Source organism: Cibotium barometz, chromosome 6 (genome assembly GCF_041138505.1).
Source record: "Cibotium barometz isolate CiBa-2024 chromosome 6, ASM4113850v1, whole genome shotgun sequence".
Classification (NCBI taxonomy): Eukaryota; Viridiplantae; Streptophyta; class Polypodiopsida; order Cyatheales; family Cibotiaceae; genus Cibotium; species Cibotium barometz.
Genome location: NC_141051.1, coordinates 38,997,475 through 39,069,563, shown reverse-complemented (window position 1 = coordinate 39,069,563; position 72,089 = coordinate 38,997,475).

The window sequence follows — 72,089 nt, the reverse complement described above, 5'->3', positions numbered from 1 at the left end:
GATGTGAAAGGCTATGTGGAAACATGAGATGATACTCAGCATGCCATTACACATGTTGGAAGTGTACCATTGGTTATGCACAATGGTCAAACAAAGTCTATGTCAGATGTATTGTATGTGCCTTCTATCACAAAAAGCTTGGCCTCAGTTGGTCAAATGGTGGAACAGGGATTACAGGTTCGTTTCAACGAGCATGGTTGCTTCGTTGAGGATTTCAAACATGGATGTAGAGTCATTGCTAAAGGCAAGAAAGAAGGCAGGTTGTTTAAGCTGGATGCTGGAATTCCTGAGTTAAAATCAACCATGTTCTCTAAAAGCAGAAATGTGGTACAGGACATTGATATGTGGCATAAGAGGATTGGACATGTCAATATACAAAGGTTAAAGAACATGCAGACAAGAGTTAAAATCAACCATGTTCTCTAAAATCAGAAATGTGGTACAGGACATTGATATGTGGCATAAGAGGATTGGACATGTCAATATACAAAGGTTAAAGAACATGCAGACAAGAGGCATAGTTAGTGGATTGCCTAGATTCAAGTATGATGGGAATATGCATGTTTGTGAAGCCTGTCAATTTGGAAAGCAGGCAAGGTTGAGGTTTCCTAGAGAAGGAAACATGAGTAGCAGGCCACTTGAGATAGTACATAGTGATGTATGGGGTCCTGCACAAAACCCATCTATCAAAGGCAGTTTATACTATGTGACTTTCATTGATGATTTTAGCAGGATGACATGGATATACTTTCTCAGAGAGAAAAGTGAAGTGTTGGAAAAGTTTATGGATTTCAAAGCCTTTGCAGAGAAGCAATATGGTTCATGGATTAAATGTTTGAGGACAGATGGAGGTGGTGAATACACCTCAAAAGCTTTTGAGCATTTCTTGAGGAAGCATGGAATAAGAAGACAATTGACTTGCAGGTATACACCTCAGCAAAATGGTGTGGCTGAGAGAAAGAATAGAGTCATATGTGAAGTGGCTAGAGCGATGCTCAATGAAAAGAGCATGCCAGATTATTATTGGGCAGAAGCATGTGCTACTGCAGTGTATATACTGAACAAAACACCTACAACAGCCATTCATGGAAGCACGCCAGAGATGCGGCTTACAGGTTATAGGCCAGACATTGGACACCTCAAAGTTTTTGGATGCATAGCTTATGTACATGTGCCTGATGAAAGAAGGAGGAAGTTGGATCCTAAGGCAGAAAAATGTGTATTTGTTGGATATGCACAGGATCGTAAGGCATACAAATGCTGTACAATCCACAAACTAGGCAAGTTGTTATCTCACGAGATGTAGTGTTTGATGAGCTTGCTAGTTGGTACAAAGAAAAGGATGAGGGTGTCATTGAGTCACTTGAAGCAGATGTGCCTGTGAACTTGCCACAAGCAAGTTCTACTACTACTTCTATGTCTGAGCCAGCAGCAGCAGAGGCTGAGAGTAGTACTGTAGGACGTTTGAGGCATGAGAGTGTGAGCACTGGGAGTAGAGCTATGGATAAAGGAAAGAAGAAAGTTGAAGGAATTGGAATCACAGGTTATGAGTCATCTAGTTCAGAGAGTTTGGATGAGGAGCTTGGCATACCTGTTTTACACACACCTGGGCAAGGCAAGATAGATATGTGCCACCACATGCTAGAGTGACAGGTGTTCAGAGTGATCCGCAGGCATTGCAGAGATCCCAGAGAGTCAGATATCCCGTTGACAGGTTGACATATCAAGATTTTGCTATGCATTATGCATATATGACATCTATGGTGAAGCATGTTGAGCCTACATGTTATACAGAAGCTATTGGACAACATGTATGGGAGAAAGCAATGGATGTTGAGATGGACGCATTGGTCCATAATGACACATGGGACTTGGTTGCATTACCAAAGGACAAGAATGTTATTGGCTATAAATGGGTTTACAAAGTGAAGTGCAAATCTGATGGTTCTATTGAGAGACATAAAGCAAGATTGGTAGCTAAGGGTTATGCACAAACCCAAGGATTGGACTATGATGAAACGTTCAGTCCAGTGGCAAAGATGGGCACAGTGAGAGCAGTCATTGCTATGGCTGCAGCTAATGGTTGGGAAATGCATCAAATGGATGTCAAAAATGCATTTCTAAATGGTGATTTACAAGAGGAAGTGTATATGGCACAGCCAGAAGGGTATGTACACCCAAGATATCCCACTCATGTATGCAGATTGAAAAGGGCATTATATGGTTTGAAGCAAGCACCTTGTGCTTGGAGTGATAAGATGAGCAGATATCTTATCTCACTTGGACTTCAGATTTCTACAGCAGATTCTTCACTCTATGTGAAGAAGACAGATCATGGAATTGTTTTACTCGTCATCTATGTGGATGACTTGATTATCATAGGTGATCATGGTACAGATGTGATGCATGTCAAGAAAGCATTGAGTGGGCAATTTGACATGAAAGACCTTGGTGAGTTGAGATACTTTCTTGGAATTGAAGTGATCAAGGACCATGCAGGTACATGGTTAGTACAGCGCCAATATGCATTGGATATGTTGGCAAAATATGGCATGACAGGGTGTAAGCCTATGAGTACACCTTTGGAGCAGAATGTGAAGTTAATGCTGATTATGGTGAGGAGTTGGATGATCCATCTATGTACAGAAAGATGGTTGGTAGTCTCATTTACATGACTATCACACGCCCAGATTTGAGTTATGCTGTGGGGTTAGTAAGCCAGTTTATGCAGAGCCCCAAAAAACCTCATTTGGATGCAGTGAGACGCATCATGCGGTATGTAAAGGCCACTGCACATTATGGTCTACTTTATGAGAGTGGTAAAAGCTTGGACATACATGGCTACACAGATGCTGATTGGGCAGGTAGCTCATATGACAGGAGGTCTACTAGTGGATATGCTTTTACACTTGGAAGTGCCGTGGTGAGTTGGAGTAGCAACAAGCAACCTACAGTTGCTTTATCTAGTACAGAGGCTGAATACAGGGGTGCAGCCATTGCTACTTGTGAGGCAGTATGGTTAAAGAATCTCTTGGCAGATTTGAGTGAGCCTATTGATGGCAAAGTTGTCATTCATTGTGACAACATGAGCAGTATACAGTTGGCCAAGAATCCACCAGTGTTTCATGCGAGGACCAAACACATAGAGGTCCATTATCACTTTGTCAGAGAGAAGGTGCTGGATGGTATAGTTGATCTACAGTATGTGAAGACTGAAGAGCAGGTGGCAGACATCTTTACAAAGCCACTTAGCAGGGAGAAGTTTGAGTACTTCCGTACTATGCTGGGAGTACATGGGATGAGCTTGAGGAGGGGGAGTGTTGAGAGCCTTGATATCCCAAGCTCATCTACATCTTCATCTATGGCAATACATCATGAGCTTGAGAGGGACTATTGAGATTCAAGCTCGATGTCAGTGTGAGCCAGCTATGCTATGTGCTGGCATGTTAGGTAGGAACATGTGTGAGACATAAATGACCGCGTCCAGCTAGTCATAGTGTGTGGACATTAGCTAGGGTTAGAGGTGTGTGGACACAACTCATAGTGTGTTGTGTGTATTATGGATTATGGCATTATGCATTGTGTGAGAAGGGAGATGGCTTCCCTCTATGGTTAGGGTTTGCAATATACATTAGGGTTTGCTCTTGTGTGTGTGTCTCCTCTCCTTCTACCGTTCTTTCAACAGGAACCCCCACATGCTTGCAAAAGTTGGTGACAATCGGAGCAAGTTTGGGTTAGTAATTATTACCGAGTGGAGTTTTTTAAAGTCTCTTGGTGCTTAAGAGGCCATGGAAAATCCAGGTCTACCCCATACCATCGTACCCAAACATGCTCTGATATGGACCAAACTTTGCAAGCATGTGGGGAGGACCCACCCTAGTAAGCTTGCAAAGTATTGTCATGATCAGAGCATGTTTGGGTTCGTAATTAGTGCCAAATGCAGATGTTTCAAGTCTCGGTGCTTAAGTTTGGTTCCCATCATCGAAGCATGTTTGGGTTCAATAATATGGAGAAGACCTGGATTTTGGGCGCTAATTACTAACCCAAACATGCTCTGATCATCACCAAACTTTGCAAGCATGTTGAACGTGCCCCCCCCACATGCTTTGCAAAGTTTGGTCATGATCAGAGTATGTTTGGGTTAGTAATTAGCACCCAGTGTGGATTTTTCAAGTCTCTTTGTGCTTAAGAGACCATGGAAAATCCGGGTCTTCCGCATACCATCCTACCCAAACATGCTCCAATGGAGAGACCAAACTTTTCAAGCATATGGGGAGGCCCACCCCCACATGCTTACAAAGTTTAGTGTCATGATCGGAGCATGTTTGGGTTAGTACTTAGCGTCTAGTGCGGATTTTTCAAGTGTTTTGGTGCTTCAGAGGCCATGGAAAATCTAGGTCTTCCCCATACCATCGTACCCAAACTGCTTAGATGGGGACCAAATTTTGCAAGCATTTGGGGGGGGGGCCGACCTGCACATGCTTTTACAAAGTTTGGTCACGAGATCAGAGCATGTTTGGGTTTGTAATTAGTCCCAGTGCAGATTTTTCAAGTCGCTTGGTGCTTAAGCGACCATGGAAAATCTGGGTCTTCCCCATACAATCGTACGCAAACATGTTAGGATGGGGACCCAATTTGCAAACATGTGGGGAGCACCCGATTTGCAAACATGTGGGGAGCACCCACCTCCACATGCTTGCAAAGTATGGTCACCATCGGAGCATGTTTGGGTTAGTAATTAGCGCGTGCGGATTTTTTAAGTCTCTTGGTGCTTAAGAGACCATGGAGAATCCGGGTCTTCCCCATACAATCGTACACAAACATGCTCCGACGGGGATCAAACTTTGCAAGCATGTGGGGGGGGCACAACCACCACATGCGTGCAAAGTTTGGTCATGATCGAAGCATGTTTGGGTAAGTAATTAGAGCTCAGTATGGATTTTTCAAGTCTCTTAGTGCTTAAGAGGCTATGGAGAATCTGGGTCTTCCCCATACCATCGTATCCAAACATGCTCCGATGGGGGGACCAAACTTTGCAAGCATGTGGGGGGCACCCACCCCCACATGCTTGCAAATTTTGGTGATGATGATCGGACCATGTTTGGGTTAGTAATTAGCACCCAGTGCGGATTTTTTAGGTTTTTTGTGCTTAAAAGGCCATGGAAAATCTGGGTCTTCCCCATACCATCGTACCCAAACATGCTCCGACGGGAACCAAACCTTGTAAGCATGTGGGGGCGACCCCACCCCCACATGCTTGCAAAGTTTTGGTCATGATTGGAGCATGTTTGGGTTAGTAATTAGCGCCTAGTGCGGATTTTTCAAGTCTCTTGGTCCTTAAGAGGCCATGGAAAATCCAGGTATTTCCCATACCATCGTACCCAAACATGCTCCGATGGGGACCAAACTTTTCAAGCATGTGGGGGGGGGGACAAACCCACATGCTTGTGCAAAGTTTTGTCATGATCAGAGCATGTTTGGGTTAGTAATTAGTGCCCAGTGCGAATTTCTCAAGTCTCTTGGTGCTTAAGAGGTCATGGAGAATCCGGGTCTTCTCCATACCATCGTACCAAAAGATGCTCCGATATGGACCACACTTTGTAAGCCTGTGGGGGAAGGGGGGGCACCCCCACATGCTTACAAAGGTTGGTGATAATCGGAGAAAGTTTGGGTTAGTAAGTATTACCGAGTGCAGTTTTTTTGGGTCTCTTGGTGCTTAAGAGGCCATGGAAAATCCAGGTCTACCCCATACCATCATACCCAAACATGCTCCGATATGGACCAAACTTTGCAAGCATGTGGGGAGGACCCACCCCCACAAGCTTGCAAAGTATTGTCACAATCGGAGCATCTTTATGTTAGTAATTAGTGTCAAGTGTGAATTTTTCAAGTCTCTTGGTACTTACGTTTGGTTCCCATCGGAGCATGTTTGGGTACAATGGTATGGGGAAGACCTAGATTTTGGGTGCATTACTAACCCAAACATGCTCCGATCATGACCAAACTTTGTAAGCATGTTGGGCATGGGCCCCCCCACATGCTTGCAAAGTTTGGTCATGATCGGAGTATGTTTGGGTTACTAATTAGCACCCACAATGTGGATTTTTTAAGTCTCCTCGTGCTTAAGAGACCATGGAAAATCCGGGTCTTCCGCATAGCATCCTACCCAAACATGCTCCAATGAAAACCAAACTTTTCAAGCATATGGGAGGGCCCACTACCACATGCTTGGAAAGTTTGTTCATGATGATCGGAGCATGTTTGGGTTAGTACTTAGCACCCAGTAGTGCGGATTTTTCAAGTCTTTTGGTGCTTGAGAGGCCATGGAAAATCTGGGTCTTCCCCATACCATCGTACCCAAACTGCTTAGATGGGGACCAAAGTTTGCAAGCATGTGGGGGGGGCGACCTGCACATGCTTACAAAGTTTGGTCACGAGATCAGAGCATGTTTGGGTTTGTAATTAGTGCCTAGTGTAGATTTTTCAAGTCGCTTGGTGCTTAAGCGGCCATGGAAAATCCGGGTCTTCCCCATACCATCGTACCCAAACATGTTAGGATGGGGACCCAATTCGCAAACATGTGGGGGGCACCCACCTCCACATGCTTGCAAACTATGGTCACCACATTGGACCATGTTTGGGTTAGTAATTAGCACGTGTAGATTTTTTAAGTCTCTTGGTGCTTAAGAGGCCATGGAGAATCCGAGTCTTCCCTTTACCATCATACCCAAACATGCTCCGATGGGGGAACCAAACTTTGCAAGCATGTGGGGGGCCCCCTACCCCCACATGCTTTGCAAAGTTTGGTCAAGGCTAGTAATTAACGCCCCATGCAGATTTTGCAAGCCTCTTGGTACTTAAGAGGCCATGGAAAATCCGAGTCTTCCCCATACCATCGTACCCAAACATGCTCCAATGCGGACCAAACTTTGCAAAAAGCATGTGATGGGGGCCCATCCCCACATGCTCGCAAAGTTGGGTCACCATCTGAGCATGTTTGGGTTAGTAATTAGTACCCAATGTGAATTCTTCATGTCTCTTGGTGCTTAAGAAGCCATGGAAAATCCGGGTCTTCCTCCCCATACCATCGTACCCAAACTTGCGCCGATACTCCGGCAAACATGGTCCGCTACTAGGGACCAAACTTTGCAAACATGTGGGGGAGGGGGGTCACCGCTACATGCTTGCAAACTTTGGTCATGATCGGAGCATGTTTGGGTTAGTAATTAGCGCCCAGTGTAGCTTTTTCATGTCTCTTGGTGCTTAAGAGTCCATAGGAAAATCCGAGTGTTCCCCATACCATCGTACCCAAACTTGCTCCGTTTAGTGGGACCAAACTTTGCAAACATGTGTGGAGAGGCCACCCCCACATGCTTGCAAAGTTTTGTCATTATCAGAGCATGTTTGGATTAGTACTTAGTGCCCAGTGCAGATTTTTCAAGTCTCTTGGTGCTTAAGAGGCCATGGAAAATCCGGGTCTTCCCTATACCATCGTACCAAAACATGCTCTGATGGGGACCAAACTTTGCAAGCATGTGCGGGGGCCCACCCCCACATGCTTGCAAACTTTGGTCATGATGGGAGCATGTTTGGGTTAGTACTTAGCGCCCATTGCAGATTTTTCAAGTCTCTTGGTGCTTAAGAGGCCATGGAAAATCCAGGTTTTTCCCATACCATCGTACCCAAACATGGGGACCAAACTTTGCAAGCATGTGGAAGAGGACCCACCCCCTCATGCTTGCAAAGTTTGGTCATAATCAGAGTATGTTTAGGTTAGTAATTAGTTCTCAGTGCGGAGTTTTTAAGTCTCTTGGTCCTTAAGAGTGAAAAGATGTAGGGGGGAAGAGAGCTTGAGCTCTTGCAAGCACACACACACACTCACAAAACCCTAATAGAGAACACACAAGGTGAGAGGCTGAAAATCTTCTTATTCTCTACTCAACACTCAACACACCATATACAAGATAAGAGTACACACGATATGAAAGGTACTCAACCAAATACATACACGGGTTCTCTATAGTGTGAACCCGACTAAATGAGCTGGCGCTATAACTATGCCAGTCTCTAGAGTGGCTGTCACACAGCCTGTCATCCCACTGGCCGCATATCACCCAAGATCTCACCAACCATGCCAGTGGTGTAAGTGCGGGGCCTATCCCCCAGGCGGGTCATCAGTGTCCACCGCCTCACTAGAGCTCGATATCTCAACACTCCCCCTCGAGCTCAACTCCATCTCATGTACACCAAGCGAAGCCCTGAATCTGTGGAGCTTCTCTGTACCCAATGCTTTGGTGAAGATGTCAGCTACCTGATCCTCTGTGCTGACATAAACAAGGTCAAGGTCTCCTGCCAGGACCTTCTCTCTGACGAAGTGGTAGTGGACCTCTATGTGCTTCGTACGAGCATGAAAGACTGGGTTCCTGGCCAACTGTATACTGCTAATGTTGTCACAGAAAATGACAACCTGTCTATCCACTGATAGACCCAAATCTGCAAGTAGCTTTCTCAACCAAACTACCTCACATGCTGCCATAGCAGCTCCTCTGTACTCGGCCTCTGTACTCGATAGAGCAACCGTAGGCTGCTTCTTGCTGCTCCAAGTCACAGCAGCACTCCCCAAAGAAAACATGAATCCACTGGTAGATCTTCTGTCTGAGATACTACCAGCCCAATCAGCATCTGTGTACCCATGTACACATATCTCTGTCCCAGTCTCATAGAATAGTCCACAATGCAAAGTAGACCTCACATACCTCAGTATGCGTCTCACAGCATCCAAATGCGGTTTCCGTGGAACCTGCATAAACTGACTCACCAACCCAACAGCATAGCTCAAATCTGGTCTGGTGATCGTCATGTAGATCAAACTTCCTACTATGCTCCTGTACATAGTAGGATCCTCTAAGATCTCTCCTGAATCTGCACTCAACTTGCCATTCTGATCCAATGGCACAGAAATAGGCTTACAGCCTGTCATACCGTACTTGGACAACATGTCCAAGCCATACTGTCTCTGCAGTAATCCAATACCATGTGGTGACCTAATCACCTCAATGCCCAAGAAATATCTGAGCTCCCCCAGATCCTTCATCTCGAACTTCTGTCTAAGCAAGATCTTTACATCAAAGATCTCTGCATCATGGTCCCCCGTAATGATCAAGTCATCTACATAGATGACAACAAGCACAACTCCTCTATCACCATGTCTCACATACAATGAGAAATCTGCATTGGCTACATGAAAGCCAATAGTGACAAGATATTCAGAAATCTTGTCAGACCATGCTCTTGGTGCTTGCTTTAAGCCATACAAGGCTTTCTTCAACCTGCAAACATGCTCGGGGTGACCCACATCCTCATAACCAGGTGGCTGCAACATATACACCTCTTCTTGCAAATCCCCATGCAAGAATGCATTCTTTACATCCATCTGATGTAAAGACCATTGCTTTGACGCAGCCACTGCTATCACAACTCTCACCGTTGCCATCTTGGCAACTGGGCTGAAAGTTTCCTCATAATCAATCCCATATGTCTGCGCATATCCTTTGGCTACCAATCTAGCCTTGTACCTGTTTATGCTTCCATCACTGTTATGTTTAACTTTGTACACCCACTTGCATCCAATGGCTTTCTTGCCTTCAGGCAATTGCACTAAATCCCAAGTTTCATTTCCATATAGTGCATCCATCTCCTCATCCATAGCTTTCTCCCAACACACATTTCCAACAGCCTCATCAATGCATGTGGGCTCTACAACCTGCACAACTTTTGCCATATATGCATAGTGATGTGCCACATAACCATCATATGTAAATCTCTGCACAGGGTTCTTCACTCTCCCTGATCTTCGCAGCTTTTCATTCATGGCTTCCATAGCCTTCTTTACACCAGGTGTTCTCATAGCTGGGATCCCAAGCTCCTCATCAAGGCTCATATCTGAGCCACTAGACTCTCCATCAACATGAGAATGCCCTGCAGAAATGTCAGGCATACCAAGGGGCTCAACCACTTTCTCTTTTCCTTTACGTGATGTACTAATCACATTTGCAGGGCTGGTATTATGACGCAGCCTGCCACTCCATGGTCTATCAACAGACCCACTAGATGAGGACTCTCCTGGTCCACTCAAAGACTGTGATTGCTGACCTGCATTCTGTGCAACCACACTTCCACTCACATCAGCCCCAACAGCTTCTTTTTCAGCAGCATACCAGCTGCTCATCTCATCAAAGACAACATCCTTGCTTACCCTCAACTCACGTGTAGCAGGGTTATAACACCTGTATCCCTTTTGCTCAAGGGAATATCCAATAAACACACATTTTTCAGCTTTCGGATCCAGCTTAGTTCTCAGCTCATCTGGCACATGCACATATGCAATGCATCCAAAGACTTTCAGATGAGACAAATCTGGTTTTCTGCCAGTAAAGCTCTCCTCTGGAGTTACATCATGTATGGCTGCAGTTGGAGTCCTGTTCATGATGTATACTGCTGTAGAAACAGCCTCAGCCCAATAGCAATGCGGCATATTCTTCTCTTCCATCAATGCTCGCGCAATCTCAGCAATGTGCCTGTTTTTCCGCTCAGCAACTCCATTTTGCTGCGGAGTGTATCTGCATGTAAACTGTCTCCGAATACCATTCTTCTTCAAGAATTCAGAGAACTCATTGGAGAAGTATTCTCCCCCTCCATCTGACCTTAGGCACTTTACATACTTCCCTGTTTGCTTTTCAACCAAAAATCTGAAATTCTGAAAGTGAGTGAACACCTCACTCTTCTCCTTCATGAAATATACCCACACTTTCCTTGTGTGGTCATCAATGAAAGTGACATAGTACCTGCAGCCTCCCATAGAGACGGTCTTCGTAGGACCCCATACATCTGAATGCACAACATCTAGTGCATTTCTGCTCACATATCTGTTACGTGGAAACACATGCTTTGTTTGCTTCCCAAATTGGCATGCTTCACAGATTTTCTGCATACCTTCCACTTTAAATTTTGGCAGCCCTGTCACAATTCCTTTTGTCTGCATAGACTTCAACCTCTGCACATTTACATGTCCAATTCTTTTATGCCATATGTCTGTGTCTGCAACAACTCCTGAACCATTTGCAAACATCGCAGCACTCATTTCAGGCATGTCTACATTCAACGTAAACATTCTGCCCACTCTGTTGCCTTTTGCAACCAACCTGCACTTGTCTTTGAAATCTTCAACATAACACCCATCAGGGTTAAACCGAACCTGCAAACCCTGCTCAATCATCTAGCCAACTGAAACCAGATTCTTTGTTATGTTCGGTACATGAAGTACATCTGCAAGGTACTTCACTTTGCCATCCTGCATAGATAATGGCACATCTCCAACGTGGGCAATTGGATGAGCAGTGTCATCCCCTGTTTCCACAAAACCTGGTCTTTCCGGGTTCTTCATCTCCTTGAACCACTCCCCATGACTCGTCATGTGGTTCGAAGCGCCTGAATCCACATACCATACATTATCTTTTTGTGCTGCATCAACATTTTCAGACATGGCATTTACAACATGCTGCATAACAAACAACCTTTCATTATCCTCATTATTTCTGCTTGAGGATGCATAGTTGTTTTGCTGCACTTTCCCATTTTGCATGTCAGCCTGCTTCTTATAACATTCTGACTGCACATGTCCAGACTTACCACAATAGTAGCATTCACGTGCATCATTATATTGCCTTTGCCAATTTCCACGGCCTCTTTGACTCCCCCTGCCTCTGAATTTGCCTCTTCCACCTGCGTGTTGTTGTTGTTGTTGATTCTGGGACTGTTGTTGTTGCTGCTGCTGCTGGCCATAATTCTGATTACCTGTTCGGCCACCTCCTTGACCGCGTCCACGGCCTCCTCTACCTCGTCCTCTTCCTGAACTCGTGTAGAAGGCCTGTTGCTCTGAACTGTTTTTGCTTTGTGAAGACTGTTGGTCTTCACCCAAGTTCTTCTCTTCGATAATCAGCATAGACACCAAATCTGTAAAGTTGGGAATATTTTCCCGAGTCTGAATAGACGTCTTAAACGCCTTGTATTGTGGCCCGAGACCACGTAGACAGACTTCCACCTTGTCATCATCATCTACTGAAACACCAATAGATGCAAGGGATTCCACAATACCCTTTATCTTCAGCGCATAGTCATTCACAGACATGCTCTTTTTCTCCACAGTATGAAGTTCATTCTTCAACTGTATCTTACGAGCCTTGGTATTTGTTTCATAAAGCTTTACCAAGGTATCCCACGCCTCCTTGGGGGACTTGGCATCCTGAATGTGCCCAATCATGGTGTCCTGTATACTAATGGAAAGCCAATACATTACTTTCCTGGCTCCTTGGTTCCAGTCTTTAAACTCTTTCACATCTGCAGCAGTCGGATTTATATCCGGTATCTCCGGTGCCTCTTCATGCTCACCTTCTATGTAGTCCCAATAACCTTTTCCCATTAGGAAATTCGTCAACCTGAACCTCCAAGCATGGAAGTTATTCTTATCCAGCTTCTCAGCCACAATCTGAGTTATCCCATCATTTGACATCTTGCCAAACACACAACTTTACCAGAAACTGCACTCTGGTTTTTCTGCACAAATGCTGTATTTTCTGCACAGCGGTACTATAGTACTCTCAAATGTCACAACCAGTGACTTCAATGCACATACATACACCCAATGGCAACTGTAGACCTCTTTGCAGCACCCACAGTGTCTGCACAGTCAATCTGTCTTCCTGCAGTACTTGAAACAGAGTTCTGCAGAGAATCGATGACTTACCCGCAGTGCTCGAAATCGCCTGCTTTCTGAAAAACGGAGGTCCAGACGCGCCCGAAACGCGTTTTCGGCCCGAATATTGTAGTCCGAAGGACTGTATAGTTGCCCTAGAGCTTTACTCCCGCGAAGAAAGCTCCTCAATCAGAGATCGTTTGCCGGTGCCTCCCGTAGAGCTCCCGACAAGGGTGTAGTCACCAACACAATAGGGAAGAGTAGTTGAAGCTCTTACCCTCGTACCGCTTCCTGTGGTTCTCTTGCTTGCAGCTCAGCCCTTAGCACGAACCAGGCTCTGATACCATGAAAAGATGCAGGGGGGAAGAGAGCTTGAGCTCTTGCAAGCACACACACACACTCACAAAACCCTAATAGAGAACACACAAGGTGAGAGGCTGAAAATCTTCTTATTCTCTACTCAACACTCAACACACCATATACAAGATAAGAGTACACACGATATGAAAGGTACTCAACCAAATACATACACGGGTTCTCTATAGTGTGAACCCGACTAAATGAGCTGGCGCTATAACTATGCCAGTCTCTAGAGTGGCTGTCACACAGCCTGTCATCCCACTGGCCGCATATCACCCAAGATCTCACCAACCATGCCAGTGGTGTAAGTGCGGGGCCTATCCCCCAGGCGGGTCATCAGTGTCCACCGCCTCACTAGAGCTCGATATCTCAACAAAGAGGCCATGGAAAATCCAAGTCTTCCCAATACCATCGTACCCAAACATGCTAAGATGGGGATCAAACTTTTCAAGCATGTGGGGAGGACCCACCCTCACAGGCTTGCAAAATTTGGTCATCACGATCGGAGCATGTTTGGGTTAGTAATTAGCACCTAGTGCAAATTTTTCAAGTCTCTTGGTGCTTAAGTTTGGTGGCCATCGGAGCATGTTTGGGTACAATTGTATGTGGAAGACCCGGATTTATGGTGCTAATTACTAACCCAAACATGCTCCGATTGACCAAACATGCTCTGATCATGACGACCAAACTTTGCAAGCATAAGGGGGGGCCCATTCTCACATGCTTGCAAAGTTTGGTCATGTGATCGAAGCATGTTTAGGTTAGTAATTAGTCTTAGTGTTGATTTTTCAAGTCTCTTGGTGCATAAGAGGCCATGAAAAATCCGGGTATTCCACATACCATCATACCCAAACAAGCTCTGATGGGGACCAAACTTTGCAAGCATGTGGTGGGACCCACCCTCACATGATTGAAAGTTTGGTCATGATCAGAGCATGTTTGGGTTAGTAATTAGCGCACCGAGTGCGTATTTTTCAAGTCTCTTGGTGCTTAAGAGGCCATGGAAAATCCGGGTCTTCCCCATACCATCGTACCCAAACATGCTTCGATGGACCCCCACATGCTTGCAAAGTTTGGTCACAAAATCAGAGCATGTTTGGGTTAGTATATAGCACCCGGTGTGCAGAGTTTTCAAGTCTCTTGGTGCTTAAGAGGCCATGGAAAATCCGGCTCTTCCCCATTACATCATACCTAAACATGCTCCTATGGGGACCAAACTTTACAAGCATGTGGGAGTGGGGGGGTCCACCCCCACATGCTTGCAAAGTTTGGTCTCATCAGAGCATGTTTGGGTTAGTAATTTACGCCTAGTGTGGATTTTTCAAGTCTCTTGGTGCTTAAGAGGCAATGGAAAATCCGGGTCTTCCCCATACCATTGTAAGGTCCCTCCCAAGCCATGTATGTATGTGTCTCTTTTAATATAGATTTCAATAAGAGAAACATTAGGAAAGTGTTAGAATAAAAATATTAGCTCCAAAAATCCTAAAAGAAATAAGAACATAAGAATAGTTCTACTAAGAGATAAGTATCCCTAAAAATAGAATTTCGAGTTTAGGTGATAAGAGGTCATATTTAGAGTACTTTTACACATTTAGAGTCCATGCATACTAAAAATGTGAAAAAACAACGCGTTTCTAAAGATGGCATGTTTGTGGCTATATACAGACGTTTTTTTACCTATTCTGCCCAAGATGGCTTGTAGACCACATACCTTCCCGTTCTTTTGACTGGTTATATGACCATATTCTAAGTTTCTATCAGAGAGTTATGGCCGAAACAATTTGTTGTTTTTGTCAGGGTCTCTACACAGAGAAAACTGTGAGAAGACAGCAAATAGCCTCAAGGTAATCCTAGAGTTTGATATGTATATATCCCTTCATTCTTATCTAATATCTTAGAAAAGGAGCTTAGATTGCTATGGTCTTTCGGAGGAAGAGACCAAAACTCCATAGCTTTTCTTTTAGAGAAAGAATAGTATACCGTAGTCCAGTAAGAGAAGGCTATTTTGCCATAGACCTTAGAAAGAGAGAAGAGTCACAGTATGAGTAAGAGGAGATAAATCTTGGAGATTATTGGATGATTTCAATCAAAAGACAAGGTGCAAAGGCAACGATAAACGATAAATTTCTATAAGGTATATACATATTTTATTTTTCAATTATATATCATTCTTAGGGGTTGAGGTATGGCCCCGGCTTCTCTATAAATTGTTAATAGTGATATATTTGATTGATTTACTATTTAAAGTTTGTATTCTTTTAAACAATAGCATATGCCTTAAATAAAGAATGTCTTATCCGCAATCTCAAGTTGAAATGCAAAAATCTTTGTGAAAAGGATTGTTTTCTTAACAAGGTAATATGGATTCAAGTCCTATGGTTTAGTTGAGTAAATGGATTGTTATCTTGGTTAAATTACGGTATAGGTACAACTTCTCCCTGCCTTGACGCTGCCCCGTTCTTGTGCTTGTATAGCCGGACGACGGAGACGTTAATAAGGCTCGAAGTTGGCCCACACTATCCCTCATACCATTGGGAGAATGAGGTTTGCCGATTGAGGCGAGTGATTGTGATGCTGCCTAGTTCTGAGGGCCCAAGCTAGTGCGGTGAATTAGCCCACCCTAGTGCGCAGACATCCCTCTAAGGGACAGAAGGATCAAGCGATGGAGCCTGAGAGGGCGACAGGCCGGCTTGAGTCCTCGCCAGCGCCGACGATGAGGTGTATGGTCTCGTGGGGTTTTGCCCACCATGTGGAGGCTGGGGAAGGCCTAATTCTAGATCATCTCGGCAAAATAAAGGAAAAGAATAAGAGAGCCAATTTGGCTTGTATGGAATTGATTCATGTATAAACTTTTTATATATATCTTGATACAAACACCCTCTAAGAAATATTTTTTTGAAAAGTGTGCATGGCCAGTAGTTTCCTAGATGGTAGAGGTCATCTCAAAGCCTATTTTCCATCACTATCAATCATGAGTGTTTTTTCGAGAAATGTTAAAGTGACTCACTTTTTGCATCCCAGTTTCGAATGTGTTACAGACAAAATTTGGAAACAAGTTCTATGAGAGAATTGTATTATTTTTTGAATACTACAACTCTGTCTCTCTTTCACCTCATTTCTCTATATCTCTCCCTCATCTTCACATAACTTTGCATAGCATTGCATGTGAGTTTATTTTCTAAATTTGTATTTTTGGGTTTACATGACATTGCCTGCTCTTTATTATCCTTTTGCATGTCAATGCATGTATGTGCCATTATAATACATTGCATTGCATGGCATGGCATGGCATTACATCTGGATGTTATTGCATGTGCATGTCATTGCATGGTACTTCTTGCCCTTTACATAGTGTTGCCTGTCATTTAGCATGCCTTTGCATGAGACTACACGCCATTTGAAGCCTTTTCATGTGACCTTATATCATTGCATATACGAGGACAATTGACAAGGTGAATAATATACACAATTATACATACAAGATAATTTCATTCTAGGCATGATATCTAGTATGCCTTGCGTGATGTTTCATAAAGAAATAATGAAGAATGTAAATTTATTAAGGTCAATAAATTTTCAATTATGGACTGAGTTTATGGTATAATTATTTGATAGGAAGAGGGAGACAGAGAGTGAGAGGGAGAGAAAGAGAGAAGAACATGACAACATTAAATCCTTAAGATTGAAAATACTGGTTTCAATTACAAATTTGTAAAATGGCTATCTTAACAAACCTTGTGAAAAGGGCTTAATTAAGGAACATGTTTATTTATGTCAAACAGTGTGGTAGGATTAATTAGAAAACAAATTGATGCATGAGTAGGGTGGAAAGTGGGAGGATGGAATGCCCTGATGGCACCATCCTACGGACGGGTGGACCCGATTAGTCGGGTACCTTTCCAACAGATTAAGTGAAAGCCCTACGCTAGATAATTAGGTTCTTGGGTAACTCTATTCTAGAAGACTAGGCTGTGCCTTGCATGGATGAGGAAAAAAGCGTTGCCTCTAGAAATCAAGTCTAGTAGTTGCTCAATTTATGATAAATTACCCTATGGGTGATTTGACTTTTAGGAGACCACGCTTCCCCTGCGAGATAGAACTAGGTCTTACCTATGAATCATACTTTGAATCTCTGCATGGTCAAGGTGTCGATGAGTAGGAAATTTTCTCTAAGATAAGACTTAGTGGACTATCTAAAGTGTTTCCCCTATTTTTGGAAGGGGGGAACCTTACAAATGGTATGAGAGCCGATCTTAGTTCCTAGGATTTGTTTTTCAAAGGTCAACTAGTGAGGGATTAAAACAAGTGATTTAGAGAAATTTTGAGGATATATCTCATTAACTTGCATATTATAAATTATTAAGATTATAACTCCATTAAGATTTGAATAGTTGACGTGTGAATGCCATCCATTGGATGCTTTACACTAGGACGATCATCCAAGATCTTGAACCCATCTCATATAAACATGGGTCTAACTTCAGATGTGTGATTCTCAGAGGACCATGCTATCATCTCACATAAACATGGGTCTAACTTCAGATGTGTGATTCTCAAAAGATGAAGATCTCACATATATTAATCCAAAGTGCCTTTAGATATGGCGCTATGATAAGTATTTGATAGTTTTGAGCTTTTCATGGATACAATGAAAGAAGCAAGTTCACCCTTTCTCGTCTAAAAAATTGTAAGAAATGCAGAATTAGTTGGAAGCACTATTGTCAATCTAACCACCCCCACTGGAGCTAGAATCAGTTATGAGATGCCATGAAATTACACCTTCATGAAAGGTTTTGTCCTCTAGGATTTTGAGAGGATAAAATGAACGAATTTTTGGAGCTAACCCAAGAAGGAAAGACCCTAAAAGAATACCACCAAAATTTTGTTAAACTTCTCCGATTTACTCCAGAGATGGATGAGGTAACTCTTCTCCATCGATTCATTTGGAAGCGTAATCTACCTTTGAATAACCTCATCAAGAATGTGAAACCATCCTCTATTTCAGAAGCCATAATTATAGCCAGAGAGTATGATAAAGTTTTTTTTTATTTTATAGAAAGCGTCGACGAGAAGGACATGAGTCCTTCCATGTTAATCAAGAAGATGTCTCCTAATTCAAGAGGAACGTCAAGCCCACCCTTGGATACAAGGAATCATGAGCTAGAGCAAAAATTAGGTCAAGAAATGGGGATAGTTGGGTTAAAGATAATCGAATTCAACAAGTATTTCTACAAGTAAATAGGGATAGTTGGGATAAAGATAATCGAATTCAACAAGTATTTCTACAAGTAAATAGGGATAGTTGGGTTAAAGATAATCGAATTCAACAAGTATTTCTATAAGTAAATAGAAGATGATTGGTGCAAGATTCATGTGAAGTAATGTGCATGATGAATAGAGGTATTCTACAAGACGATACTAAGATTATGAAATTGCTATCATAGGTTAGATTGCATAAAGCATTGATTCCCTTACGTTTTTCCATGATAGTTTGTTAAGTACCATATTACATGGGGGTATATGTAAGATCCCTGTTCCCACCGAGCAACGGATTCAGGATACTGGCAGCGGAAGTAGCACTTCTCGCGCGGGACAGGGGTCCCACATTCGGGGCCTCACCCACGGATATCCGGATAAGAGACTAATCCGTCGGTTGTTCCAAAGCCGAACCCGGAAAAACTTCCTTTACCGGAAAGCACGGGCGATTCCACCCGGATAACTTTTTACTCTAACGTAGTCAAGAACATTTCTGATCGAGCTGATCCCATTGCATCTATAAGATACATGGTCAGATTAAGGAAGAAACTTGCACTTGGATCATTGGGATCAACGCTTTTTTCCCCATTCAAGAGGCACAGCCGTTGATTCCTATCCATAGAACAGTTACTGTCCGGGATTTATTTTATCTATCGTAAAAACAAAAGTTTGAGTCTCGATTTACGGATCCATCAGTCCAGCCTAACCCCATCCAGTCCCATGGGTTAGCCAACCGCCCAACCACTGTAGTGATGGGATCCAATTAAGAATTTGGTTAGGTTTTGTCCCGGGTACCAAGGAAAAGAGTTCCAAGGCCCCCTAGCCGGATGTTCATGCAAAATAAAACTAGTCACACCACTCACACACCCAATATGAAATTGCCTTTTTCAACCAAATTCAACCAGTTTAAAACAATCCTTTAATAAAACCATAGTATCACTGATCACAATCTTCCAATTTATCCAATTGATTCTTAATTTCCCATCATTCCTTCATCAGAGTATCTATGGCATCATTGGCAACTAGAACGCTCAGGGGCCGTTCCGATAGTTCCTAGCCCTTAATACTCGGCAATATAATCACTTATCAAGATGGACTCTCGTTGAAGATCAGCAAGATCAATCAACAGATCCATATAAAAAGCCATGGACTCATCCATTGAAGACCAACAAGGTCAATCAACCAGATCCATGCCCGGTTTCACAAAACAACTCTTACTCCTTGTTCCAATATCTTCCTCGACGCACGCGTGGGTATCCTGGGCGACCCAGAGCCCGAGCACCGTATGGTCAGCACCCTCTAGGATCCTTCGCAGGTGACCTAGTGCTTCACTCATAGGCCGCTTCCTTGGTCCCTCATCCACCGTACCGGAAGCTCACCATTTAAATCGAACCGAGGCTGGTCAAGACCTCGGTCGACCTTGCTACGCGAGACGTCCTCCATTGACTCTCCGTCAGCAGTTGCAACTTTAACAGTTAGTCTTCATGACCTTAATCCACAAGATGGTCAAAATGCTTCCCCAGCATTCTTGACATAAAACAGTCATTTACAAACAATCACAAAATACAGTTTCTAAATCAAACTCTCGTCTTTCCACATTATCCCTCCTTAGTCCACATTACTTATTCCACATTCCATTCAATGTGTACTCATTCTCATCCATTTCCTCATATCGACGACACATTAATTCACATTCACATTCATACATCCACATTTACATGGATACATCCATTTTCACATCCTCATTTATACATCCACATCCCATATCCACATTCATACATACACATCCATATCCACATCCATACATCCACATTCACATCCACATCCACATTCACATCCTCATTTATACATCCACATCCACATCCATATTCACATCCATACATCCACATCTACATGCATACCTCCATTTTCACATCCTCATTTATACATCCACATCCCTTATCTACATTCATACATACACATCCATATCCACATCCATACATCCACATCCACATCCACATTCATATTCACATCCATATATCCACATCTACATGCATACATCCATTATCACGTCCTCATTCATACATCCACATCCACATACATACATACACCCACATCCACATACATACATACATCCACATCCACATTCCCATTCACATCTATACATCCACATCTACATCCACATACATACATACATCCACATCCACATTTCCATTCACATCTATACATCCACATCTACATCCACATTCATATACATCCACATCCACATTCCCATTCACATCTATACATTCACATCTACATCCACATACATACATACATCCACATCCACATTCCCATTCACATCTATACATCCAGATCTACATCCACATTCACATCTATGCATATACATCTTCATGCATACATCCATTTTCACATTCATACATCCACTTTCACATTCATACATCCATACTCCCATCTCCACATCCACACATCCACATACATACATCCATTTCCACATTCCCATTCATGTAACCCCATATGTCTTCACATCTAATCTTTTACATCACATCCATTCTCGCCCTATCACAACCCATATACATCCTATTCTATCACATACACTTCTTACCTCATCCCATACACATCTTATCACATCCTATCACTTTCCATACGCATCTTATCAATTCTTATCACATCTCATATACCTCTTATCACATCTTATCACATTTCATATCTTTTTTTTAAAAAGAGAATTCTTATATTTGATATAAGATTTCTCTACACATTTATTTATACATAAATTCCATTTAAGGAGACTAACACTTTCGAAATTAAAATCAATCTTTTATGCATCTTCTTATGCATAAATTCAGTTTGGTAAGAAATTACACTTTTAGAATAAAAGAATTTCTCTTATGCATCTAAGTTAAGCATAAAATCCATTTATGAGAAAAATCACATTTTTAGTATAAAAAGAATATCTTTTATGCATACCTATATGCATGAAATCCAATATGATAAAAGTAACACTCTTACAATAAAATAATCAACTTTTATGCATACCTCTATGCATGAAATTCAATTATGATAAAAGTCACACTTTTATAATAAAATAATCAACTCTTATGCATACTTCTATGCATGAAAATTAAAAATGATAAAAGTAACACTTTTGATATATAAAAATTTCTTTTATGCATACTTCTATGCATGAAAATTAAAAATGATAAAAGTAACACTTTTGATATATAAAAAATTTCTTTTATGCATACTTCTATGCATGAAAATTAAAAATGATAAAAATAACACTTTTGATATAAAAAAATTTCTTTTATGCATACTTCTATGCATGCAAATTAAAAATGATAAAAGTAACACTTTTGATATAAAAAAATTTTCTTTTATGCATACTTCTATGCATGAAAATTAAAAATGATAAAAATAACACTTTTGATATAAAAATTTATCCATTATGCATACTTCTATGCATGAAATAAAAATGGTAAAAATAACACTTTTGATATAAAAATTTATCCATTATGCATACTTCTATGCATGAAATAAAAATGGTAAAAATAACACTTTTGATATAAAAATTTATCCATTATGCATACTTCTATGCATGAAATAAAAATGGTAAAAATAACACTTTTGATATAAAAATTTATCCATTATGCATACTTCTATGCATGAAATAAAAATGGTAAAAATAACACTTTTGATATAAAAAAATTTCTTTTATGCATACTTCTATGCATGAAAATTAAAAATGATAAAAGTAACACTTTTGATATAAAAAAAATTTCTTTTATGCATACTTCTATGCATGAAAATTAAAAATGATAAAAATAACACTTTTGATATAAAAAAATTTCTTTTATGCATACTTCTATGCATGCAAATTAAAAATGATAAAAGTAACACTTTTGATATTGAAAAAAATTTCTTTTATGCATACTTCTATGCATGAAAATTAAAAATGAGAAAAATAACACTTTTGATATAAAAATTTATCCATTATGCATACTTCTATGCATGAAATAAAAATGGTAAAAATAACACTTTTGATATAAAAACTTATTCTTTATGCATGATATTAAAATTCAATTTCTCCATGATTGTAATGAAATTCTTTCAATTAATCTAGGATGATAATTCCTAGAATATGGTAGGAAGTCCTCTTTTTATGCTTTGAATGAGATTATTTTATGCATAATTTTTATAAAAATTTTGCCATAGCTCCGCTGCTATGACTGATAAATCTCAATTTTTCTAAGGGATAATGCTTATCATTAAGGAAATAATTAAAATAATCTCTAATTGGATTATTAATCCATAATGGATTGAATCATTAATATGCATAAACTAAAAGCATAGAAAAAAAAGCCATTAATTTGGCCTCAAGCATACCTTAATCTTGGGTTAAGGAAAAGCTTTATGAAAAGCTTGATTTGGATTGAGAATGGGTCATGAGTATGACCATTTCTTGAGTGAGAGAGAGAATTTACATAAAAATCATTAGAATTTAAACATAAATGAAAATTAACTTCAATAGCATTATGTAACTCTTCACTACTATTCAAACTTCAATAGCATTTAAAAAAAACCATACCAATTAAACTTCTCAAGCTTGAGAGGGGTTGAGAAGAGAGAAACATTGAGAAATTATAGAAAGATCAATATTCACTAATTACCTTACAAATTGCTTGATTCTTTGTTCACGGTAGAGGCCCCCAACCAATCAATTGGTTAAGTATGTTGATGGAGCCACTAATGGGGATTGAAGAAAGAGGGAAGCTCCAAAAACTAGTGAATTATTAAATGAATTCACAGTTCTTGGCTTAGGTGGAGTAGAGTAACGATGCATAAACACTATCTATTTTTCAACAAGGGGGAGGCTTCTATTTATAGGAAAAATTGAGCTCCTAACCAAACAAACTGATTCTAGAATTTTCTAAATCAGTTTGGTCAATATTTGACCATTTTTAGGTCAGTTAAGCTAACTTTTTGGAACTAGACTTAAATGAGGAGAGAGGAGAGATGAAATATCTCAATTTTTATGAGTTTAAAACTCATTCAAGCATGTGAAATATGCACCTCCTTTAAAGAACTCTCTTTCCTTACATAAGTGTCATAATGGAATCATTTTAATATTGCTCATAGTTTTTTACTAATAAACCTTGTACATTTTCAACTCTTCATCTTATGTGAAATATGCACATCCTTTAAAGAACTCCCCTTCCTTACATATGTGTCATAATGGAATCATTTTAATATTGCTCATAGTTTTTTACTAATAAACCTTGTACATTTTCAACTCTTCATCTTATGTGAGCATTTAAGGGACTCCCCTTCCTTACATATGTGTCATAATAAAATCATTATTCTCAAAATATCTCATATTTTTAATATTGCTCATAGTTTTTTACTAATAAACCTTGTACATTTTCAACTCTTCACCTTATGTGAGCATTTACTCATTTTTGGGTATCTTCTTTTTTACAAATTGGATTTATCTACTCCCTACACATGGATTGATGCTATTGGCCCATAGGAACCTTAATTGGACCATAGTCTAAAGATTTCTGAAAATCTAGACCCTTAGACTAAGGTTCTTTATACCTATTTCCAATTAATTCCAATTGCACATTGGAAAATTCTTTTTGAATTTCTGTTTCAGGGGAACTCATCTGAATTATAAGAGATATTTTTCTATCCAAAAATATTCAAAATCTGAATATTCTCTCTCTAGAATATTTTCTCTCTCTAAGCTAAAATAGTTAGAAACAAGGTCTTTATATTTCTGAAGAGGGGTTGATTACAGGGGAAGATACTAGACATCAAAAAGGGGTTGGGAGAGGAATCTTACATTCTACCCCACTTAAAAAAACGGGAGATGCCCTCATCTCGCAAACTGGGGGTAATTTCGCAAGATGCACAAGTATGAGACTGAGAGAAAATTTTTTTAATTAAGATTAACCACCAATTAAAAAAAAGTCTCAAGAGAGCAAGATTCAAGATAAGAACAAGATTTAAACTTTATTCATTCTCGGAACTTATACAGTAAAGATAGAAGAACTCTTTACACTTCCATAAGCCCGTCCATCATATGATCACAAAAGCAGCACTCACAAGCTGCACAAGTATAAGGTAACTCATCTATGGGAATAATTCTGTTGGTTATTGCCGCACCTATCTCAGTGGTATGAGGTGTTCTAACAAAAGGACCTCTGAGAGGCAAGCCAAAAACGGGGTAAAGGCATATCTTCTCATGAGGAAGAAAACACGCAGTAAGAAGACCCGCTCAGAAAACCCAGGATGCCTTGATCTCATGACGCAGTAGTATCGGGGACCCAAACCCAAAGCTTCAATAACCATGGCCAAGCGGACATTGTTACGAAAGTGCTGCTGACCCCAGGGTGTTACCCTAGTTATGTCTTGAAAGGTCCGCCATTTTGTCTGCGCTACAGAAGTTCCCAAATGAGGGAAAAGTGAGCGCTCATACTGCTCTATAAAATCTTTCTTCATAGACTCCCTTGCGTCTTGAAGGTGAGAAATCATCATGGATAAAACTAATTCTTGTTGCCAAGCCATGAAGGAGATTAAGAAAGAAAGAAGATCGATGGAAGTAAGATTACTGTGAACGACAAGTAAAAGTTGCGACTTATATAAAGGAAGGAGCTAGCGTAACTTAGAAGCCAACGGTAACTTGCCACTGAAGTTTTACCGTCTTTCCATGATTTGGGTTTGACACATTTTTCTATAGAAGGCATTCAGAACTTTGAGATGAGGAGATAAAAGAAGTTCGTAAGCTAAATCACCTACTTTCTTTGGTCCACAATATCTGGGAGATAACTTCTTATACTTCCCAAGAGATAAAGAACTTCTTTTGGGCCGTACTCGAATGAAGACCAAAACCTTGATATCCAAAACATTGATTCTCACTTCTGAACTCATTGTTCTGAATCTTAAAACAGGTGGGACTCTTGAGAAGTATTCAGGGAAAAGGTCTTTCTTTTTTAAACAGAATCTTTCTTTTATTTTAGAGAGGGAATAATTATAAGATCAAAAAGGGAGATTCTTACTCCTGTATACCTCGAAGGTTGGGGAGGAATCTTACATTCTACCCCACTTAAAAAAGTGCGAGATGTCCTCATCTCGCAAGGTAGAGGATAACTCTTTTTCTTAAGATCCAATTCTATTCTGGGGTTCCTTATATTCTGGTCAACCCAACAGAATACTGGGATAAATATCTCTTAGAACTCATCAACAATTCATTCAGATCATATCATTCCTATCTTTAACACGATAATGGTCCATTAGACTGAAAATTTTCCTTCTGAACATTCCTCCCACAGGAATTTTAGTTAAGCAAGTTCTCAATTTGTCATCCCTTAACTTAATCTACCAAGTCAAGTATTAATAGTAGCAATCTGACAGCACAATCCACTAATCTCATAGTGATTTGCTGAAATCATTATCATCATTCCAGTTATGAATATCATCACAGGGACTCGTCCCATTCATCCTCATTGAGGTTTCGCTCAGCTTATTACATTTCAACCAAATTTCAGGGATCATCATTTTTCAATCAGAATCCAAATCAATTCATCAATTCTCAAACAGAATTAAAAATCATATCAACCACATTCGAAATCATCCTCTGGATAGCATTAACGCTTATAATTTCAAGTCTTAGATTTACTCGTATATACTGTCAGTAAAGAGCTGCAGTATACTCTCGGTATATACGGGTAGTCACGGCCCTTGGAATTATAAGGTAAATACCATCATGTCTAGGCCTCAAGCAAGTCAGGGTTTCTATATAATTGCGGTACTTCCATCTGAAGACCCAATTACCAAATTACGAATTTTAGTTTGAATATCAAATTGTATGACTTATATCACACAATTACAACCTTTTTGTGTTTCTTGATAAATTTTTGACATATTTGTCTTCTCAGTTGATCTTTATTAACCAAATGCTCTGATACCAACTGTAAGATCCCTGTTCCCACCGAGCAACGGATTCAGGATACTGGCAGCGGAAGTAGCACTTCTCGCGCGGGACAGGGGTCCCACATTCGGGGCCTCACCCACGGATATCCGGATAAGAGACTAATCCGTCGGTTGTTCCAAAGCCGAACCCGGAAAAACTTCCTTTACCGGAAAGCACGGGCGATTCCACCCGGATAACTTTTTACTCTAACGTAGTCAAGAACATTTCTGATCGAGCTGATCCCATTGCATCTATAAGATACATGGTCAGATTAAGGAAGAAACTTGCACTTGGATCATTGGGATCAACGCTTTTTTTCCCATTCAAGAGGCACAGCCGTTGATTCCTATCCATAGAACAGTTACTGTCCGGGATTTATTTTATCTATCGTAAAAACAAAAGTTTGAGTCTCGATTTACGGATCCATCAGTCCAGCCTAACCCCATCCAGTCCCATGGGTTAGCCAACCGCCCAACCACTGTAGTGATGGGATCCAATTAAGAATTTGGTTAGGTTTTGTCCCGGGTACCAAGGAAAAGAGTTCCAAGGCCCCCTAGCCGGATGTTCATGCAAAATAAAACTAGTCACACCACTCACACACCCAATATGAAATTGCCTTTTTCAACCAAATTCAACCAGTTTAAAACAATCCTTTAATAAAACCATAGTATCACTGATCACAATCTTCCAATTTATCCAATTGATTCTTAATTTCCCATCATTCCTTCATCAGAGTATCTATGGCATCATTGGCAACTAGAACGCTCAGGGGCCGTTCCGATAGTTCCTAGCCCTTAATACTCGGCAATATAATCACTTATCAAGATGGACTCTCGTTGAAGATCAGCAAGATCAATCAACAGATCCATATAAAGAGCTATGGACTCATCCATTGAAGACCAACAAGGTCAATCAACTAGATCCATGCCTGGTTTCACAAAACAACTCTTACTCCTTGTTCCAATATCTTCCTCGACGCACGCGTGGGTATCCTGGGCGACCCAGAGCCCGAGCACCGTATGGTCAGCACCCTCTAGGATCCTTCGCAGGTGACCTAGTGCTTCACTCATAGGCCGCTTCCTTGGTCCCTCATCCACCGTACCGGAAGCTCACCATTTAAATCGAACCGAGGCTGGTCAAGACCTCGGTCGACCTTGCTACGCGAGACGTCCTCCATTGACTCTCCGTCAGCAGTTGCAACTTTAACAGTTAGTCTTCATGACCTTAATCCACAAGATGGTCAAAATGCTTCCCCAGCATTCTTGACATAAAACAGTCATTTACAAACAATCACAAAATACAGTTTCTAAATCAAACTCTCGTCTTTCCACATTATCCCTCCTTAGTCCACATTACTTATTCCACATTCCATTCAATGTGTACTCATTCTCATCCATTTCCTCATATCGACGACACATTAATTCACATTCACATTCATACATCCACATTTACATGGATACATCCATTTTCACATCCTCATTTATACATCCACATCCCATATCCACATTCATACATACACATCCATATCCACATCCATACATCCACATTCACATCCACATTCACATTCACATCCACATTCACATCCTCATTTATACATCCACATCCACATCCATATTCACATCCATACATCCACATCTACATGCATACCTCCATTTTCACATCCTCATTTATACATCCACATCGCTTATCTACATTCATACATACACATCCATATCCACATCCATACATCCACATCCACATCCACATTCATATTCACATCCATATATCCACATCTACATGCATACATCCATTATCACGTCCTCATTCATACATCCACATCCACATACATACATACACCCACATCCACATACATACATACATCCACATCCACATTCCCATTCACATCTATACATCCACATCTACATCCACATACATACATACATCCACATCCACATTTCCATTCACATCTATACATCCACATCTACATCCACATTCATATACATCCACATCCACATTCCCATTCACATCTATACATTCACATCTACATCCACATACATACATACATCCACATCCACATTCCCATTCACATCTATACATCCAGATCTACATCCACATTCACATCTATGCATATACATCTTCATGCATACATCCATTTTCACATTCATACATCCACTTTCACATTCATACATCCATACTCCCATCTCCACATCCACACATCCACATACATACATCCATTTCCACATTCCCATTCATGTAACCCCATATGTCTTCACATCTAATCTTTTACATCACATCCATTCTCGCCCTATCACAACCCATATACATCCTATTCTATCACATACACTTCTTACCTCATCCCATACACATCTTATCACATCCTATCACTTTCCATACGCATCTTATCAATTCTTATCACATCTCATATACCTCTTATCACATCTTATCACATTTCATATCTTTTTTTTAAAAAGAGAATTCTTATATTTGATATAAGATTTCTCTACACATTTATTTATACATAAATTCCATTTAAGGAGACTAACACTTTCGAAATTAAAATCAATCTTTTATGCATCTTCTTATGCATAAATTCAGTTTGGTAAGAAATTACACTTTTAGAATAAAAGAATTTCTCTTATGCATCTAAGTTAAGCATAAAATCCATTTATGAGGAAAATCACATTTTTAGTATAAAAAGAATATCTTTTATGCATACCTATATGCATGAAATCCAATATGATAAAAGTAACACTCTTACAATAAAATAATCAACTTTTATGCATACCTCTATGCATGAAATTCAATTATGATAAAAGTCACACTTTTATAATAAAATAATCAACTCTTATGCATACTTCTATGCATGAAAATTAAAAATGATAAAAGTAACACTTTTGATATATAAAAATTTCTTTTATGCATACTTCTATGCATGAAAATTAAAAATGATAAAAGTAACACTTTTGATATAAAAAAAATTTCTTTTATGCATACTTCTATGCATGAAAATTAAAAATGATAAAAATAACACTTTTGATATAAAAAAATTTCTTTTATGCATACTTCTATGCATGCAAATTAAAAATGATAAAAGTAACACTTTTGATATAAAAAAATTTTCTTTTATGCATACTTCTATGCATGAAAATTAAAAATGATAAAAATAACACTTTTGATATAAAAATTTATCCATTATGCATACTTCTATGCATGAAATAAAAATGGTAAAAATAACACTTTTGATATAAAAATTTATCCATTATGCATACTTCTATACATGAAATAAAAATGGTAAAAATAACACTTTTGATATAAAAATTTATCCATTATGCATACTTCTATGCATGAAATAAAAATGGTAAAAATAACACTTTTGATATAAAAATTTATCCATTATGCATACTTCTATGCATGAAATAAAAATGGTAAAAATAACACTTTTGATATAAAAAAATTTCTTTTATGCATACTTCTATGCATGAAAATTAAAAATGATAAAAGTAACACTTTTGATATAAAAAAAATTTCTTTTATGCATACTTCTATGCATGAAAATTAAAAATGATAAAAATAACACTTTTGATATAAAAAAATTTCTTTTATGCATACTTCTATGCATGCAAATTAAAAATGATAAAAGTAACACTTTTGATATTAAAAAAATTTCTTTTATGCATACTTCTATGCATGAAAATTAAAAATGAGAAAAATAACACTTTTGATATAAAAATTTATCCATTATGCATACTTCTATGCATGAAATAAAAATGGTAAAAATAACACTTTTGATATAAAAACTTATCCTTTATGCATGATATTAAAATTCAATTTCTCCATGATTGTAATGAAATTCTTTCAATTAATCTAGGATGATAATTCCTAGAATATGGTAGGAAGTCCTCTTTTTATGCTTTGAATGAGATTATTTTATGCATAATTTTTATAAAAATTTTGCCATAGCTCCGCTGCTATGACTGATAAATCTCAATTTTTCTAAGGGATAATGCTTATCATTAAGGAAATAATTAAAATAATCATTATTAATCCATAATGGATTGAATCATTAATATGCATAAACTAAAAGCATAGAAAAAAAAGCCATTAATTTGGCCTCAAGCATACCTTAATCTTGGGTTAAGGAAAAGCTTTATGAAAAGCTTGATTTGGATTGAGAATGGGTCATGAGTATGACCATTTCTTGAGTGAGAGAGAGAATTTACATAAAAATCATTAGAATTTAAACATAAATGAAAATTAACTTCAATAGCATTATGTAACTCTTCACTACTATTCAAACTTCAATAGCATTTAAAAAAAACCATACCAATTAAACTTCTCAAGCTTGAGAGGGGTTGAGAAGAGAGAAACATTGAGAAATTATAGAAAGATCAATATTCACTAATTACCTTACAAATTGCTTGATTCTTTGTTCACGGTAGAGGCCCCCAACCAATCAATTGGTTAAGTATGTTGATGGAGCCACTAATGGGGATTGAAGAAAGAGGGAAGCTCCAAAAACTAGTGAATTATTAAATGAATTCACAGTTCTTGGCTTAGGTGGAGTAGAGTAACGATGCATAAACACTATCTATTTTTCAACAAGGGGGAGGCTTCTATTTATAGGAAAAATTGAGCTCCTAACCAAACAAACTGATTCTAGAATTTTCTAAATCAGTTTGGTCAATATTTGACCATTTTTAGGTCAGTTAAGCTAACTTTTTGGAACTAGACTTAAATGAGGAGAGAGGAGAGATGAAATATCTCAATTTTTATGAGTTTAAAACTCATTCAAGCATGTGAAATATGCACCTCCTTTAAAGAACTCTCTTTCCTTACATAAGTGTCATAATGGAATCATTTTAATATTGCTCATAGTTTTTTACTAATAAACCTTGTACATTTTCAACTCTTCATCTTATGTGAAATATGCACATCCTTTAAAGAACTCCCCTTCCTTACATATGTGTCATAATGGAATCATTTTAATATTGCTCATAGTTTTTTACTAATAAACCTTGTACATTTTCAACTCTTCATCTTATGTGAGCATTTAAGGGACTCCCCTTCCTTACATATGTGTCATAATAAAATCATTATTCTCAAAATATCTCATATTTTTAATATTGCTCATAGTTTTTTACTAATAAACCTTGTACATTTTCAACTCTTCACCTTATGTGAGCATTTACTCATTTTTGGGTATCTTCTTTTTTACAAATTGGATTTATCTACTCCCTACACATGGATTGATGCTATTGGCCCATAGGAACCTTAATTGGACCATAGTCTAAAGATTTCTGAAAATCTAGACCCTTAGACTAAGGTTCTTTATACCTATTTCCAATTAATTCCAATTGCACATTGAAAAATTCTTTTTGAATTTCTGTTTCAGGGGAACTCATCTGAATTATAAGAGATATTTTTCTATCCAAAAATATTCAAAATCTAAATATTCTCTCTCTAGAATATTTTCTCTCTCTAAGCTAAAATAGTTAGAAACAAGGTCTTTATATTTCTGAAGAGGGGTTGATTACAGGGGAAGATACTAGACATCAAAAAGGGATTGGGAGAGGAATCTTACAGTATAGAATAAGGAATTCGAAGGTTCATATCATATGAGACATATATGGATGCATGAAGTTAGGATAATAAGATCAATTAACTTTAGAATAATAAAGACCTTTTGGAGGCACAACAAAACGAGCCAAGCACATGAAATAAATGACTCTTTAAGAACAATATTTAGATAAAAGAAGATTTTTACCTAGTGGGGACACCACTTTGAAAAAGACATGAGGATCTACTTAGATACTACCCAGCTCGCGAGATGAGGACATCTCGAATCTTTTAAGTGGGGGAGATTGTAAGGTCCCTCCCAAGCCATGTATGTATGTGTCTCTTTTTAATATAGATTTCAATAAGGAAAGAGAGTGTAATTAGAGAAGAGTGAGACAACAAGGCTAGAAACATTAGGAAAGTGTTAGAATAAAAATATTAGCTCCAGATATCCTAAAAGAATAGAACATAAGAATAGTTCTACTAAGAGATAAGTATTCCCAAAAATAAAATTTCAAGTTTAGGTGATAAGAGGTCATATTTAGAGTACTTTTACACATTTAGAGTCCATGCATACTAAAAATGTGGAAAAACAATGCGTTTTTAAAGATGGCATGTTTGTGGCTATCTATAGATGTTTTTACCTATTCTGCTCACGTTGGCTTGTAGACTAGATGCCTTCCCGTTCTTTTGACTGGTTATATGATGATATTCTGAGTTTTTATCAGAGAGTTATGGCCAAAACAATTTGCTATTTTTGTCAGGGTCTCTACGCAGAGAAAACTGTGAGAAGACATCAAATAGCCTCAAGGTAATCCTAGAGTTTGAGATGTATATATCCCTTCATTCTTATCTAATATCTTAGAAAAAAAGCTTAGATTGCTATGGTCTTTCGGAGGAAGAGACCAAAACTCCATAGCTTTTCTTTTAGAGAAAGAATAGTATGCCGTAGTCATGTACGAGAAGTCTATTTTGCCATATGTTGAGATATCGAGCTCTAGTGAGGCGGTGGACACTGATGACCCGCCTGGGGGATAGGCCCCACACTTACACCACTGGCATGGTTGGTGAGATCTTGGGTGATATGCGGCTAGTGGGATGACAGGCTGTGTGACAGCCACTCTAGAGACTGGCATAGTTATAGCGCCAGCTCATTTAGTCGGGTTCACACTATAGAGAACCCGTGTATGTATTTGGTTGAGTACCTTTCATATTGTGTGTACTCTTATTCTTGTATATGGTGTGTTGAGTGTTGAGTAGAGAAGAAGAAGATTTTCAGCCTCTCACCTTGTGTGTTCTCTATTAGGGTTTTGTGAGTGTGTGTGTGTGTGCTTGCAAGAGCTCAAGCTCTCTTCCCCCCTGCATCTTTTCATGGTATCAGAGCCTGGTTCGTGCTAAGGGCTGAGCTGCAAGCAAGAGAACCATAGGAAGCGGTACGAGGGTAAGAGCTGCAACTACTCTTCCCTATTGTGTTGGTGACTACACCCTTGTCGGGAGCTCTACGGGAGGCACCGGCAAACGATCTCTGATTGAGGAGCTTTCTTCGCGGGAGTAAAGCTATAGGGCAACTGTAAAGTCCTTCGGACTGAAATTTTCGGGCCGAAAACGCGTTTCGGGCGCGTCTGGACCTCCGTTTTTCAGAAAGCAGGCGATTTCGAGCACTGCGGGTAAGTCACCGATTCTTTGCAGAACTCTGTTTTAAGAACTGCAGGAAGACAGATTGACTGTGCAGACACTGTGGGTGCTGCAAAGAGGTCTACAGTTGCCATTGGGTGTATGTATGCACATTGAAGTCACTGTTGGTGACATTTGAGAGTACTACAGTACCGCTGTGCAGAAAATACAGCAGTTGTGCAGAAAAACCAGAGTGTAGTTTCTGGTAAAATTGTGTGTTTGGCAAGATGTCTAATGATGGCATTACACAGATTGTGGCTGAGAAGCTGGACAAGAATAACTTCCATGCTTGGAGGTTCAGGTTGACAAATTTCCTGATGGGAAAAGGCTATTGGGACTACATAGAAGGTGAGCATGAAGAGGCACCGGAGATACCGGATATAAATCCGACTGCTGCAGATGTGAAAGAGTTTAAAGATTGGAACCAAGGAGCCAGGAAGGTTATGTATTGGCTTTCCATTAGTATACAGGACACCATGATTGGGCACATTCAAGATGCCAAGTCCCCCAAGGAGGCGTGGGACACCTTGGTAAAGCTTTATGAAACAAATACCAAGGCACGTAAGATACAGTTGAAGAATGAACTTCATACTGTGGAGAAAAAGAGCATGTCTGTGAATGACTATGCGTTGAAGATAAAGGGCATTGTGGAATCCCTTGCATCTATTGGTGTGTCAGTAGATGATGATGACAAGGTGGAAGTCTGTCTACGTGGTCTCGGGCCACAATACAAGGCGTTTAAGACGTCTATCCAGACTCGGGAAAACATTCCCAACTTTACAGATTTGGTGTCTATGCTGATTATCGAAGAGAAGAACTTGGGTGAAGACCAACAGTCTTCACAAAGCAAAAACAGTTCAGAGCAACAGGCCTTCTACACGAGTTCAGGAAGAGGACGAGGTAGAGGAGGCCGTGGACGCGGTCAAGGAGGTGGCCGAACAGGTAATCAGAATTATGGCCAGCAGCAGCAGCAACAACAACAGTCCCAGAATCAACAACAACAACAACACGCAGGTGGAAGAGGCAAATTCAGAGGCAGGGGGAGTCAAAGAGGCCGTGGAAATTGGCAAAGGCAATATAATGATGCACGTGAATGCTACTATTGTGGTAAGCCAGGACATGTGCAGTCAGAATGTTATAAGAAGCAGGCTGACATGCAAAATGGGAAAGTGCAGCAAAACAACTATGCATCCTCAAGCAGAAATAATGAGGACAATGAAAGGTTGTTTGTTATGCAGCATGTTGTAAATGCCATGTCTGAAAATGTTGATGCAGCACAAAAAGATAATGTATGGTATGTGGATTCAGGCGCTTCGAACCACATGACGAGTCATGGGGAGTGGTTCAAGGAGATGAAGAACCCGGAAAGACCAGGTTTTGTGGAAACAGGGGATGACACTGCTCATCCAATTGCCCACGTTGGAGATGTGCCATTATCTATGCAGGATGGCAAAGTGAAGTACCTTGCAGATGTACTTCATGTACCGAACATAACAAAGAATCTGGCTTCAGTTGGCCAGATGATTGAGCAGGGGTTGCAGGTTCGGTTTAACCCTGATGGGTGTTATGTTGAAGATTTCAAAGACAAGTGCAGGTTGGTTGCAAAAGGCAACAGAGTGGGCAGAATGTTTACGTTGGATGTAGACATGCCTGAAATGAGTGCTGCGATGTTTGCAAATGGTTCAGGAGTTGTTGCAGACACAGACATATGGCATAAAAGAATTGGACATGTAAATGTGCAGAGATTGAAGTCTATGCAGATAAAAGGATTTGTGACAGGGCTGCCAAAATTTAAAGTGGAAGGTATGCAGAAAATATGTGAAGCATGCCAATTTGGGAAGCAAACAAAGCATGTGTTTCCACGTAACAGATATGTGAGCAGAAATGCACTAGATGTTGTGCATTCAGATGTATGGGGTCCTACGAAGACCGTGTCTATGGGAGGCTGCAGGTACTATGTCACTTTCATTGATGACCACACAAGGAAAGTGTGGGTATATTTCATGAAGGAGAAGAGTGAGGTGTTCACTCACTTTCAGAATTTCAGAGTTTTGGTTGAAAAGCAAACAGGGAAATATGTTAAGTGTCTAAGGTCAGATGGAGGGGGAGAATACTTCTCCAATGAGTTCTCTGAATTTTTGAAGAAGAATGGTATTCGGAGACAGTTCACATGCAGATACACTCCGCCGCAGCAAAATGGAGTTGCTGAGCGGAAAAACAGGCACATTGCTGAGATTGCGCGAGAATTGATGGAAGAGAAGAATATGCCGCATTGCTATTGGGCTGAGGCTGTTTCTACAGCAGTATACATCATGAACAGGACTCCAACTGCAGCCATACATGATGTAACTCCAGAGGAGAAGTTTACTAGCAGAAAACCAAATTTGTCTCATCTGAAAGTTTTTGGATGCATTGCATATGTGCATGTGCCAGATGAGTTGAGAACTAAGCTGGATCCGAAAGCTGAAAAATGTGTGTTTATTGGATATTCCCTTGAGCAAAAGGGATACAGGTGTTATAACCCTGCTACACGTGAGTTGAGGGTAAGCAGGGATGTTGTCTTTGATGAGATGAGCAGTTGGTATGCTGCTGAAAAAGAAGCTATTGGGGCTGATGTGAGTGGAAGTGTGGTTGCACAGAATGCAAGTCAGCAATCACAGTCTTTGAGTGGACCAGGAGAGTCCTCATCTAGTGGGTCTATTGATAGACCATGGAGTGGCAGGCTGCGTCATAATACCAGCCCTGCAAATGTGATTAGTACATCATGTAAAGGAAAAGAGAAAGTGGTTGAGCCCCTTGGTATGCCTGACATTTCTGCAGGGCATTCTCATGTTGATGGAGAGTCTAGTGGCTCAGATATGAGCCTTGATGAGGAGCTTGGGATCCCAGCTATGAGAACACCTGGTGTAAAGAAGGCTATGGAGGCCATGAATGAAAAGCTGCGAAGATCAGGGAGAGTGAAGAACCCTGTGCAGAGATTTACATATGATGGTTATGTGGCACATCATTATGCATATATGGCAAAAGTTGTGCAGGTTGTAGAGCCCACATGCATTGATGAGGCTGTTGGAAATGTGTGTTGGGAGAAAGCTATGGATGAGGAGATGGATGCACTATATGGAAATGAAACTTGGGATTTAGTGCAATTGCCTGAAGGCAAGAAAGCCATTGGCTGCAAGTGGGTGTACAAAGTTAAACATAACAGTGATGGAAGCATAAACAGGTACAAGGCTAGATTGGTAGCCAAAGGATATGCGCAGACATATGGGATTGATTATGAGGAAACTTTCAGCCCAGTTGCCAAGATGGCAACGGTGAGAGTTGTGATAGCAGTGGCTGCGTCAAAGCAATGGTCTTTACATCAGATGGATGTAAAGAATGCATTCTTGCATGGGGATTTGCAAGAAGAGGTGTATATGTTGCAACCACCTGGTTATGAGGATGTGGGTCACCCCGAGCATGTTTGCAGGTTGAAGAAAGCCTTGTATGGCTTAAAGCAAGCACCAAGAGCATGGTCTGACAAGATTTCTGAATATCTTGTCACTATTGGCTTTCATGTAGCCAATGCAGATTTCTCATTGTATGTGAGACATGGTGATAGAGGGGTTGTGCTTGTTATCATCTATATAGATGACTTGATCATTACGGGGGACCATGATGCAGAGATCTTTGATGTAAAGATCTTGCTTAGACAGAAGTTTGAGATGAAGGATCTGGGGGAGCTCAGATATTTCTTGGGCATTGAGGTGATTAGGTCACCACATGGTATTGGATTACTGTAGAGACAGTATGGCTTGGACATGTTGTCCAAGTATGGTATGACAGGCTGTAAGCCTATTTCTGTGCCATTGGATCAGAATGGCAAGTTGAGTGCAGATTCAGGAGAGATCTTGGAGGATCCTACTATGTACAGGAGCATAGTAGGAAGTTTGATCTACATGACGATCACCAGACCAGATTTGAGCTATGCTGTTGGGTTGGTGAGTCAGTTTATGCAGGTTCCACGGAAACCGCATTTGGATGCTGTGAGACGCATACTGAGGTATGTGAGGTCTACTTTGCATTGTGGACTATTCTATGAGACTGGGACAGAGATATGTGTACATGGGTACACAGATGCTGATTGGGCTGGTAGTATCTCAGACAGAAGATCTACCAGTGGATTCATGTTTTCTTTGGGAAGTGCTGCTGTGACTTGGAGCAGCAAGAAGCAGCCTACGGTTGCTCTATCGAGTACAGAGGCCGAGTACAGAGGAGCTGCTATGGCAGCATGTGAGGTAGCTTGGTTGAGAAAGCTACTTGCAGATTTGGGTCTATCAGTGGATAGACAAGTTGTCATTTTCTGTGACAACATTAGTAGTATACAGTTGGCCAGGAACCCAGTCTTTCATGCTCGTACGAAGCACATAGAGGTCCACTACCACTTCGTCAGAGAGAAGGTCTTGGCAGGAGACCTTGACCTTGTTTATGTCAACACAGAGGATCAAGTAGCTGACATCTTCACCAAAGCATTGGGTACAGAGAAGCTCCGCAGATTCAGGGCTTCCCTTGGTGTACATGAGATGGAGTTGAGCTCGAGGGGGAGTGTTGAGATATCGAGCTCTAGTGAGGCGGTGGACACTGATGACCCGCCTGGGGGATAGGCCCCACACTTACACCACTGGCATGGTTGGTGAGATCTTGGGTGATATGCGGCCAGTGGGATGACAGGCTGTGTGACAGCCACTCTAGAGACTGGCATAGTTATAGCGCCAGCTCATTTAGTCGGGTTCACACTATAGAGAACCCGTGTATGTATTTGGTTGAGTACCTTTCATATTGTGTGTACTCTTATTCTTGTATATGGTGTGTTGAGTGTTGAGTAGAGAAGAAGAAGATTTTCAGCCTCTCACCTTGTGTGTTCTCTATTAGGGTTTTGTGAGTGTGTGTGTGTGCTTCCAAGAGCTCAAGCTCTCTTCCCCCCTGCATCTTTTCACCATAGACCTTAGAAAGAGAGAAGAGTCACAGTATGAGTAAGAGGAGATAAAGCTTGGAGATTATTGGATGATTTCAATCAAAAGACAAGGTATTAGAAGACTCTATTCTCATATGTCAAGTTCTAAAGCTCTTGTTAACGAGCAAAGGCAACGATAAACGACAAATTTCTATAAGGTATATACATATTTTGTTTTTCAATTATATATCATTCTTAGGGGTTGAGGTATGGCCCCGGCTTCTCTATAAATTGTTAATAGTGATCTATTTGATTGATTTACTATTTAAAGTTTGTATTCTTTTAAACAATAGCATATGCCTTAAATAAAGAATGTCTTATCCGCAATCTCAAGTTGAAATGCAAAAATCTTTGTGAAAAGGATTGTTTTCTTAACAAGGTAACATGGATTCAAGTCCTATGGTTTAGTTGAGTAAATGGATTATTATCTTGGTTAAATTACGATACAGGTACAACTTCTCCCTGCCTTGACACTGCCCCGTTCTTGTGCTTGTATAGACGGACGGCGGAGACGTTAGTAAGGCTCGGAGTTGGCCCATGGTATCCCTCATACCATTGGGAGAATGAGGTTTGCCGATTGAGGCGAGTGATTGTGATGCTGCCTAGTTCTAAGGGCCCAGGCTAGTGCGGTGAATTAGCCCACCCTAGTGCACAGCCATCCCTCTGAGGGGCGGGAGGATCAACCGATGGAGCCTGAGAGGGCGACAGGCTGGCTTGAGTCCTCGCTAGCGCCGATGATGAGGTGTATGGTCCCGTGGGGTTTTGCCCAGCATGTAGAGGCTGGAAGGCCGAATTCTAGATCATCTCGGCAAAATAAAGGAAAAGAATAAGAGAGCCAGTTTGGCTTGTATGGAATTGATTCATGTATAAACTTTATATATATATCTTGTCTTTGGGACATGATTGTATTATGTAAAAAGGTTGTCTTAACAAACCTTGTGAAAAGGGTTTAATTAAGGAACATGTTTATTTATGTCAAACAGTGTGGTAGGATTAATTAGAAAACAAATTGATGCGTGAGTAGGGTGGAAAGTGGGAGGATGGAATGCCCCGACGGCACCATCCTACGGACGGGTGGACCTGATTAGTCGAGTACCTTTCCAACAGATTAAGTGAAAGCCCTACGCTAGATAATTAGGTTCTTGGGTAACTCTATTCTAGAAGACTAGGTCAGCGACTGTGCCTTGCATGGATGAGGGAAAAAACGTTGCCTCTAGAAATCAAGTCTAGTAGTTGCTCAATTTATGATAAATTACCCTATGGGTGATTTGACTTTTAGGAGACCATGCTTCCCCTACGAGATAGAACTAGGTCTTACCTATGAATCATATCCTTGAATCTCTGCATGGTCAAGGTGTTGATGAGTAGGAAATTTTCTCTAAGATAAGACTTAGTGGACTATCTAAAGTGTTTCCCCTATTTTTGGAAGGGGGGAACCTTACAACCATCATACCCAAACATGCTCCGATGGGGATAAAACTTTGCAAGCATGTGGGAAGGACCCACCCCCAGATGCTTGCAAAGTATGGTTACGAACAGAGCATAATTGGGTTAGTAGTTAGCACCAAGTGCGGATTTTTCAGTCTCTTGGTGCTTAAGTTTGGTCCCCCCCATTGAAGCATGTTTGGGTACAATGGTATGGGAAAGACTCGGATTTTTGGCGCTAATTACTAACCCAAACATGCTCCGATCATGACCAAACTTTGCAAGCATGTGGGAGGCCCCACCTGCACACACATGCTTGCTAACTTTGGTCTCGTGATCGGAGCATGTTTGGGTTAGTAATTAGATCCCAGTGCGGATTTTTCAAGTCTCTTGGTGCTTAAGAGGCCATGGAGAATCCGGGTCTTTCTTATACCATTGTACCCAAACATGCTCCGATAGGGAACCAAACTTTACAAGCATGTGGGGGGGGCCACCCCCACATGCGTGCTTAGATTGGTCATGATCAGAGCATGTTTGGGTTAGTAATTAGAGCCCATTGTGGATTTTTAAAGTCTGTTGGTGCTTAAGAGGCCATGGAGAATCCGGGTCTTCCCCATACCATCATACACAAACATAATCCAATGGGGACCAAACTTTGCAAGGATGATGTGGGGGGCACCCACCCCCACATGCTTGCAAAGTTTGGTGATGATCGGAGCATGTTTGGGTTAGTAGTTAGCGCCCAATGTGGATTTTTCAAGTCTTTTGGTGCTTAAGTGCCATGGAAAATCCAGGTCTTCCCCATACCATCATACCCAAACATGCTCCGATGGTGGGGATTTTTCAAGTCTCTTGTTGGTGCTTAAGTTTGGTTCCCAATCGGAGCATGTTTTGGTACAATGGTATGGGGAAGACCTGGATTTTGTGTGTAATTAACATGCTCCGATCATGACCAAACTTTGCAAGCACGTTGGGTGTGGGCTCCCCACATGCATGCAATGTTTGGTCATGATGATCGGAGCATGTTTGGGTTAGTAATTAGTACCCAGTGTAGATTTTTCAAGTCTCTTCGTGCTTAAGAGACCATGGAAAATCCGGGTCTTCCTCATACTATCATACCCAAACTTACTTCGATGGGGAGGATGACCAAACATTGCAAGCATGTGGGGGGGAACGTCCACCACATGTGTGTGCAAAGTTTGGTCACGATCGGAGCATGTTTGGGTGAGTAATTAGAGCCGAGTGCAGATTTTTTAAGTCTCTTGGTGCTTAAGAGGCCATGGAGAATTCGGAGCTTCCCCATACCATTGTACCCAAACATGCTCCAACAAACAACAGGGACTAAACTTTGCAAGCATGGGGGGAGGCCACCCCCACATGCGTGCAAATTTTGTTCACGATCGGAGCATGTTTGGGTTTGTAATTAGCGCATAGTGCGGATTTCTCAAATCTCTTGGTGCTTTAAGAGGCCATGGAAAATCTGGGTCTTCCCCATACCATCATACCCAAACATGCTCCGATGGGGAGACCACACTTTGCAAGCATGTGGGGGGTCTACCTCTACATACCCTTTGCAGATTTTTCAAGTCTCTTGGTACTTAAGAGGCCATGGAAAGTCCGGGTCTTTCCCATACCATCGTACCCAAACTTGCTCCGATGGGGACAAAACATTGCAAGCATGTGGGGGGGGCCCACCCCCACATGCGTGCAAAGTTTAGTCACTATATATGATCATGTTTGGGTTAGTAATTAGAGCCTAGTGCGAATTTTTCAAGTCTCTTGGTGCTTAAGAGGCCATCAAAAATCCGGGTCTTCCCCATACCATCTTACCCAGAAATGCATGGGGACTAGACTTTGCAAGCATGTGGGGGGCACCCACTCCCACATGCTTGCAAAGTTTGGTCAAGATCATCTTTGGACTTTTCAAGTCTCTTGGTGCTTAAGAGGCTATGGAAAATCTAGGTCTTCCCCAAACCATCGTATCCAAACATGCTCCGATTGGGGACCAAACTTTGCAAGCATGTGGGGGGGGGGCCACCCCCACATGCTTGCAAATTTCTGTCATGATCGGAGCATGTTTGAGTTAGAAATTAGTGCATAGTGCGGATTCCTCATGTCTCTTGGTGCTTAAGAGGCCATGGAAAATCCGGGTATTCCCCATACCATCGTACCCAAACATGGTCTGCTAGAGGGACCAAACTTTGCAAACCTGTGGGGGGGGGCCACCGCCACATGTTTGCAAACTTTGGTCATGATCGGAGCATATTTGGGTTAGTAATTAGCACCCAGTGTAGATTTTTCATGTCTCTTGGTGCTTAAGAGTCCATGGAAAATCCGGGTGTTCCCCATACCATCGTACACCCAAACTTGCTCCGTTTGGGGACCAAACTTTGCAAGCATGTGGGGGAGCCCACCCCCACATGCTTTGCAGAGTTTTTTCATCACATCAAAACATATTTGGATTAGTACTTAGCACCCAGTGCGGATTTTTCAAGTCTCTTGGTGCTTAAGAGGCCATGGAAAATCCGGGTCTTCCCCATACCATCGTACCAAAACATGCTCCGATGGGGTCCAAACTTTGTAAGCATGTGCGGCGGCCCATCACCACATGCTTGCATACTTTGGTCATGATCGGAGCATGTTTGGGTTAGTACTTATCGCCCACCGTGGATTTTTCAAGTCTCTTGGTGGTTAAGAGGCATTGGAAAATCCAGGTCTTCCCCCATACCATCGTACCCAAAAATTCCCCGATGGTGGGGACCAAACTTTGCAAGAATGTAGGGGGGACCAGCCCCACATGCTTGCAAAGTTTAATCACAATCAGAGTATGTTTGGGTTAGTAATTAGTGCTAAGTGCAGATTTTTTTAGTTTCTTGGTCCTTAAGAGGCCATGGAAAATCCGGGTCTTCCCCATACCATCGTAGCCAAACATGTAAGGTGGGGATGAAACTTTGCAAGCATGTGGGGGGGGGCACCCCCACATGCGTGCAAAGTTTGGTCACGATCGGAGCATGTTTGGGTTAGTAATTAGTGCCTAGTACGGATTTTTAAAGTCTGTTTTGGTGCTTAAGTTTGGTTGCCCCATCGGTGCATGTTTGGGTACAAAGGTATAGGGAACACTCGGATTTTGGGCGTTAATTACTAACGCAAACATGCTCCGATCATGACCAAACTTTGCAAGCATGTGGGCCTGCTGCATGCTTGCAAAGTGTGGTGATGATCAGAGGATGTTTGGGTTAGTAATTGACCAGTGTGGATTTTTCAAGTCATTTGGTGCTTAAGAGGCCATGAAAAATCTGGGTCATCCCCATACCATCGTACCCAAACATGCTCCGATGAGGACCAAACCTTGTAAGCATGTGGGGGCGACCCCACCCCCACATGCTTGCAAAATTTGGTTATGATCGGAGTATGTTTGGGTTAGTAATGAGCACCAAGTGCAGATTTTTCAAGTCTCTTGGTCCTTAAGAGGCCATGGAATATCCGAGTATTTCCCATACCATCGTAGCCAAGCATGTGGGGGAGTCCAATCCCACATGCTTTTGCAAAGTTTTGTCATGATGAAGATTAGAGCATGTTTGGGTTAGTACTTAGCGCCTAGTGTGGATTTTTCAAGTCTCTTCGTGCTTAAGATACCATGGAAAATCTAGGTCTGCCGCATACCATCATACCCAAGCATGCTCCAATGGAGACCAAACTTATCAAGCATATGGGGGGGCCCACCCCCACATGCTTGCAAGCATATGGGGGGGCCCACCCCCACATGATTGCAAAGTTTGGTCACGATCGGAGCATGTTTGGGTTAGTACTTATTAGCGCCTAGTGCGGATTTTTTAAGTCTTTTGGTGCTTCAGAGGCCATGTAAAATCTAGGTCTTCCCCATACCATCGTACCCAAACTACTTAGATGGGGACCAAAGTTTGCAAGCATGTGGGGGGGGCCGACCCCCACATGCTTGCAAAGTTTGGTCACACACACAATCGGAGCATGTTAGGGTATGTAATTAGCGCTCAGTGCGGAGTTTTTAAGTCTCTTGGTGCTTAAGAGGCCATGGAAAATTCAGGTCTTCCCCATACCATTGTACCCAAACATGTTAGGATGGGGAGGACCCAATTTGCAAACATGTGGGGGGCACCCACCTCCACATGCTTGCAAAGAATGGTCACCATCGGCGGGCATGTTTGGGTTAGTAATTAGCACCTGTGGATTTTTCAAGTCTCTTGGTGCTTAAGAGGCCATGGAAAGTCCGAGTCTTCCCTCACATGCTTGCAAAGTCTGGTCACAATTATAGCATGTTTGGGTCAGTAAAATTAGCGCCCCATGCGGATTTTTCAAGTCTCTTGGTACTTAAGAGTCCACGGAAAATCTGAGTTTTCCCCATACCCATCATACCCAAACATACTCCAATGCGCACCAAACTTTGCAAGCATGTGGAGGGAGCCCATCCCCACTTGCTTGCAAAGTTTGGTCACCATCCGAGCATGTTTGGGTTAGTAATTAGCGCCCAGTGTGGATTTTTCAAGTCTCTTGGTGCTTAAGAGGCTATAGAAAATCCGGGTCTTCCCCATACCATCGTACATACCCAAACATGCTTCGATGGGGACCAAACTTTATAAGCATATGGGGGGGCCCACCCCCTTATGCTTGCAAGTTTTTGTTATGGATCAGAGCATGGTTGAGTTAGAAATTAGCGCCCAGTGCAGATTCTTCAAGTCTCTTGGTGCTTAAGAGAGGCCATGGAAAATCACGGTATTCCCATACCATCGTACCCAAACATGGTCCGCTAGGGAGACAAAACTTTGCAAACATGTGGGGGGGGCATCGCCACATGCTTGCAAACTTTGGTCACATGATCGGAGCATGTTTGGGTTAGTAATTAGTGCCCAGTGTAGATTTTTCATGTCTATTGGTGCTTAAGAGTTCATGGAAAATCTGGGCGTTGTAAGATTCCTCCCCAGCCTCTCAAAATGTCCAGCATATTCCCCTGTAATCAATTTCCTCTTCAGAAATATAAGAGATCTCGTCTCTGCCTGTTTTGACATAGAGAGAGAAAATATTCTAGAGAGAGAATATTCAGGTTATGAATATTTTTGGATAGAAAAATAACTCATCTTATTAAAATAAGTTCCCCTGAAACAAAAATTCAAAAAGAACTTTCCAATGTGCAATTAGAATTAATTGAAAATGGATATGAAGGACCTTAGCCTAAGGGTCTAGATTTTCAGAAATTTTTGGATTATGGTCCAATTAAGGTTCCTATGGGCCAATAGCATCAATCCATGTGTAGGGAGGAGATAAATCCAATTTTGTAAAAGAAGATACCCAAAAATGAGTAAATGCTCACATAAGATGAAGAGTTGACTATGTACAAGGTTTATTAGTAAGAAACTATGAGTAATATCAAAAATATGAGATAATTTGGGTATCCAAAAATGAGTAAATGCTCACATAAGATGAAGAGTTGAAAATGTACAAGGTTTATTAGTAAAAACTATGAGCAATATTAAAAATATGAGATATTTTGGGTATAATGATTCCATTTTGACACATATGTAAGGAGTCCATTAAAGGAGGTGCATATTTCACATGCTTGAATGAGTTTTAAACTAAAAAATAATGTGATATTTTTATCTCTCCTCTCTCTTGAACCAAACCAAATAAAAAAGAAACCAAACCGAATCAAAAAGAAACCAAACTAGGTCCAAATCTAGTCCAAATTCAACCAAACTAAAATTGGAAAATTCTAGAAATCAGTTAGCTTTGGTTAGAGCCTCCCTCTCCTATAAATAGAACATGAATCCTTTGAAAAAAAGGAGGAGAATTTTACTATTCTAGAACTATACTGAAATAATGCTAATATTTACTATTCTCTAAAATTCTCTCCAATTTGTAAGAAATTGGAGCTTCCCTCTTTCTTCAATCTCCATTGGTGGCTCCATCAACATACTAAACCAATTGATTGGTTGGGGGCCTCTACCGTGAACAAAGAATCAAGTAATTTGTAAGGTAAGTGTGGTGAATTTTGATCTTTTCTATATTTTCTCAATGTTTCTCTCTTCTCAACCCCTCTCAAGCTTGAGAAGCTTAATTGAAATGGTTTTTTTTAATGCTATTGAAGTAATTAATGAATGATAGTAAAGAATTACATAAATTTCCATTTATGCTTAATTCTAATAGTTTTTATGTAATATCTCTCTCACACTCAAGAAATGGTCATACTCATGACCATTTCTCAATCCAAATGAAGCTTTTCGTAAAGTTTTTTCTTAATCCAAGATTAATCTATGCTTAAGACCAAATTAATGGCTTTCCCTATGCTTTTAGTTTATGTATTTCATGAATATTGATGATTCAATCCATTATGGATTAATGATCCAATTGGGGATCATTCTAATTATTTCCTTAATGATAAGCTTTATCCCTTAGAAAAATTGAGATTTATCAGTCATAGCAGCGGAGCTATGGCAAAATTTTTATAAAAATTACGCATAAAATAATTTCATTCAAAGCATGAAAAGAGGATTTCCTACCATATTCTAGGAATTATCATCCTAGATTAATTGAAAGATATTCATTGTAATCCTAGAGAAATTGATTTTTATATTATGCATAATTGATTTTCATGCATAGAGGTATGCATAGAAGATGATTATTTTATTATAAAAGAGTTACTTTTAGCATAATTGAATTTCATGCATAGAGGTATGCATAAGAGATGAATATTTTATTATAAAAGAGTTACTTTTAGTATAATTGAATTTCATGCATAGAGGTATGCATAAGAGATGAATATTTTATTATAAAAGTGTTACTTTTAGCATAATTGAATTTCATGCATAGAGGTATGCATAAGAGATGAATATTTTATTATTAAAGAGTTACTTTTAGCATAATTGAATTTCATGCATAGAGGTATGCATAAGAGATGAATATTTTATTATAAAAGTGTTACTTTTAGCATAATTGAATTTCATGCATAGAGGTATGCATAAGAGATGAATATTTTATTATAAAAGAGTTACTTTTAGCATAATTGAATTTCATGCATAGAGGTATGCATAAGAGATGAATATTTTATTATAAAAGTGTTACTTTTAGCATAATTGAATTTTATGCATAGAGGTATGCATAAAAGATAATTATTTTATTATAAAAGTGTTACTTTTAGCATAATTGAATTTCATGCATAGAGGTATGCATAAAAGATATGGGAAGTCATAAGATGTGATAAGATGTATATGAGATGAGTTAGGATGTGATAAGATGAGTTAAGAAGAGATAGGATGTGTATGGGATGAGGTAAGAAGTGTATGTGATGGGATAAGATGTATATGGGTTGTGATAGGGTGAGAATATGGATGTGAATGTGGATGGGTATGTATGGATGTATGCATGTAGATGTGGATGCATGAATGTGGATGTATGGATGTGAATGAGGATGTGGATGTGGATGCATGGATGTAAATGTGGATGTGTATGTATGGATGTATGCATGTAGATGTGAGTGTGAATGTGAATGTATGGATGTAAATGAGGATGTGGATGTAGATGCATGGATGGGATGTGGATGTATGCATGTAGATGTGAATGTACGCATATAGATGTGGATGTATGGATGTGAATTTGCATGTAGATGTGGATGTATGGATGAGGATGCATGAATGTGCATGTAGATGTGGATGTGAAAATAGATGCATGGATGTGGATGTGTATGTATGGATGTATGCATGTAGATGTGAGTGTGAATGTGGATGTATGAATGTGAATGTGCATGTAGATGTGGATGTATGGATGAGGATGCATGAATGTGCATGTAGATGTGGATGTGAAAATAGATGCATGGATGTAGATGTGGATGTATGGATGTGAATGTGGATGTATGGATGTAGATGTGGATGTATGGATGTGAATGTGGATGTGGATGTGGATGTGGATATATGTATGGATGTGAATATATGATATGTGATGTGAAAGAATCTGAAGTGATGAGATGGAAAATGATGTGATGGGATGAGTACACATATAAATGGAATGTGGAATAAGTAATGTGGATTGATGAGGGATAATGTGGAAAAATGAGAGTTAATATAGAAACTGTATTTGTAAACTGTTTGTAAATGCTGTTTGTAAATGATTGTTTTATGTCAAGAATGCTGGGAAAGCATTTTGACCGTCTTGTGATTAAGGTCATGGAGACCTAACTGATAAAGTTGCAACTGCTGACGGAGAGTCAATGGAGGACGTCTCGCGTAGCAAGGTCGACCGAGGTCTTGACCAGCCTCGGTTCGATTAAAATGGTGAGCTTCCGGTACGGTGGATGAGGGACCAAGGAAGCGGCCTATGAGTGAAGCGCTAGGTCACCTGCGAAGGATCCTAGAGGGTGCTGACCATACGGTGCTCGGGCTCTGGGGGTCGCCTACTAGGATACCCACGCGTGCGTCGAGGAAGATATTGGAACAAGGAGTGAGAGTTGTTTTGTGAAACCGGGCATGGATCTGGTTGATTGACCTTGCTGGTCTTCAATGGATGAGTCCATGGCTCTTTATATGGATCTGTTGGTTGATCTTGCTGATCTTCAACGAGAGTCCATCTTGATTTTTAGAAGTGATTATATTGCTGAGTATTATGGGCTAGGAACTATTGAAAAGGCCCCTGAGTGGACAGGTGGTGAGCGTTCTAGTTGCCAATGATGCCATAGATACTCTGATGAAGGAATGGTGGGAAATTAAGAATCAACCGGATAATTTGGAAGATTGTGATCAGTGGTACTATGGTTTCATTAAAGGATTGTTTTAAAACTGGTTGAATCTGTGAAAAGGTAATTTCATATTGGGTGTGTAAGTGGTGTGGCTAATTTTATGTTTGCATGAACTTCCGGCTAGGGGGCCTTGGAACTCTTTTCCTTGGTACCCGAGACAAAACCTAACCAAATTCCAAATTGGATCCCATCACTACAGTGGTTGGCCCATGGGACTGGATGGGGTTAGGCTGGACTGATGGATCCGTAAATCAAGACTCAATTTCTGTTATTACGATAGATAAAGTAAATCCCGGATAGTAATTGTTCTATGGATAGGAATCAACGGCTGTGCCTCCTTGATGGGGAAAAAAGCATTGATCCCAATGATCCAAGTGCAAGTTTCTTCCTTGGTCTGACCGAGTATCTTTATAGGTGCAATCGGATCAGCTTGATCAGTAATGGTCTTAACTACGTTAGAGTAAAAAGTTATCCTGGTGGAATCGCCCGTGCTTTCCGGGTAAGGGAAGTTTTTTCGAGTCCGGTTTTGGAAAAACCAACGGATTAGTCTCTTGTCCGGATATCCGTGGACGAGGCCCCGAATGTGGGACCCCTGTCTCGCGCGAGAAGTGCTACTTCCGCTGCTAGTACCCGAATCCATTGCTCGGTGGGAACAGGGGGATCTCACAGTTGGTATCAGAGCATTTGGTTAATAAAGGTCAACTGAGAAGACAAATATGTCAAAAATTTATCAAGAAACACAAAAAGGTTATAATTGTGTGATATAATTCATACAATTTGATATTCAAACTGAAATTCGTAATTTGTTAATTAGGTCTTCAGATGGAAGTACCACAATTATATAGAATCCCTGACTTGTTTGAGGCCTAGACATGATGGTATTACCTTATAATTCCAAGGGCCGTGACTACCCGTATATACCGAGAGTATAACTGCAGCTCTTTACTGACAGTATATACGAGTAAATCTAAGACTTGAAATTATAAGTGTTAATGCTATCCAGATGATGATTTCGAATGCTATCCAGATGATGATTTCGAATGTGGTTGATATGATTTTTAATTCTGTTTGAGAATTGACGAATTGATTTGGATTCTGATTGAAAAATGATGATTTCTGAAATTTAGTTGAAATATAATAACCTGAGCGAAACCACAATAAGGATGAATGGGACGAGTCCCTGTGATGATATTCATAACTAGAATGATGATAATGATTTCAGCAAATCGCTATGAGATTAGTGGGTTGTGCTGTCAAACTATTACTGTTAACACTTGACCAGTAGATCAAGTTAAGGGATGACAAATTGAGAACTTACTTGACTGAAATTCCCATGGAGGAATGTTCATCACAGAAGGAAATTTTTCGGTCTAATGGACCATTATCATGTTAAAGATATGAATGATATGATTTGAATGAATTGTTATTTAATGATGAGTTCTATATAAGGGATATTTATCCCAGTATTCTGTTGGGTTGACAAGAATATAAGGAACCCCAGAATAAAATTGGATCTTAAGAAAAAGAGTTGTCCTCTACCTTGCGAGATGAGGACATCTCGCACTTTTTAAGTGGGGTAGAATGTAAGATTCCTCCCCAGCCTTCGAGGTATACATGAGTAAGAATCTCCCTTTTTGATCTTATAATTATTCCCTCTCTAAAATAAAAGAAAGATTCTGTTTAAAAAAGGAAGACCCTTTCCCTAGAATACTTCTCAGGAGTCACGCCTGTTTTAAGGATTCAGAACAATGAGTTCAGAAGTGAAAATTGGTGTTTTGGATACCAAGGTTTTGGTTTTCATTCGAGTACGGCCCAAAAGAAGTTCTTTATCTCTTGGGGAGTATAAGAAGTTATCCCCTAGATATTGTGAGCCTTATCTGAATTCAAAGAAAGTAAGTGACTTAGCTTACGAGCTTCTTTTATCTCCTCATCTCAAAGTTCTTAATGCCTCCTATAGAAATATGTGCCAAAACCAAATCATGGAAAGACGGTAAAACTTCACTAGCAAGATACCGTTGGCTTCTAGGTTACGCTAGCTCCTTCCTTTATATAAGTCGTAACTTTTACTTGTCGCTCACAGTAATCTTACAGTAATCGATCTCCCTTCTTCTTAGTCTCCTTCATGGCTTGGCAACAGGAATTAGTTTTATCCATGATGATTTCTCACCTTCAAGACGCAAGCGAGTCGGTGAAGAAGGATTTTATAGAACAGTATGAGCGCTCACTTTTTCCTCACTTGGGAACTTCTGTAGCAAAGGACAAAATGGCGGACCTATCAAGACATAACTAGGGTAACACCCTGGGGTCAGCAGCACTTTCGTAACAATGTCTGCTTGGCCATGGTTATTGAAGCCTTGGGTTTGGGTCCCCGATACTACTGCGTCATGAGATCAAGACATCTTGGGTTTTCTGAGCGGGTCTTCTTACTAGCGTTTTTTCTTCCTCATCAGAAGATATGCCTTTACCCTGTTTTTGGCTTGCCTCTCTCAGAGGTCCTTTTGTTAGATCGCCTCATACCACTGAGATAGGTGCGGCAATAACCAACATAATTATTCCCATAGATGAGTTACCTTATACGTGCGCAGCTTGTGAGTGATGCTTTTGTGATCATATGATGAACGGGCTTATGAAAGTGTAAAGAGTTCTTCTATCTTTGCTGTATATGTTCCAAAAATGAATAAAGTTTAAATCCTGTTCTTGTCTTGACCCTTACTCTCTTTGAGACTTTTTTATTTGGTGGTTAATCTTAATTAAATCTTTCTCTAAGTCTCATGTTCGTGCATCTTGCGAAATTATCCCAAGTTTGCGAGATGAGGACATCTCACGTTTTTCAAGTGGGAGAGAATGTAAGATTCCTCCCCAGCCTCTCAAAATGTCCAGTATATTCCCCTGTAATCAATTCCCTCTTCAGAAATATAAGAGATCTCGTCTCTGCCTGTTTTGACATAGAGAGAGAGAAAATATTCTAGAGAGAGAATATTCAGATTATGAATATTTTTGGATAGAAAAATAACTCATCTTATTAAAATAAGTTCCCCTGAAACAGAAATTCAAAAAGAACTTTCCAATGTGCAATTAGAATTAATTGAAAATGGATATGAAGGACCTTAGCCTAAGGGTCTAGATTTTCAGAAATTTTTGGATTATGGTCCAATTAAGGTTCCTATGGGCCAATAGCATCAATACATGTGTAGGGAGGAGATAAATCCAATTTTGTAAAAGAAGATACCCAAAAATGAGTAAATGCTCACATAAGATGAAGAGTTGACTATGTACAAGGTTTATTAGTAAGAAACTATGAGTAATATCAAAAATATGAGATAATTTGGGTATCCAAAAATGAGTAAATGCTCACATAAGATGAAGAGTTGAAAAATGTATAAGGTTTATTAGTAAAAAACTATGAGCAATATTAAAAATATGAGATATTTTGGGTATAATGATTCCATTTTGACACATATGTAAGGAGTCCATTAAAGGAGGTGCATATTTCACATGCTTGAATGAGTTTTAAACTAAAAAATAATGTGATATTTTTATCTCTCCTCTCTCTTGAACCAAACCAAATAAAAAAGAAACCAAACCGAATCAAAAAGAAACCAAACTAGGTCTAAATCTAGTCCAAACTCAACCAAACTAAAATTGGAAAATTCTAGAAATCAGTTAGCTTTGGCTAGAGCCTCCCTCTCCTATAAATAGAACATGAATCCTTTGAAAAAAAGGAGGAGAATTTTACTATTCTAGAACTATATTGAAATAATGCTAATATTTACTATTCTCTAAAATTCTCTCCAATTTGTAAGAAATTGGAGCTTCCCTCTTTCTTCAATCTCCATTGGTGGCTCCATCAACATACTAAACCAATTGATTGGTTGGGGGCCTCTACCGTGAACAAAGAATCAAGTAATTTGTAAGGTAAGTGTGGTGAATTTTGATCTTTTCTATATTTTCTCAATGTTTCTCTCTTCTCAACCCCTCTCAAGCTTGAGAAGCTTAATTGAAATGGTTTTTTTAATGCTTTTGAAGTAATTAATGAATGATAGTAAAGAATTACATAAATTTCCATTTATGCTTAATTCTAATGGTTTTTATGTAATATCTCTCTCACACTCAAGAAATGGTTATACTTATGACCATTTCTCAATCCAAATGAAGCTTTTCATAAAGTTTTTCCTTAATCCAAGATTAATCTATGCTTAAGACCAAATTAATGGCTTTCCCTATGCTTTTAGTTTATGTATTTCATGAATATTGATGATTCAATCCATTATGGATTAATGATCCAATTGGTGGGGATCATTCTAATTATTTCCTTAATGATAAGCTTTATCCCTTAGAAAAATTGAGATTTATCAATCATAGCAGCGGAGCTATGGTAAAATTTTTATAAAAATTACGCATAAAATAATTTCATTCAAAGCATGAAAAGAGGATTTCCTACCATATTCTAGGAATTATCATCCTAGATTAATTGAAAGATATTCATGGTAATCCTAGAGAAATTGATTTTTATATTATACATAATTGATTTTCATGCATAGAGGTATGCATAGAAGATGATTATTTTATTATAAAAGAGTTACTTTTAGCATAATTGAATTTCATGCATAGAGGTATGCATAAGAGATGAATATTTTATTATAAAAGAGTTACTTTTAGCATAATTGAATTTCATGCATAGAGGTATGCATAAGAGATGAATATTTTATTATAAAAGTGTTACTTTTAGCATAATTGAATTTCATGCATAGAGGTATGCATAAGAGAAAATATATTTTATTATAAAAGAGTTACTTTTAGCATAATTGAATTTCATGCATAGAGGTATGCATAAGAGATGAATATTTTATTATAAAAGTGTTACTTTTAGCATAATTGAATTTCATGCATAGAGGTATGCATAAGAGATGAATATTTTATTATAAAAGAGTTACTTTTAGCATAATTGAATTTCATGCATAGAGGTATGCATAAGAGATGAATATTTTATTATAAAAGTGTTAATTTTAGCATAATTGAATTTTATGCATAGAGGTATGCATAAAAGATAATTATTTTATTATAAAAGTGTTAATTTTAGCATAATTGAATTTCATGCATAGAGGTATGCATAAAATATATGGGAAGTGATAAGATGTGATAAGATGCATATGAGATGAGTTAGGATGTGATAAGATGAGTTAAGAAGAGATAGGATGTGTATGGGATGAGGTAAGAAGTGTATGTGATGGGATAAGATGTATATGGGTTGTGATAGGGTGAGAATATGGATGTGAATGTGGATGGGTATGTATGGATGTATGCATGTAGATGTGGATGCATGAATGTGGATGTATGGATGTGAATAAGGATGTGGATGTGGATGCATGGATGTAAATGTGGATGTGTATGTATGGATGTATGCATGTAGATGTCAGTGTGAATGTGAATGTATGGATGTAAATGAGGATGTGGATGTAGATGCATGGATGGGATGTGGATGTATGCATGTAGATGTGAATGTACGCATATAGATGTGGATGTATGGATGTGAATATGCATGTAGATGTGGATGTATGGATGAGGATGCATGAATGTGCATGTAGATGTGGATGTGAAAATAGATGCATGGATGTAGATGTGGATGTATGGATGTGAATGTGGATGTGGATGTGGATATATGTATGGATGTGAATATATGATATGTGATGTGAAGGAATCTGAAGTGATGAGATGGAAAATGATGTGATGGGATGAGTACACATATAAATGGAATGTGGAATAAGTAATGTGGATTGATGAGGGATAATGTGGAAAAATGAGAGTTAATATAGAAACTGTATTTGTAAATTGTTTGTAAATGCTGTTTGTAAATGATTGTTTTATGTCAAGAATGCTGGGAAAGCATTTTGACCGTCTTGTAATTAAGGTCGTGGAGACCTAGCTGATAAAGTTGCAACTGCTGACGGAGAGTCAATGGAGGACGTCTCGCGTAGCAAGGTCGACCGAGGTCTTGACCAACCTCGGTTCGATTAAAATGGTGAGCTTCCGGTACGGTGGATGAGGGACCAAGGAAGCGGCCTATGAGTGAAGCGCTAGGTCACCTGCGAAAGATCCTAGAGGGTGCTGACCATACGGTGCTCGGGCTCTGGGTCGCCTAGGATACCCATGCATGCGTCGAGGAAGATATTGGAACAAGGAGTAAGAGTTGTTTTGTGAAACCGGGCATGGATCTGGTTGATTGACCTTGCTAGTCTTCAATGGATGAGTCCATGGCTCTTTATATGGATCTGTTGGTTGATCTTGCTGATCTTCCAACGAGAGTCCATCTTGATTTTTATAAGTGATTATATTGCCGAGTATTATGGGCTAGGAACTATTGAAAATGCCCCTGAGTGGACAGGTGGTGAGCGTTCTAGTTGCCAATGATGCCATAGATACTCTGATGAAGGAATGGTGGGAAATTAAGAATCAACCGGATAATTTGGAAGATTGTGATGAGTGGTACTATGGTTTCATTCAAGGATTGTTTTAAAACTGGTTGAATCTGTGAAAAGGTAATTTCATATTGGGTGTATAAGTGGTGTGGCTAATTTTATGTTTGCATGAACTTCCGGCTAGGGGGCCTTGGAACTCTTTTCCTTGGTACCCGGGACAAAACCTAACCAAATTCCAAATTGGATCCCATCACTACAGTGGTTGGGCGGTTGGCTAACCCATGGGACTGGATGGGGTTGTTGAGATTCAAGCTCGATGTCAGTGTGAGCCAGCTTTGCTATGTGTTGGCAGATTAGGTAGGAACATGTGTGAGACATAAATGACCGCGTGTCCAGCTGGTCATAGTGTGTGGACATTAGCTAGGGTTAGTAGAGTGTGGACACAACTCATTGTGTGTTGTGTGGATTATGGATTAGTGCATTATGCTTTATGTGAGAGTGGACATGGCTTCCCTCTATGGTTAGGGTTTGCAATATACATTAGGGTTTGCTCCTGTGTGTGTGTCTCCTCCTCCTCTACCGTTCTTTCAACATGGTATCAGAGCCTTGTGCTGTTTATTAGGGTTTATGAGTGAGTGAGTGAAGAGGGAGAAGAAGAAGCTGTGAAAAGAAGCTGTGAAGCTGGCCATTGGAGTTGTGAAGCTTGGAGCACACCAAATACTATCAGATCTGAAAGCTTGGCCTACCGGGTAAGGTCTTCTAAACATCCTTGAGCGGATTGCAGGTGATACAGGCAAAAACAAAGCAAATCAAAGCAAGGCAAAATTCTGGTTTTTGAAGCTTTCCATTAAAGCTTGGCAACATTGATGTATGGTGGAAAGACATGTAAATCTGGCAAAGCAAACATGTATCTGACAATGAGAGATGTAATGGCAACTCTTATGCAAGCCCTATTGTGATTTTGGAGCATTTTGGAAGCATTTGAATGTGTGAAAATTCTGGTTTTTTGAGCTCACTCAAAACAGAGAAAAGCAAGTCAAAAATTGAAGCATTTGGAGCACATTTTTGGTAAAAATCAAAGCATTGATGGGTCACACACATGCCTAGGTGTGTTGGGCACCTAAAGTCATCATCAATTAGCATCACCACCACTCCCAAACACCTCATTTGCAGGCGGCGTAGCCAGATAGGAGAAAACAGAGCAATTTTCTGGTTTTTTGCCTACGAGGAGATTGATTTCTCACTTGGTGCTTGATATCTTCCAAAAATTCTTTAGCAATTGGATGCTTTACACCTTGGAGAAGAGGGTTATGTAATTTGTTTGGTCAATGATGCTTAATTGAGCTGGGAATGAGCTGATTAAAACAGGCTGTCCACTGGTTACAGAGAAACAGAGCATTTTAATTGAGCAATTAATCTTTGGTGTTTTACAATTGGACAAATTCCTCTTACATGGAGTTGATGGACACTATTGCTAAGCCAATGAATGCCTGGTTGCTCAATTTGGTGAAATATTGAAGAAATTAGAGCCAAATCATTATTGGTTTTTCTGGTTTTTCCAAAAACAGAAAAAGGGGTTTTCAAAAATTGATATGTACACATGTCAGATGGTGTTGATACTCAACATTGAGGTTGATTAGGTGTCAATGCAAGTTGCCCATACTTGATTGCACCATTACATTGCGATTTGGAGCCTTGGAAGGCGTGTCAATTCAGGGTATCCCGCACTGCGTGAGTCAGTTCATCTTGGATGATTACAGGTTGATTTTCTACATCAAATTTGGAGTTTGTTTGCTACCTTGGAGTATCTGGAACATTCATTGGAGTGTGGTTGAGCTGAGGAAGGCTCATTTACAGATTTGAAGTGTGCGGAAGGTGTACGCATTGAGCAACATGTCGGATAATCCAGTTCAGATTGTTGGTGAAAAGCTGGATAGGAAGAACTTCCAGGCATGGAAGTACAGGATAAAGAGTTTCTTGAAAGGAAAAGGATTTTGGAATCTCATTACAGGTGCTGAGCCAGAGCCTGAGCTACCTCGGCAACCTACACAGCAGCAGCTTATTGCTCATAAGCAATGGTCAGAGAGAGCATTCAAAGTGCTGCATTATTTGTCTATATGCATTTCTGATGCTATGCTCATACACATTCAGGATGCTGAGAATCCCAAAGATGCATGGGATACTTTGGTCAAGATGTTTGATACAGATACGAGTGCTCGCAAGTCTCAATTGCGACAGCAGATACACAATGTGAAAAGGAATAAAAGGAGCATACATGATTATGTGCAAGAAATCAAGAAGTTTGCAGATGCATTGGCCACAATAAATGCCCCCATGCCTGATGATGATTTGGTGGATATTACCTTGTGTGGTCTTGGCAAGGAATACAAATCCTTTGATACATCTATCTCAGTGAGGAGTACAGGTCTACCCGACTTCGATGAGTTGGTTTCTCTCTTGTTGGTTGAGGAAATCAAGCTCAGTGATTCATTTCTGGATGTATCTACTAGCCATGATGATGGCAGAAATTAGGCTTTCTACTCGCAGAGAGGCTTTAGAGGCAGGGGGAGATTTGCATCACGTGGACGTGGTGGTAATGGTCGTGGATGGCAGGATAGGCCTCCACAACAGAATTTTCAGCCTTCATATGGTGCTCGAGGTGGTCGTGGATATACCCCTCAAAGAGGCAGAGGTAACCCCCGTGGAAGAGGACGTTGGCAAGGCCAACAAAATTCTATGCAAGATGTGGAATGCCATTATTGTGGCAAATATGGTCATATGGCGAGAGATTGTTTCCGCAAACAGAATGATTTGAGAGGGGGAAGAGCACAACGTGGTGGTCATTATGGTGGAAACTATGCACAACATGGTGGTAACTATGCATCAAGCAGCAATGATGGAACTGCAAATCATTTGTTTGCCATGAAGCATGTTGTGGGTTCTATGAGGACAAATGCTGAGAATGATGATACATGGTACATGGACTCAGGAGCATCAAACCATATGACATGTCATGGTGAATGGTTTGAGCATATGAAGCCTATGGATGTAAAAGGCTATGTTGAAACAGGTGATGATACCCAGCATGTCATTACACATGTTGGAAGTGTACCATTGGTCATGCATAATGGTCAGACAAAGTCTATGTCAGATGTGCTGTATGTGCCTTCGATCACTAAAAGCTTGGCCTCAATTAGTCAAATGGTGGAACAGGGATTACAGGTTCGTTTCAACGAGCATGGATGCTTCGTTGAAGATTTCAAACATGGATGTAGAGTGATTGCTAAAGGCAAGAAAGAAGGAAGATTGTTTAAGCTGGATGCTGGAATTCCTAAGCTAAAATCAGCCATGTTCTCAAAGAGCAGGAATGTGGTACAGGACATTGATATGTGGCACAAGAGGATTGGCCATGTCAATATACAGAGATTAAAGAACATGCAAACAAGAGGCATTGTCAATGGATTGCCTAGGTTCAAATATGATGGACATATGCATGTTTGTGAAGCCTATCAGTTTGGGAAGCAGGCAAGGTTGAGGTTTCCTAGAGAAGGAAATATGAGTAACAGGCCACTTGAGATCGTGCACAGTGATGTATGGGGTCCTGCACAAAACCCATCTATCAAAGGCAGTTTATACTATGTTACATTCATAGATGATTTCAGCAGGATGACATGGATATACTTTCTGAGAGAAAAGAGTGAAGTGTTGGAAAAGTTCATGGATTTCAAAGCTTTTGCAGAAAAGCAATATGACTGTTGGATTAAATGTCTGAGGACAGATGGAGGTGGTGAATACACCTCAAAGGCTTTTGAGCATTTCTTGAGGAAGCATGGAATAAGAAGACAATTGACTTGCAAGTATACACCTCAGCAGAATGGTGTGGCTGAGAGGAAGAATAGAGTCATATGTGAAGTGGCAAGGGCAATGCTTAATGAAAAGAGCATGCCAGATTACTATTGGGCAGAAGCATGTGCTACTGCAGTTTATATATTGAACAAAACACCTACAACAGCCATTCATGGAAGCACGCCAGAGATGCGGCTCACAGGTTACAGGCCAGACATTGGACATCTTAAAGTTTTTGGATGCATAGCTTATGTGCATGTGCCTGATGAAAGAAGAAGGAAGTTGGATCCTAAAGCAGAGAAATGTGTATTTGTTGGATATGCATAGGATCGAAAGGCATACAAATGCTATAACCCTCAAACTAGACAAGTGGTCATCTCACGAGATGTGGTGTTTGATGAGCTTGCTAGTTGGTACAAAGCAAAAGATGAGGGAGTCATTGAGTCACTTGAGGCTGATGTGCCTGTGAACTTGCCATCACAAGCAAGTTCTAGTTCTACTACTATGTCTGGGCCAGCAGCAGAAGCTGAGAGCAGCCAGTGTACGTCCATGGTTAGGACGTTTGAGGCATGAGAGTGTAAGCACTGGGAGTAGTGCTATGGATAAAGGCAAAAAGAAAGTCGAAGGAATTGGAATCACAGGTTATGAGTCATCTAGTTCTAAGAGTTTGGATGAGGAGCTTGGCATACCTGTTTTACGCACACCTGGTGCTAGGCAGGACAGATATGTGCCACCACATGCTAGAGTTACAGGTGTACAGAGTGACCCGCAGGCATTGTGAAGATCCTAGAGAGTCAGATATCCTGTTGACAGGTTGACATATAGAGATTTTGCTATGCACTATGCATACATGACATCTATGGTGAAGCATGTGGAACCTACATGCTATACAGAGGCTATTGTGGAGAGCATGTATGGGAAAAAGCAATGGATGTGGAGATGGACGCATTGGTCCATAATGATACATGGGACTTGGTTGCATTACCAAAGGACAAGAATGTTATTGGATGTAAATGGGTTTACAAAGTGAAGTGCAAATCTGATGGTTCTATTGAGAGACATAAAGCAAGATTGGTAGCAAAGGCTTATGCACAGACCCAAGGATTGGATTATGATGAGACGTTTAGTCCAGTGGCTAAGATGGGCACAGTGAGAGCAGTCATTGCTATGGCTGCAGCTAATGGCTGGGAAATGCATCAAATGGATGTTAAGAATGCATTTCTGAATGGAGATCTACAAGAGGAAGTGTACATGGCACAGCCAGAAGGGTATGTACACCCTAGATATCCCACTCACGTATGCAGGTTGAAAAAGGCATTGTATGGTCTGAAGCAAGCACCTCGTACTTGGAGTGATAAGATGAGCAGATATCTTATCTCACTTGGTTTTCAGATTTCTACAGCAGATTCTTCACTCTATGTGAAGAAGACAGAGCATGGGATTGTTTTACTAGTCATCTATGTGGATGATTTGATTATCACAGGTGATCATGGTGTAGATGTGATGCATGTCAAGAAAGCTTTGAGTGTGCAATTTGACATGAAAGATCTTGGTGAGTTGAGATACTTCCTTGGAATTGAAGTGGTGAAAGATCATGCAGGTACTTGGTTAGTACAGCGCCAATATGCATTGGATATGTTGGCAAAGTATGGCATGACAGGGTGTAAGCCTATGAGTACACCATTGGAGCAAAATGTGAAGTTGCGGGCTGATTATGGCGAGGAATTGGATGATCCTTCTATGTACAGGAAGATGGTTGGTAGTGTCATATACATGACTATCACACGCCCGGATTTGAGTTATGCAGTGGGGCTAGTGAGCCAGTTTATGCAGAGCCCCAGGAAACCACATTTGGATGCAGTGAGACGCATCATGAGATATGTGAAGACCACAGCACATTATGGTTTATTTTATGAGAGTGGTAAAAGCTTGGACATACATGGCTACACAGATGCTGATTGGGCAGGTAGTTCATATGACAGGAGGTCTACTAGTGGATATGCTTTTACACTTGGAAGTGCCGTGGTGAGTTGGAGTAGCAAGAAGCAACCTACAGTTGCTTTATCCAGTACAGAGGCTGAGTACAGGGGTGCAGCCATTGCTACTTGTGAGGCTATATGGTTAAAGAGTCTCTTGACAGATTTATGTGAGCCCATTGGTGGCAAAGTTGTCATTCATTGTGACAACATGAGCAGTATACAGTTGGCAAAGAATCCAGTGTTTCATGCGAGGACCAAACACATAGAGGTCCATTATCACTTTGTCAGAGAGAAGGTGCTGGATGGTACAGTTGATCTTCACTATGTGAAGACTGATGAGCAGGTGGCAGACATCTTTACGAAGCCACTTAGCAGGGAGAAGTTTGAGTACTTCCGGACTATGTTGGGAGTACATGGGATGAGCTTGAGGGGGAGTGTTGAGAGTCTTGATATCCCAAGCTCATCTACATCTTCATCGGCACTACATCATGAGCTTGAGAGGGGCTGTGTGGACATTAGCTAGGGTTAGTAGAGTGTGGACACAACTCATTGTGTGTTGTGTGAATTATGGATTAGTGCATTATGCTTTATGTGAGAGTGGACATGGCTTCCCTCTATGGTTAGGGTTTGCAATATACATTAGGGTTTGCTCCTGTGTGTGTGTCTCCTCCTCCTCTACCGTTCTTTCAACAGGGGCTGATGGATCCGTAAATCGAGACTCAATTTATGTTATTACGATAGATAAAGTAAATCCCGGATAGTAATTGTTCTATGGATAGGAATCAACGACTGTGCCTCCTTGATGGGGAAAAAAGCGTTGATCCCAATGATCCAAGTGCAAGTTTCTTCCTTGATCTGACCGAGTATCTTTATAGGTGCAATCGAATCAGCTTGATCAGTAATGGTCTTGACTACGTTAGAGTAAAAAGTTATCCTGGTGGAATTGCCCGTGCTTTTCGGGTAAGGGAAGTTTTTCCGAGTCTGGTTTTGGAAAAACCGACGGATTAGTCTCTTGTCCGGATATCCGTGGACGAGGCCCCGAATGTGGGACCCCTGTCCCGCGCGAGAAGTGCTACTTCCGCTGCTAGTACCCGAATCCGTTGCTCGGTGGGAACAGGGGGATCTCACAGGTTTTCCCCATACCATCGTACCCAAACTAGCTCCGTTGGGGACCAAGCTTTGTAAACATGTGGGGGGGGTACCCACCCCCACAGCTTGCAAAGTTTTGTCATCAATCGTCAGAGCATGTTTGGATTGGTACTTAGCACCTAGTGCGGATTTTTCAAGTCTCTTGGTGCTTAAGAGGCCATGGAAAATCCAGGTATTCTCCCTATACCATCGTACCAAAACATGCTCCGATGGGGACCAAACTTTGCAAGCATGTGTGGGGGCCCACCCCCACATGCTTGCAAACTTTGGTCATGATCAGAGCATGTTTGGGTTAGTACTTAGCGCCCACTGCGGATTTTTCAAGTCTCTTGGTGCTTAAGAGGCTATGGAAAATCCAGGTTTTTCCCATACCATCGTACCTAAACATGCTCCAATGGACACACCAAACTTTGCAAGCATGTGGGGGAGGGTCCACCCTCACATGCTTGCAAAGTTTGGTCACACCAATCAGAGTATATTTGGGTTAGTAATTAGTTCCCAAAATCCGAGTCTTCCCCATACCATCGTACCGAAACATGCTAAGATGGGGACCAAACTTTGCAAGCATGTGGGGAGGACCCACCCTGACATGCTTGCAAAGTTTGGTCACGATCGGAGCATGTTTGGGTTAGTAATTAGTGTCTAGTGCAGATTTTTCAAGTTTATTGGTGCTTAAGTTTGGTGGCCATCAGAGCATGTTTGGGTACGATTGTATGTGGAAGACCCAGATTTTAGGCGCTAATTACTAACCCAAACATTTTCCGATCATTGACCAAACTTTGCAAGCATGTGGGGGGCCCCACTCCCATATGCTTGCAAAAATTGGTCATGATGATCGGAGCATGTTTAGGTTAGTAATTAGTGCCCAGTGCAAATATCTTCCCCTGTAATCAAATCCCTCTTCAGAAATATAAAAAATCTTGTTTCTACCTGGCCTAGAGAGAGAAAAAGTTCTAGAGAGAGGTTATTCAAATTTTGAATATTTTTGGATAGAAAAATTTCTCATCTTATTAAAATAAGTTCCCCTGAAATAGAAGTTCAAAAAGATTTCTAGAAGGTGCATTAGAAATTAAGTATAATCTGTTCAAGAGGCCTTATCCTAGGGGTCCGGATTTTTGAAAAATTTTAAATTAAGGTTCCTATGGACCAATAAGATTTATCAAAATGTAAGGAGGAGATAAATGGAAGAATAAAAGGAAAATCCCAAAAAAATGAGTAAATACTCACATAAGATGAAGAGTTGGCTAAGGACAAGGTTAATAGTTAAAAAAGAGAGATATTTAGAAGAAATAATGCATTTTTGACACCTCAGTATGGGGGAATTCCTCTCATGAAGGAGGCGCCTATTTCACATGTGTGGGAGAGTTTTAAACTCCCAAATAATGAGATATTTTTATCTCTCCTGTTTCAACTAGATCCAAAAAGTGAGCTAAACTGACCTAAAAATGGTCAAAAATTGACCAAACTGATCTGGAAAATTCTAGAATCAGTTTGCTTGGTTAGAGGCTCACTTTTTCCTATGAATATAAGCCTTCCCCTTTGTTGGAGCTTAATAGTGTTTTTGCACTGTTACCCTACTTCTCCCAAGAGCTAGAAAACTGTGAATTTACTCATAATTCATTAGTTTTTTGACCTTCCCTCTTCTAAAGATTGGTGGGCACTCTTGTTTCAAATAAGAGTAGAACCCTCAAACCATCAAGCCAAAGGAAAGCTCTCAAATTCCTTCGTAAGTTGGAGATTCTTCTCTTTTCTATTCATTTTATGGTTTTTTATGATTTTTGTCTTCTCTAAATTGAATATGATATTATGCCTCATTGAAAAAAGGCATTACCCTCTATTATTTAGTAAATCCAACCATTCTTTATCCTAGATGAATGATTAATGGATAAAATCAAGTTTTCATAATGTTTCTCTTTGATAAGTACAAACTGTTTACATTAGAATGATTTAAATACTCTTGGTGACCTTCTAATTAATTTTAGAGAGTTAAAAATTGAAAAATGATCAGCCATACAAAGGAGGTTATGGCAAAATTTTTCTAAAATTGTGTAAAATAAGTTTTACTTTTTTTATTCAAAAAGAGTAATTCCCATCGTATATGTATTCTTAAAGTGTTAATTTTTATCCTAGATATAAGAAAATGCATACTAAAAATATTTTATTAAAAAAGTGTTACTTTCTTTAGAATTAAATTCTATGCATAGAAGGAAGCATACTGAAATTGTTATTTTGATTATAAAAGTGTTATTTTCATCATAAATGATTTTATGCATAAATTAGATGCATAAAAGAAATTCTTTTATATTAAAAGAATGATTTTCATCATAAATGATTTGTATGCATAAACATATGCATAAAAGATTTTTTTTTATATTAAAAGTGTTATTTTCATCATAAATGGATTTTATGCATAAATTAGATGCATAAAAGAAATTCTTTTATATTAAAAAGAGTGATTTTCATCATAAATGATTTGTATGCATAAAAGATTTTTTTATATTAAAAGTGTCATCTTTCCCAGACGTAATTTGCCATCCCACTTCCCACAACATATCATAAGAACTTCTGGAAACAAAGCTCTTGACATACATACCATCTTGTCTCATCTCAATTCCAAAATCACTGATATGGTTAACATCAATATTGGAGAACCGGCAAAGCAATTCCTGCTGAGGGTAATAACTGATAAAAGCTTCATCAAAAAAGACCTGCTGTGCCATAGCATTTTCTTGTCCATCAACATAAGAAACATCACCATCAAAGCCAACCACTGCAGGCAAAACAAACTCCCCTTCAACAGGCACCATTGCCAAAGCATCCACCTCAGTCCCTGTATGCTCACCTTTATCAAAGCCAATGAGAAATTCATCTATCACAGCATCCATAGACTCATCCATAGCATCAACATCATTCATAGACTGCTGGTATTTCTCTTCCTTCAGAGCATCAATTCTACTTGTGGCTTTCTTAACATTAATGCACATCTGATCATCCAACTCCAACTCAGGTTTATCATCCTGCAGACTTTCTATATCCCACTCATCCCACAAAGGTTCATTATCCAAAGACTTTAAAGCAGACTCTTTCACATCATATGCATACCTTTGCTCATGATTCTCTTGTACCTCCTCGCATTCTTCCTGTATGGTCTCTTCTTGCTGGGCAACCTCATCACCAAGCACTTCCTCCATCAATAACCAGGCATCCATCTCTGCATCCTCCTCACTGGATGAAGTATCCTCTGTTCCCTCACTAGTAGTGGTGCTACTAGTCGTATCATCAACACTCGAATCAGCTTCACTTTCCCTTTCATCATGAACAGGCTTCTAATTATCCATGTTAAACTGCTTTTTATCCCCTCTCCTGTCATACAGCGAACAGCCTTCACCGCTCTTAGCCATGGTCTTCCCAAAATGATGGGGAATGCACTCATTCCTACCGGCATAACATGGCAGTCCACCACAAGCACCTTTACATCAAAAGCGTGCAATTCTAACTCCTTGATCATACCTAAGCATTTGACCTTCTGGTGATTGGCCAACCGAATACAGAAACCAGACGCTTCAGTAATATTAAGACCAAGCCTCTCCACAGCTGCTAATGTGATTACACAAATTTGTGCTCCACCATCTATGTATGCTTCTCCCAGATTCTTCCCTTTGTACTATACATTCACCACAGGACATATATCAGGCAACTCCTGCTCTGATGGGCACAAAACTTTGCAAGCATGTGGGGGACACGCACCCCCACATGCTTATAAAGTTTGGTCATGATGATCAAAGAATGTTTGGGTTAGTAATTAGTGCTAGTGCGGATTTTTCATGTCTCTTGGTGCTTAAGAGGCCATGGAAAATCCGCGTCTTTCCCATACCATCGTACCCAAACATGCTCTAATGGGGACCAAACTTTGCAAGCATGTGGGGGGGGAGGCACTTCCATATATGCTTGTAAATTTTGGTCATGATCGGAGCATGTTTGGGTTAGAAATTACCGCCCACGAGTGTAGATTCTTCATGTCTCTTGGTGCTTAAGAGGCCATTCAAAATCCGGGTCTTCCCCATGCTATCGTACCCAAACATGGTCCGATATGGGGACCAAACATTGCAAACATGTGGGGGGTGGATCATCACCCCCACATGCTTGCAAACTTTGGTCATGATCGGAGCATGTTTGGGTTAGTAATTAGCGCCATGGAAAATCCGGGACTTCCCCATACCCTGGTACCGAAACATGATCCGATGGGGAACAAACTTTGCAAGAATGTGGGTTGGGGGCCTACCCCCACATGATTGCAAACTTTGGTCATGATCGGAGCATGTTTGGGTTAGTAATTAGTGCCTAGTGTAGATTTTTTATTTCTCTTCGTGCTGCTTAAGAGGCCATGGAAAATCCGGGTCTTCCCCATACCATAGTACCTGATCCGATGGGGAAGAAGCTTTGCAAGAATGTGGGTGGGGGGCCTACCCCCACATGGTTTTAAAGTTTGGTCACAATTGGAGCATGTTTGGGTTAGTAATTAGCGCCCCGTGTGGATTTTTCAAGTCTCTTGGTACTTAAGAGGCCATGGAAAATCCGGGTCTTCCCCATACCATTGTACCCAAACATGCTCCGATAGGGACCAAACTTTGCAAGCATGTGGGGGGGAGGGCCCAGCCCCATACGCTTGTAAATGAACGGAGCATGTTTGGTTTAGAAATTAGCCCCCAGTGCAGATTCTTCATGTCTCTTCATGCTTAAGAGACCATGGAAAATCTAGGTCTTCCCTCTACCATCGTACCCAAACATGGTTTCGATGGGGACCAAGCATTGCAAACATGTGGGGGGGGCCACCCCCACATGGTTGAAAAGTTTGGTCATCATCCAAGCATGTTTGGGTTGGTAATTAGCGCCTAGTGTAGATTTTTCATGTCTTTTGGTGCTTCAGAGGCCATGGAAAATCCGGGTCTTCCCCATACCATAGTACCCAAACATGCTCCGATGGGGAGGAACAAACTTTAAAAGCATGTATGGGGGGGGCCTACCGTCACATGCTTTTAAATTTTGGTCACAATTGGGGCATGTTTGGGTTAGTAATTAGCGCCATGTGTGGAGTTTTCAAGTCTCTTGGTACTTAAAAGGCTATGGAAACTCTGGGTCTTCCGCATACCATCGTACCCAAACATGCTCTGATGGTTACCAAACTCCGGGTCTTCTGCATACCATCGTACCCAAACATGCTCTGATGGGTACCAAATTTTGCAAGTATTTGGGGAGGGGGGGAGGCACCCCCACATTCTTGCAAAGTTTGGTCATAATCGGAGCATGTTTGCATTAGTAATTAGCGCCCAGTGCAGATTTTTCATGTCTCTTGGTGCTTAAGAGGCCATGGAAAATCCGGGTGCTTGCAAACTTTGGTCATGATCGGAGCATGTTTAGGTTGTGCCCAATACGGATTTTTCAAGTCTCTTGGTGCTTATAGGAGGCCATGGAAAATACGGGTCTTTTCCATACCATCCTACCCAAACATGATCCGATGGGGACCAAACTTTGTAGGCATGTAGGGGAGAGCATACTCACATGATTGAAAAGTCTGGTCTGAATCGGAGCATGTTTGGGTTAGTAATTAGTGCCCAAGGGAGATTTTTCAAGTCTCTTGGTGCTTAAGAGGCCATGGAAAATCCGGGTCTTCCCTACACCATCATACCCAAACATGCTCCCATGGGGAAACAAACTTTGCAAGCATGTGGGGGGGGGGCAACCCCCACATGCTTGAAGAGCATGTTTGGGTTAGTATATAGCGCCCCCGGTGTGGAGTTTTCAAGTCTCTTGGTGCTTAACAGGCCATAGAAAATCCGGGTCTTCCCCATACCATCGTACCCAAAAATGCTCCTATGGGGGGACCAAACTTAGCAAGCATGTGGGGATGGAGGGGGGGGCCACCCCCATATGCTTGCAAAGTTTGGTCATAATTGGAGCATGTTTGGGTTAGTAGTTAGCGTGTGCGGATTTTTCAAGTCTCTTGGTGCTTAAGAGGCCGTGGAAAATCCGGGTCTTGCCCATATTGTCATACCCAAAGATGCTCCGATGGGGGGACCAATCTTTGCAAGCATGTGGGGGGGAAGACCCATATTTTCCATGGCCTCCTAAGCACTAACAAAGTTGAAAAACTCATAGTAGGCGCTAATTACTAACCCAAACATGCTCCGATTGTGACGAAACTTTGCAAGCATGTGGGGGTAGGCCCCCCACACATTTGTGCAAAGTTTGGTCATGAGATCAGAGCATGTTTGAGTTAGTACTTAGCTTCCAGTGCGGATTTTTCAAGTCTCTTGGTGCTTAAGAGGCCATGGAAAATCTGGGTCTTCCCCATACCATTGTACCCAAACATGGTCCGATGGGGACCAAACTTTGCAATGTGGGGGGGGCCACCCCCAAATGCTTGCAAACTTTGGTCATGATCGGAGCATGTTTTCATTAGTACTTAGCGCCCAGTGCAGATGTTTCAAGTCTCTTGGTGCTTAAGAGGCCATGGAAAATACGGGTCTTCCCCATACAATCGTACCCAACCATGCTTCGATGGGGACCACACTTTGCAAGCATGTGGGAGGGGGCCACCTCCACATGCTTACGAAGGTTGGTCACAATTGGAGCATGTTTGGGTTAGTAATTAGTGCCGAGTGTGGAGTTTTCAAGTCTCTTGGTGCTTAAGAGGCCATGGAAAATTTGTGTCTTTCCCATAATATCGTACACCCAAACATGGTCCGATGGGGGGAGCAAACTATGCAAGCATGTGAACGGGGGGGGCCACCCCCATATGCTTGTAAATTTTGGTCATGATCAGAGCAGGTTTGGGTTAGAAATTATCGCCCAGTGGTCTTCCCAATACCATCGTACCCAAACATGGTCCGATGGGGACCGAACTTTGCAAAAATGTGAGAGGGGCTAACCCCACATGCTTGCAAACTTTGGTCATGATCGGAGCATGTTTGGGTTAGTACTTAGCGCCCAGTGCAGATTTTTCAAATCTCTTCGTGCTTAGGAGGCCATATAAAATTCGGGTCTTCCCCATACCATTGTACCCAAACATGATCCGATGGGGACCAAACTTTGTAGGCATGTGGGGTGGTGGGGACCCTCACATGATTGCAATTTTTAGTCTTCTCCATACCATTGTACCCAAACATGATCCGATGGGTGGGGACCAAACTTTGTAGGCATGTGGGGTGGTGGGGACCCTCACATGATTGCAATTTTTGGTCAGAATCAAAGCATGTTTAGGTTAGTAATTAGCACCCAATGTAAATTTTTCAAGTCTCTTGGTGCTTAAGATGCCATGGAATATCTAGATCTTCGCCATACCATCGTACCCACCGATGGGGACCAAAATTTGCAAGAATGTGGAGGGGGGGCACTCCCACATTCTTGAAAAATTTGGTCATCATAGGAGCATGTTTGGGTTAGTATATAGCACCAGGTGCGGAGTTTTCAAGTCTCTTGGTGCTTAAGAGGCCATGGAAAATCCGGGTCTTCCCCATACCATCATCGTGCCCAAACACGCTACGCTATGGGGACCAAACTTTGCAAACATGTGGGGATGGGGGGGGGGCACCCACATGCTTGCAAAGTTTGGTCATAATCGGAGCATGTTTGGGTTACTACTTAGTGCGTGCGGATTTTTCAGACCTTAGTGCTTAAGAGGCCATGGCAAATCCGGGTCTTCCCCATACCATCGTACCCAAACATGCTCCAGGCCATGGAAAATCCAGGTACTCCCCATACCATCGTACCCAAACATGGTCCGATAAACTTTGCAAACATGTTGCAAACATGTGGGGAGGGGACACCCCCACATGCTTGCAAACTTTGGTCATGATCGGAGCATGTTTGTGTTAGTAATTAGTGCCCAGTGCGGAATTTTCAAGTCTCTTGGTGCTTAAGAGGCCATGGATAATCCAGGTCTTTCCCATAACATCGTACCCAAACATGCTTTGATGGGGGGACAAAACTTTGCAAGCATGTGAGGGAGGCCAACCCACATGATCAGAGCATGTGGGGGAGGCCAACCCACATGCTTTGCAAAGTTTAGTCATGATCAGAGCATGTTTAGATTAGTACTTAGCTCCTGTGCGGATTTCTCAAGTCTATTGGTGCTAAAGAGGCCATGGAAAATCCGGCTCTTCCCCATACCATCGTATACCCAAACATGCTCTGATGGGGACCGAACTTTGCAAGCATGTGGGGGGGGGCACCCCCACATGCTTGAAAAATTTGGTCATGATCGGAATATTTTTGGGTTATTACTTAGCGCCCAGTGCGAATTTTTCAAGTCTTTTGGTTCTTCAGAGGCCATGGAAAATCCGGGTCATCCCGATACCATCGTACTTAAACTTGCTCCGATGGGGACCAAACTTTCCAAGCATGTGGGGGGGGACACCCCCACAGGTTTGCGGAGCATGTTTAGATTAGTAATTAGCACCCAGTATGGATTTTTCAAGTCTCTTCGTACTTAAGAGGGCCATGGAAAAACGGGGTCATCCCCATACCATCATATATCCAAACATGCTCTGATGGGCACAAAACTTTGCTAGCATGTGGGGGGCACCCACCCCACATGCTTATAAAGTTTGGTCATGATGATCAAAGAATGTTTGGGTTAGTAATTAGTGCTAGTGCGAATTTTTCATGTCTCTTGGTGCTTAAGAGGCCATGGAAAATCCGCGTTTTTCCCATACCATCGTACCCAAACATGCTCTAATGGGGACCAAACTTTGCAAGCATGTGGGGGGGGAGGCACTTCCATATATGCTTGTAAATTTTGGTCATGATCGGAGCATGTTTGGGTTAGAAATTACCGCCCACGAGTGTGGATTCTTCATGTCTCTTGGTGCTTAAGAGGCCATTTAAAATCCGGGTCTTCCCCATGCTATCGTACCCAAACATGGTCCGATGGGGACCAAACATTGCAAACATGTGGGGGGTGGGTCATCACCCCCACATGCTTGCAAACTTTGGTCATGATCGGAGCATGTTTGGGTTAGTAATTAGCGCCATGGAAAATCCAGGACTTCCCCATACCCTGGTACCGAAACATGATCCGATGGGGAACAAACTTTGCAAGAATGTGGGTGGGGGGCCTACCCCCACATGATTGCAAACTTTGGTCATGATCGGAGCATGTTTGGGTTAGTAATTAGGGCCTAGTGTAGATTTTTTATTTTTCTTCGCGCTGCTTAAGAGGCCATGGAGAATCCAGGTCTTCCCCATACCATAGTACCTGATCCGATGGGGAAGAATCTTTGCAAGAATGTGGGTGGGGGGCCTACCCCCACATGGTTTTAAAGTTTGGTCACAATTGGAGCATGTTTGGATTAGTAATTAGCGCCCCGTGTGGATTTTTCAAGTCTCTTGGTACTTAAGAGGCCATGGAAAATCCGGGTCTTCCCCATACCATTGTACCCAAACATGCTCCGATAGGGACCAAACTTTGCAAGCATGTGGGGGGGAGGGCCCACCCCCATACGCTTGTAAATGAACGGAGCATGTTTGGTTTAGAAATTAGCCCCCAGTGCAGATTCTTCATGTCTCTTCATGCTTAAGAGACCATGGAAAATCTGGGTCTTCCCTATACCATCGTACCCAAACATGGTTCGCGATGCGGACCAAGCATTGCAAACATGTGGGGGGGGGCCACCCCCACATGGTTGAAAAAATTGGTCATCATCCGAGCATGTTTGGGTTTGGTAATTAGCGCCTAGTGTAGATTTTTCATGTCTCTTGGTGCTTAAGAGGCCATGGAAAATCCGGGTCTTCCCCATACCATAGTACCCAAACATGCTCCGGTGTGGGGAGGAACAAACTTTAAAAGCATGTATGGGGGGGGGCCTACCGCCACATGCTTTTAAAGTTTGGTCACAATCAGAGCATGTTTGGGTTAGTAATTAGCACCATGTGTGGAGTTTTCAAGTCTCTTGGTACTTAAAAGGCTATGGAAACTCTGGGTCTTCCGCATAC